Genomic DNA, 56,128 nt, shown 5'->3' on the forward strand with positions numbered 1-56,128 from the left:
TATTTTCAAGTTCACGCTTAAACGTACTTTTTCAGTGTAGAAAGTACTTAATCTTTTCTGCTATATTTACTTCACCACAAAATCTTTTTGTTTTTTTTCAGTGTAGTATAAATAGTTAAATGATCAGAGATTCTTCCTTGTGTTCATTTAGTGAAAAAACAGTGTGGAAAACGTCTTTTTTTAACAAGATTTAAAAAATAAAACTTTGTGTAAACATTTTGTATCGGTTTGGCTGTTTGGTTGAAATGATGGTTCCTTGAGTCTTCTGAGGGGTGGAACACCCTTTAAGCAAACACATAAATATCGAAATATATATTGAATGTTGTCAAAAATCTGAAAAATCTCCAAATATATATCTCAATACTTCCAAGCCTTTTGATGATATTCGATATTCATTTATTTACTTGTACATTTTAACCATATCGCCCAGCCCTCATGTACCACACTATCTGTCCTACTCTTTGCCATTTCAGAGTTTGATTTTGGCCAGCAGAGGACAGGCTTGACTACAAGACTGAAATGTTGCTCATTGTGTGCAGGGGCCTCTCAATAAACGGCAGTCTAAACCATACTGTTCCTGATCTGATAATGAAAGTTCCTACCTTGCATTAACAGTTTTACTGACATTGGAACTGATAACAATCCCTGAAACATGCCCTGTGCAGTACAGACAAGTACAAAAAAAAAAACAAACCTTGCAATAAAACAGCACTGTTGGCAACACCATAGCGCATTAAGACTTTTATTTTTTACTAACCACAATTCAGTGCAGTAAGCAGCCCCTGTAGAGATTATCTCAGCAGTCTCTAACTTACCAATAAAAATAAAAATAAACTATGTTAGGGACAAGAAGGCACAACACTACAGGACAAATAACCATAATAGCACAAGGCGGGACATCTTTGAGTGCCATTTGTAAGAAACTGTAACATAAAAGGTGTTAAGTGATTCTCTACTGAGCATGACAGGTTGTGCAATGTCATTCAACAGCAATGAATGCGACTTTGTGATATTCTTTTCATGGCAACATTCTGAAAATGTGGGCGTTTTATTTAACATTAATTGTAACTCCTCGAATCCCTATAAATCATTTTTATGAACTCTAACAACACTTACAGAAAATACAGAAGGCATGGAGGAAGAATGTCGAAAAGCAGAAACCCAGAGGCACAGGCACAAAGCCTCTTTTAACAATACTTATGTTAATCATGACACAAAAAACTTGTGTTGACTTTATCTGTATTAACATGCAGAGTTGCATGCTTGCCATGTATTTACAAGGCAGTTTCACCCATGAAAACTAAAGTATAGCAGGATGTCTGGTTTAAGCACAACCTTCTAAATGCCTTAGATAGAAATGTAAGCCTACAGATTGCCATATGTGCACTTGAAGTCTTTTCTCCTCTTCCAAAACTTACAAGAGCCTTATGACATAAAATACCAAAGTTCTTTTAAGATTGCTGAAGGAAGCCTACCTTCACTTAGCTAGAGATCAGAGATATATAGACAGTAGGACAATACAGGTACGCCCGTGTTCTGCCAACATACACGCACACAAAACACACATACGTTTTTGTGCTGTACTTCAAAAAGCAGGTATGTTTGTGAAAACAGTCTGATCTGCTGAGCAGCTGCCATGCATGTAAATCTGAGATAAATAAGCATAGATCCACAATCAAAAATTAATACAGCATATGCGCTCTGAGAACGATAACAGTGCCAAAAAGGAAATAGATTTCAGTCTGAAAGATGTCCTGTAGCCTGCATATTGTTGGATAAACTCAAACTCTTGTCTTTTATGCAGGTGCAGGTGCAGGTTAACATTTGCATCTAGAAGTGGTGAGAGTGAAACCAAATGTAAGACTTTTCTTTTTATTCTGCAATAATGCTACTGAGGCCCACTTTGATTTCTGTTGCGCACATCTCAGACATAAAGTCATGTGGAAAAGAGGCAAATGTCATTAACTGCAATTTCAACATAGTTGATTTTGCTTATCATGCATACAGAAAAGAGCACACACACTCACACAGTGAAAACACGCTCTCTAACAGGCATGTATGGGTGGTCCTAATGAGAACCATTGGCTTCAGATATCATATCAAAGCAGTGCTGATGGCTAACCTGCAGAAGAAAATAAGCAAAAGGGCATTACATTACAGAGCCATTGAATCTGAACACTGCTACAGTTGATCAACCTGGGGGAAAAGTGGCTTATTCCAGATTTCAGAATTTGAACATAATTTGCATGTGCTTTTTAATAGGAGTCAAACTAGTTTAAAGGGATAGTTCACCCAAAAATGAACTTTTTGTCATCATTTATTCACCCTCATGTTGTTCCAAATCTGTATGGCTTTCTTTCTTCTGCAGAACACAAAAGGACATGTTAGGCAGAATCTCAGTCACCATTCACTTACATTGCAATAGAATTGAGTAGCAAATAGATTTCAGAATTGTAATCAAAATGTTAATTTAAGGAATTAGAATTATAATGGAATGAAATTCATATAACTACAGTATGTAAAAATGTCAGCATGCATTAAACATGTTATCATAAACACAACATATGGGTTCCAGAAATATGGATAATAGATGATACTATTAATCAATGTCTAAAATGCCACCTAGAAATTATTTATACATAAATTCATCTTATAAACCACAGTGGGAGAATACTTAATTTCCTAGAATGTTCTAATTTATTCAACATATTATAAAATCAATATTGATGGCAATAGTTTTTTTCTTCTTCATAAAGTCTGAAAACAGTGTGTTGGACCTTTTGTGGTGCAGAATGGCAAAACATATTTTTTGATGGCTGTTCATTTTCTTTGACCAAACTGAACATGTCAAATTAAGAAAAATAACAAATTATTTTTTTCTGCATATCAGGGAATAAAAATGCAACCGTGATGAACACATTAAGCCTTTAAAAATGGCTTCTCAGCCTCACCTTAAAGGAATATTCCAGGTTTAATACAAGTTAAGCTCAATTAACAGCATTTGTGGCATAATATTGATACCACAAAAAAAAAAAAAAGCCTAAATCGAGGTTCCAGTGAGGCACTTACAATTTGTAATCTTTAAAATACTCACTATTTCAAAAGTAAAGCCACAATACATAAACAATATGTATGTTAACATGATTTTAGTGTGATAAAAACCTTTTCTGTGTAAAGTTATAGCTAATTTTTCAACTTCCTTACCATGATGATGTGATGTCAACAAACCCTAAAATGACTGCAAAAATGACGATTTAAACAACTTCACAGCTCAAATAATACACAAGTTTTAACATAAGAATTATTTTTATAAAATTACAAGCTTCACATTTCTGTATTTAAACCCTCAAAAATTGTCCCCATAGACTTCCATTGTGAGTGCCTCATTGTAACCTCAATTTTTGCTTTTTTTAAGAAAAAGGGGACGAGTTGAAATAATGTTTTGTGGTAAACAACATTATGCCAGAAGTGCTATCAATTGAGCTTAACTTGTACTGAACCCAGAATATTCCTTAAATCATCTGCTTCCGAAAGGAAAAATGCTTCTGTTAAAACTATATAACTAGGAGGAACCTGATCCTCTTCCTTTAACAAACATTCAAAACACTACAAGTTGGTGTTTAATAAAAAGCGCTTTGTTTTGAATTGTGTGCCATATTTGAAACAGTGTGCCATATCCTTTGATTATTGTGAAAGCTATAAAACAAACTGAGCTTTATTAGATCAAATAAAAGCACTTTACTACAGTTAACTGCTATAAAATAAAAGTTTAATGGAGTTTGGGATTTCTAAGTAGTTTACAGTCTGTGCCTGTTTTGCATGTTTTGTGTCTCATCTCCACTGTACATTCTGTTGAAGGTTTTATGCTTCTTAACCTCCTGAGACCTGAGTATGACTGCTGTGTTCATTTTCCATTTCCCTTTTTGATTTGTAACTAGTAGCACCTAATAAAAAAATTCTAGAGCAAACAGTTTGCCTAAAAATTGATGTCCTCATATGTGGACAGCAGGACTAAGTTGTGAAATTTTAAATAATAACAAGCTATTGAAAGTCTTTTTTGTATCAAATTGTTCATTATGTTTCCAGGAGTGTTGGTTATTCATGTTTTTGAGATGTTACAGACATTACATCAGAAATTAGCATAAGCAATTCTGATTCAAAGTAATGTCCAGCATCATCCAATCACTGACAACCATGTTAAAATAAAATTATACATTATAAATCCTGAATCTATGTACTGATTAACATTGTCTCATGTCTGCCAAACATGTTGAGTCGTCCAAACATCATCTGCAGCCTGATACTGAACTTTTGATAGGAAGTTTGGAGTGAATGCATTTAGCTGCGTAGAGAGCTAGAGAATGCTCCCTTGCTGCCCATTTAGTGAATGACTTAACCTCCAGTGTGCTGTCTGTCTGCACTGGTCTCAGAAGAGTACGAAATGCAACTTATTTTCATCCTAACTCCATATAAAGCCTCTGAAAGCAACATGTTCCAGTTTTTGGATTCATCCATTGATTCTCAGTGTGATAATGCCCAGTGAATAGAGGATATTTTAACTGAAACTGAGCATACAGTCCACGAATGTGGTCGTTGTGTTTAACAGCGTGCTGTTTCACGATAATTCGCTCAAATTTGAAAAATGCATATCGGATGAAACCAGAGACTCTAACCTTTTGACTCAAGTAGGTTTCAATGTAAAAAACGTAATTAGGTTTCTTACCAGATGCAGTTTGGTTGGCATTTCTCTCAAAGACAAACTCTGCTGTGGTCGGCACCATGTTGTTTTGTCAAATGACTCTGTACTTCGAAAGTTTAACCATTTACTGACAGCACTGAGTCTTCAGAACTGAGATCAGTCGGTTCAAATAAAATTAAATTATGCGTTGCATATAGCGAAGCCAAAATACAACATCCACGCATGTGGGTGCGGGGTCGCACATGGTTAAAGTAGAATAGTATCATCTCTGCACCACTAGTAGCACAAAGCGGAATTGCAATTGTTTTGTTTGCACAGAAATAACAACATTGGCACAACCAATGGTGCGAGTTTGGGGCAGGACTATCTGTTTGTCTGAAAGACGAGGAGTCTTGGACAGTGTTTGAAAACAATACGTTTGCAAGTATGTTTGGTGTCACTAGAGGTGCAGAAAATAAGCACTTTACCTTTAAGGTGACATGCCCACTGAAAACATCCCTTTATGTCTCTTTCTTTATGCGTTGTGTCCTTTATTTCTCTCCTTCTCCTCTCTTTTTCTTGTCTGCTACACCCATGCACTGTAATGTAATTCATGTCTTCTCTATACTTAAGGCTAACCACAGGCCTTCCTTGCCATGTGTGTAGAGAGACAGGCTTTGCCACCACTTCAGCTTTCATGTGCAAACACTGTGCTGAGGTCCAAGAAAGGAACGCTCAAAGACGTTCTGTTTTTCAGACAAGCACTGCAAGCAAATGCAATATTTAATATGAGCCTATTTTCACTTTAATTGCTTGTGTGTGAATGCTGCTAACAGTTACAGTTATTGCACACTTTTCTTAAAGACCCCCTGAAACCAAAATTAGACTCAACTACATCAGGGCTACTTAGCTTCATAGACAAGTGGGCCAGATGGAAAAAATCTCCAGGACCAAGCCAGAATGTTCTGTTAACGAAAGGCTTCTATCACATATTATAGTTATAGTAAGCCTATCATTTTTGTTCACTATATAAATAAAACATCAAGATAAAACATTTCCAGCAGGAAATTCTGAAAATAAAATAAAATAACAGACAACTTGAGACAAAAAAAAAATAATAAAAAATCGAAACATTTATTTTAAATTGGTCCATAATTGAGAGAGTAAATCAGATTGATACTAAAAAATGTATCAAACAATAACAGTAAAGTTTGTTATAGATGCAATGATTTAAACTTTTGACTTTTCAAATTGAATGTTTCCTTGACCAAATTAATGAATAAACTTTTCTGTTTCTCTGAACTCACACTGGTCTGACATCCCTAATTTTAGTTCTGTAATCTTCCCATTTCATCAAATGTATTGATAATGATTGTAGCGCAACCTCTGAAAGCATCTTAAACGTGGTGCTCCAGCACAAGACACTCTAAAAACACAGAGACATGGCGTGACACAAAACACGTTTGGTGTGAACAGCCCCTAAGACAACTGACAAACAACCTCACACGGACTACTGAAAATTTCAAATGGGCTGGATTTGGCCCACGGGCCGCCAGTTGAATCAATCAAGTTACACTGTAGCTCGACAGATAGCACGTTGCACTTGCGATGTGAAGGACCAGGGTATGAATCCTAAAGAGCCTGCAAGTCGACACATGAGCCATAAGTGTCAAAGAAGCATCACAAAATAATGTGGTTGCTTCAGCAATTGTGTTTGTTTTTATGACACTATCGGTTAGGTTTAGGTTTAAGGTTTAGGGTAGGTAGGTAGGTTTTGTTGACTTAAAACTAAATAGTCCATTAACCTTAAAAACCTGGAAGAACATTTTACTTGCTTTTAGTGGCACACAGTTGACATTTCGAAATCGAAATCGAAAGCATTTGTGGCATAATGTTGATTACCATAAAATAAAAAAAATTAAAAAATTAAAAATGTGAAGTTCCAGTGAGGCACTTACAATGGAAGTGAATGGGGGCCAATTTTTTAATGTTAAAATACTCACTGTTTCAATAGTATACAGTAACCACAAGACATAAAGAATATGTGTATAAACATGATTTTAACAAAATTTATTTTTGTGGTCATCAACATTATGCCACACGTGCTGTCGATTGAGATGAACTAGTATTGAACCCGGAACATTCCTTTAAAGGTATTGAAATTATACTGACTTGCTGCTCCAGGTGAACCTTAGCTGGCATCCCAAAGATATCACATTATCCAGGTGTTCAGGAGGCTTTGAACTTTTCTCACCACTTCTTAAGCTCCTCTGCATTCTTACACAGGTGACCTTGGAAAATGTTGCTCATTTGTTGTTTTTGAACCATTAGCGTGATGCGATCTGCCCTCATTCACCCTTTTCTGATTGAGCATCCAGATTAAATGGGGTTTGAGTGTCAAAATAAATGTGTGTGTTTGTGTGAGTGTGTGGGCATGTTATAATAAAGAAACTCCCCAGCTGTGAAAACAAGTGTGCCACATATGGCTGAAGGTGATTAAGGACATGGGTAGCAAGCATAAAATGTGTATTGAGACAATATTGTAATCTTAGAATAGTAAACTTGGATTTTGATTTCAGATCAGGTTTTGAAAAGATGCATTTCAGCATTACAAAGCAAAAAATATATACTGTATTTGTTAACACATTTCTTGGACCTTTCAGGCCAACTTAAAAACTTCCAGTATGTTTTTAATTCCTTATATGCCTAATTGTTTGCTTTGTACTATTCATTACTTGTATGGGGTGCATAACAAGCCATATCAAGTTAAAGGAATGGTTCACACAAAAATGTAAATTATCTCATCATTTACTCACCCTCATGCCATCCCAGATGCATATGACTTTCTTTCTTCTGCAGAACACAAACAAAGATTTTTAGAAGAATATCTCAGCTCTGTAGGTCCATACAATGCAAGTGAATGGTGACCAAACTTTTGAAGCTCCTTGAAAGCACATTAAGGCAGCATAAAAGTTACCCATAAGACTCCAGTGGTTTAATCAATGTCTTCTGAAGCGATACAGTTGGTTTTGAGTAAGAACAGACCAAAATGTAACTCCTTTTTCACTGTACATCTTGCCATTGCAGTCTCTAGGCACGATCATGATTTCAAGCTTGATTACACTTCCTAGTGCTTGACGCATGCGCAGAGCACTAGATGGTGCTATAGGAAGTTCATTCGAGCTTAAAATCATAATTGCTAAGTAGGCTGCTGATGTTAAGATTTATAGTGAAAAAGGAGTTGTATTTTGGTCTGTTCTCACCCAAAACCGATTTAAGGCTGCATGGGGTTAAGTGAATCAGTGAATCATTTATGTGAACTAGATCGTTTACATAAACCATCCTAAAGAACCGACTTACAAAAATGATTCAGAGTTCCCAACACTAAATAAAAGGGAACTGCTTATTTTAACCAGTTTATTTACATGAACTGTCCAAAAGAACTGATTCACTTAAATTATTTGGTTTTCTTTGTGCAACATATGAGAGAGAACTTCTCTACTGAAAAATGTAGTAAAGTTAGTAATGACGGTACTTTTAGTTAACTGCTCCCTAACCTAGGGTGACCAGATTCCTGCTTGTGGAAAACGGGACAGCCCCCTCCCGGCAAAAATGAAATTGACGTATCCTTACGTAGGCGCAGATCAATGCGAAGTAGAGGGTGCATCCGCATCTGTAACTGTTGTCACCTTGTACTTTTTGCTGGCAGCAATTTTTCTCAGTGTGCGCTTGTCTTTCAAGAGTTTATCGTAAAATGCAGAGCAGTCCAGTCCAAAATTAAAATGTACGCCATCATGACTGTTACACTGAGTCGAGATTTATCCGATTTATCCGGCAGTCATTAATGAGAACACACACTCCACAGATGCAGATGTCTCAGGCAGGCATAAAACAAACTCCACGACCTTTGCTAAGACTCCGAAGTTGATGGTCTTTCTCTCCAGCTCACGGAAAATGTCTGTCCATCTCTCAGACACAGCCATCTTGTTCATGTTCTACTTAGTGATGCGATGAGTGACAATGTTTTTCGCACAAGCCCACTCGTCAAAGAGCATGATTTCGTCAATCAAACGAATCGTGTTTGAGGATGCTCTGAATGTCTTTCTACTCTGGGATGTCTCTCAGTAGGGCCCGATCAAGTTTTTCTGTGTTCTCCAATGAGCGGCTCCAATTTTGGAGGTAATCCACCAAAGCTGAATAAAAGCTTCTCACTGCACAAAAGAAATCATCCACTCGCATGTCACCAGCTTCCATGGCATCCAACTGCTTTTTAATGTCAGAGAGTATGAATGATTCCTCCAGCCTGGCCTGCAAGACTTTTCTCAGGTCATGAGAAAAGCCACTTCTGTGGCTGATATGTGGTCTTGCTCTGCTATCTCCAGTGCATGGTTAAAAGTGGCTGTTTGCTTGAGTGCGAAGCCAATCCAAAGTTTAGTGCAAGGATTGCTGAAAATGTCTCTTAGAAACTTTGGCCTTTTTTCTCGAGAAAGAAAGTATGCACGCAGACCATTGAAAATGTGTAGTATTCTTTCTAGAGCTGGACCAAGAAAGAGGAAACGTTTGTTGCCATGCTGCAGTAATTTCTGATAGTCCAGCCGCACAAAAGCAAGTATGTTGCATATGACATTTCAGATTTGGTGCAGGCAGAAGAAAATTTCGGATCAGACAATTTCTTGATTATTTTCGCAGTGCAGTCAACTGACCGAAAACTATGGCCATGCACAACAAAATGATAAGCATAAAGTCCTTCACTTGCGTGCACCTCGTCAGATTCTGAACTTTGCTTCACAAAAAAATCGCTAACACTTGATGTGGCACACTTACTTTTACCAGCATCCACAGGATTTTTTGTATGAACATGCTGTGCGATGTCGGTGCGGCCTCCATGAGCGATGGAAAAGTGAGCTCCACAAATCTCACACCTCACTTTACTAAGCTCTGTCTGTGACTCCTTTTTTAGAAATGTAAACTCTTTTTGAAGTTCCACGCTTCCTTGACAATTTCATCTGTGTGCTCTTTCAAATTGAATGACTGTTCAAGAAGTTCACTAACTAATCTATTGATATGGGATTGCTATTTAATAGTTTAATCCAATCATTAAAAAAAACATGGTGGGATAGCATTGGTTTTACAAGCCGTATCCTTGGCAACCTTTGATTAGAAAATTCACGTGACTGAGAAAGCCGCAAAGGTGATAGAGAAATTTTAGGGTTACTAGAAAGTGCTTAAATACGTGACGTCTGGCCACCCTACCCTAACCCCTATTTTGTGGTCTGGTTCACAAATGTAAAAGATTATGTTAGAGGTTACCCAGGAACTTGCTATTTTGCCCATGAGAAAAGCACTTAACCTCAGGTTGCTCAAGGGAACACTGTCCATGCAATTAGCGTACGGTAATGACAAGCATCTACTAAATGGCACATAACCAGGTAACCAATCCACAACTCTACAAACATTTCAAACAAATTCTGTTCCTCAGCACCCTGTCATGAATCACTTGTCAAATCTTTCTGTGATGGCCCAGAGTTATTCTCTCACATGGAGCCCATTAGATGTGTTTCATTATCATGGCATGCCTTCAATATACCATCAATGCAGGCCAGTGTTACCTACCAAATTCAACAATCTGAAGACAGAATTTAAATGAGTTTTAATCTAGTTTATGAGAATCCACTGCAGGACATAGCTTTGAAGACGGCTAACTGAATATTGAGACACGCCATGAGGTCACCCACCCAGTTTGGAATAAAATAACTAAATAAAGCAACCCGGTCTCAGAACAAGTTGAAATAATAGTATGAGATTGTGAAATCTTGGAAATTGTACGAGTTGACTTGTAAAAAACGTACTTTTACTCCCGTAGAGAAAAGTAAATGAGCCAATGAATTATGTTATTATGATTTTTCTGAAGTTTAAACCTGAACCCAAACCTAAATCTAACAATAATGTCTAACCTCTTACCCAAACCCTAAACCTAACCATGATTTTAATAGACCATTTCAAGAATGTAATCAAAAACAAAGGAATTAGAACGGTTCAAATGTATTTCCAGATCCTCTCAACAAAGTCTCTTTTTCAAGGTCAGTCCACTCGGCGGCCATCTTTGGAACACTCTTGGGCAGTTTGGGCAGCTATTTTTTAGGAGTGCAGCTCCTATCTACTTGAATGGGGAAAGACCGAAATCTCCAAAACAGTTGGTCAAGATTACAATAAAAGAACATATTTCAAATAAGAAGTTAAATCTGACAACACTGTATGGTGGGGTGAGCAAGAGGCGGACACAGGTCGTGTGGTGTCAGGCCTCAGAGAGGCATTTATTCAAAATGTCCAAAACAATGGGTAATCTGGGGACTTCATGGTGAAAAGGGCTATGTGAAGGAAGAGTAGTGAAGACAGGGGAAGTTCCAGGTGAAAGTGGGCGGGATCCCGGTGGCCATGTGGTTGCGGCTTCACTCGAGCAGCCAAGCTTCCTTGTGCCTCGGAACTTGAGGGGAATAGCGGACCGGCAGCCTGGCCCGTCAGCCGCGACGCATGCTCCAATCCCTGGCGTCGCATCTAACTCACGCCATGGTTCCGGGGTGCGGGTCATGTGACCCATCTAACTTGGACTAGACCTTCCCGCTCTGTTCCTGGACCTGCAAAGACACCAGAAGGTAGAGACTGGTCTCCCAAGGAGAGGCGTGCTCGGTGTTTAAAGGCAACTGTGATGAGGCTCTCCATTGGGTTCAGGTGAGTCCCTTCACATGCAGCCAAATGGGAAAAAGCCACCGCAGGTGACGATGATCCACGGGAGGGGCGTTGTTCCATCACAACTGGTATAATAAATTCTGCATCTTTAAATAAAATTATGCTAAAAAATTCAGTTTTACCATCTTGTATAGCTAATGTGCATGCGCGGGGCTTCTTTTCTACATCCATTGACCGTTGGCTGCCGTTGGGCATTCTAATTTCTCCCATTAATTTTAATAGAAGTGGCCTGTCTCTGCTAAATTGTCTCTGTTTTGACACTCAGGAAATGTTCTGAATGTCTTTGAATGGTCTATAGGAAAATAACTTTAGTGGGCCACGGAAGAAAAATATCAACGTACACGTGCATCATATGGACACTTTTGGAGCGTCTCACTTTGGTTACATTGCGGCATAAACACAGCATTTTAGGCCACTGTGTCAAGTTAAAAGTAGTCTGAAACTTAGAGATACTCATCTTTAGATCCCTGCATTCGGAATTGCGCTCCATCCAGCTGTGTTTAAACGCAAGTACATGTTCTCATCTTGTACTGTCGCTAGTGTAAATCAAGCCTGAGTGTGGTTTGTTCTCTGTACAGCTGCACGTTGCCGATACAGCTGGAGTTTCGCTTACTGCCCCCTGCTGAATGTTGGTGGAACTTCAAGCTAAACTTGCTCCAATGGTAGGAATATTCCTTATATTGGTCTGGGGACCTGATTAATTGCATATATATTTTTTAACACGTTATTTTTATATAATTCATTGCACTGAATTAACATGTTAAAGTAGTGAACAAAAAATGTAAGCTTCTTCAAAGTTGCCACTCTGTCTAGATTCCAGCTCTGCACTCATTAAGTGCATCCTGGGATGAGTCTTAAACAGTATTCAAGGAGTTCTAATGAATGCTGGACGCTTGTTGGCTGCTTTTCCTTCACTGTCTGGTCCAACTCATCCATTAAAAAACTGAATAAAAATCTTAGTTTGGTATAGAAATGTATGTTTCTGTTAAATCATTTCTCACATTGTTTCAAAACCAGTTTTATTTGAAGCTACATACAATTCTGTATTAAAATAATTGTATGGTTTGTTTTTAACTTAGTTTTCATTATATTTATGTGACATTTTACAACATTTCCACCACACGACAATTATGTAATTTTGGCTTGAACAGAAGACGCTGAGTGGACAGGTTGGCAGGTCATCAGTCATGCGAATGATGCGAGTTTGTGGGTGGCAGCTCCCTGGTGGTCCACCTCAAATATGTAGCCATGACCATTTCTCTCTTCTTTTCGAAAACTGGCAGTTTTTTCTAGATTATTTGATACAGATTTGTTTTAAGTGATGAACAGTCTCTCTTGTGCTGTAACTCAATCTCTCAAAACATTATTGTTTAGAAGCCAATCACTGGCTGTTGTAATGTGACATAGTAAGGGATAATGTAACTTCAGATGGTCATTATCGCAAAATAATCCCTGACAGGTTGATGGAAACTGAAGGTCTTGTATTGCCCTGAACAGGTTTATTCTGCGATTATGGTCGGCTCACTGTACATTATCCTGCGTATTACTTGGCCACTTACCAAATAAATAAATAGACATGAAATATTGGTTTTAGTTCAAATGAATAATGAAATAATAATGTTACAATGTTATGGCCTTTATACAATCAACACCATATCATTTTGGAACTGCTGTCACAAAAATTAAGTCATTACCCTTACTTAATTGAATTGTAAAATGTGGGATTAGGTCAAATGAATGTACTATAATAGTTTTAACTCAACTTCATTAGGTTTGTCAAACTCAGTTTACAAATGTTTATTTAATACATTTTCTTATGTTGGTCCAACTTTATTTATTTCATTTTATTTATATCCCATGTAAACATGCCGGGAAATGGAAATCCCCTGTCCAGTTTCATCAATGCTACATTAACACCACAAAAAGTATTCATGTAGTCCTAACTTAAATGGATTAAGTAAACTTCCATTTTACAAATTTAAATAGATAGAACGCAATTAAATCAAGTTGTGACAAAATGTTCAAGAATTATGGTGCTTTAGTTCGTTTAATGAAGTAAATTGAACAAACAGCAAAAATCCTTTTTTTTTTTTTTTGAGTGACTCTAGAAACAGTTTTGGCACTTTTAAAGAGGTTTTAGTTCTAAAACTATAAAATATTGCTGAACTGTAAAGGCATAATGAACACATATTATAAAATAATACTGAGTTTGACATAAGGGTCCTGTGGAGAGAGTGACCTCTCCTTTAGGGTGAAGAGAGTGGCAATAGTCAGGCAGTGTTGTTTTTAAACCCTTGCTACAGGCTCCGTAGAGTCTGGACCATAATGACACCTGTCCTATAGTGTTAACAAGACTGTAGACTGTCAAGAATGGATTGTCTTGTCAAGATTGTCTTTTCAATTCTAAGATTGTCTGAACAAAATCAAATGTAAATTTACTGGGGGAAGACAGTTATGACAAAGATATTAAACAGGAAATGAGGCTGTATCTCAGCAACACTTTGGTCTAGCGAAACAAAACCTGGTATGCTTCACTGGGACCATGATCTGAGGATACATGCCTAGTTTGGTGACAGCGCCACATATGGGTCAAGAAAATATTGATCTGAAATCTGTCTAATCTATCTTGGGTCATACAGAATCCGATGATACAATTTTTCCATGATCGGTCGTATCGCTTGTCCCCCATTTTGAACTGTAACGTAAACTGATGAACACTTTGTCATATTGAAACAAAACTCGGTAGGCATCATCGACACCATGTCCTGAGGGCACCTGAGGAGTTTTAAGACAGCGTCACCTAGTGTTCAGAAGATACAATCCATTTTATAAGTTGGTCATTGACAAATAAGATTGTCCGAAGTGATAAAAACAAGAAATCTAGTTTAAAACATACATGTCAAGTTCATAGAAGTCAAATCTTTGTGTCCATACTGGTTTTATACATTTTTGAAAAATATTCATAGCATTTCCTACAAAAAAAATAAAAATAAAAAAAATAAATAAAAAAGATTTAACGACTTTAAAAATGTCGTGTGGTGTAACCGTCATGTAAAAGGTATTAAAATACTTTCTATGCACCTTAAATGCATGAGAGTTTATGCAACTTAATCATTATATTTTAAAAATGTTTTCAAACACATTTTTTAAGGTACAAATATTTTTTAGTCAAAAATATTGTTTTCTAAGGGTTGCTCTATATGACCTAAACAAAATGTGCTTTTTCATAAAAACGTCACAATATAATTTTTTGCTTTTTAAACTCCACATACAGTCTTGAGGGTCTAAAGGATTTTTAATGTATTTTTTATTTTATTATTTTTTTTGTCACTTGACAACAAAATGGCAACCTACATGCACCAAATGACTGATTTGGCAGACAAAAGTTTTAGATAATAATTTCAGAAATGCAAATTTATTAAGAAATAATAACAAATTATTATTCTGTACTACCCAGGCCGACATTTATTTTTTCAAGAATGTCAACTTTTAATGAGACTTTTTTAACTGTCTCCAAACAGTTACACATGATTTCTTTTTTTTTTTACTTTAATGTTTGATGACTCCTGTTTTACTCTCTGTTCAAGCTGATGAGCCAAACAATCTATGGTATGTAAGTTTCACATGTTTATGGCACCATCTAGTGGTTATTTGTGAAAGAAGTGGTTTCAATGTTTATATCGATCTATTTAAAATTGCAGCGGTCTTGCGTGAAAAGTGACTCTTATATTGGGATAAATGACAGCTTATTTTAATAAAGTAAAAGTGGCAGTAATGCTTATACTGTTATTGATATTTTAAAATGAGTATTTGCTGAATATAAGTAACTTGTGCTTGGTTAAATTTTTGTATATTATTTTATTGAAAACCCCCCTTTGAAATCCATGCATCAAATATGATACAACAGGCTTTTGAGGTTTGTCTCTCAATCACCATTACATTACATTCATGCCCACCACAAAAAAAAAAAAAAAAAAAAAAAAAAAATATATATATATATATATATATATATATATATATATATATAATAATCACAGAGATTTGAAAATTCTGACATATACATTTTATAAGATATATTTAATGTGTGAACTAATATTTCTGTGTATTTTCATATATTCAGCCTGTTCTGTCATTATAAAGATCTCATTATTTTACATTACAAGCTGTGATGATGTTATCTTACAATAAGTTCCTGCAACCCAACAACATTTTTTTACACTTTCCCTTTTTTAAATGTCAGTATAGTGTTTGGTGCATAAAATAAAATACATATGATAAAAATTGTTTATTGAAAAAAGAATATTTTATTCATATTGTATTTGATGTGCTGGATTGAACTGTGATACATTTCAGTCCATATTTATAGAGCAAGGAGAGGAAGTTGTCATGGCCAAATCCTCAAACATTTGGTATCTCTGAAAAGCCCAGGGACTCCTGATTTACCACTGTAGCATGTATGGGCTAACAAAAACTTAAATAACAAATGTCCTACACAAAAAAGGAATTGCTGGGCCTCAGGAGGATAATGACCTTTAAAGCCTAACGTATCAAACATGATACATAAAAAAGCATGTCCAAACTTTTTACAATTTCCTTTTATAGTTTGTCTAATGCTACTAAAAAGAGTTTAATTATAATTTTCTGACAATTCTTTCATATGTCAGGCTTTACAGGGTTAAGCCTAAGAAAAGAAATATCAAAATTACATTGAACTCAGTCACTGAAAATATGTTCATCACAGAAGAGGTGTATTCAAGTAATTATTCTGTGTAAATTGCATTTTTAACTTAATATGTCTGGACAAAAAACAAAATGGTCACATCCTTGACACAAGTATGCATATAACTTTTGTAAAAAATTTACAAAGCTTGTTGTCTTGGTCTCTTTATGTTCCATAGGAAATATGGATTGCAAAGATACCCAGGGGCGGGGCCAGAAGGGTGGCATGGGGTGGCAGCTGCAACCCTTAAAATGAGCTTTGCCACCTCAAGTCGAGATGATGCACTATGACTTAACCCATCCATGTTGCGCATGGTTCATAACAACGTTCACCCTCCCCTCAACCAACCCCAACCCCAACCCCAACCCCACCATCAAACAAAACTCTGCCGCAGACAATCACGCAAACCCCCCAACCAGCCCCCCCAAAAAACGAAATTACTGGATGCAACCCCTTACTCAACTTTTGCCACCCCGGGCTAAAAAATCCTGGACACGCCCCTGAAGATACCCCATTTGTAATTTTCGGCTATAGTGTTTATTCGCATTTTGAATTTCATGGGAAACTGTTTTAGCTATTCCTCTTAGAAACTGTCCAATCTTTACAAAAATCGCCTCAGACCAAGCCGCATAGAAATGACCTTGCCAAATACAAAGTTGACCATGGCGACCGCTGTGCTTTCTCTGTTTGATTTACTAAATCTGAAGTAAAGGGACAGTTCATAGACTGTCTCTCCCCAGTGTGTGGCCTATAAAACAGGTGTTGCTCACTGACTGACCTCTTCATCTGTGTACATATATGTGGGTTAAAGAGTACTGACAGGGGGCTGCAGTCCACACAGCTATGTCCAAGGAAAGTACGTGCCATAAAAATACCAAAGATAACATTTCACTCCCTCTCTTATGCACTGTGAACTTTGACCTGTTCTTTTCCTAACCATAAGAAATAGGCTCTCTGCATAGCAACGATTTAGCAATAATTAATGGATTTGTAACTGCTTAAGTAGGTAAGTCATAAAAGTAATTTGAGCAGCGAAGCAAAGGGGTGGGAACTCGCAAAGCAGGGCGTGGATACGCAACAAAACGGGTGGGAGAGATGAATGGGTAACCTTGCGCACCCCGTCAGGGAGACCTCAAGGCAAAGGACTCATATTAAAACCCGGAGGTAACGGACCTGTCAAACTATAGGAGGCAAAAAGAAGCATCTTATCTTTGGATTCAACAAAGTCGGACATATGGCCTTCACTTGATTTGCTGATTTGGTCACAAAAAAAAAAAAAAAAAAAGAAAAGAAAGAAAAGAAAATCTCACTAAATGTTTAGTCTAATTGTTCTTCTACCTTTAATACGGCATGATTCCTCCGTTTAACATTTTATTTCGTGCGAAGCAAAGACACTCATGGGATGTTGGACAACGAGTTTCAACTTCGGACACCTGAAGGCGCACTCCAAAGTGTCCTTTTTCTTTACCATGATCCTAATATTCACCTATTTATTCTATTGCCTCACTGGATACTGCGATTCCATGCCGACTCCACTGTACGTCCATCAGAGATTTAGAAGCAAACTTTTCCCGAAGGAAGGGAAGAAGCTTCAGCCGGACGCGCACTTGAACGTCTCCATCTTTCGCGAGCTCCCCGAGTCCGACCAGCTGGACTTTGATGCGACAGACGGGGAAGATGAGAGACGGCAACGCGGTTTAGGCTATGAAACCATCAACAACCTGTCTGTGTCAAACAACTTTGGGACCAAAGAGTTTCCCCAGGCGATTATTATCGGCGTGAAAAAGGGGGGAACGCGCGCGCTTCTGGAGTTCCTGCGCGTGCACCCCGATGTGAGAGCCGTGGGCGCGGAGCCGCACTTCTTTGACAGGTTCTATGACAAGGGTCTCCAGTGGTACAGGTATGTCGTCTGTTAAACGTTCTGGAAAATAGGGTATTTATATATTATCGATATTTATTTGTATTTATTTGGGATTTTGGCCATTTGTGGTGGTGCATAAGAAAAGCAGTCAGGGGCGTTCACACCGAACGCGTCCTAGCGTAAAAAAAAAAAAAAGAGGAACCACGAATGCAGGTGTCTCGAAACGCGTTTTGAAAAAGGATAGTTCACCCCAAAATTATAATTCTCTCATCATTTACTCACCCTCATGCCATCTCGGATGTGTATGACTTTCATTCTTCCGCTGAACACAAATGAAGATTTTTAGAAGAATATCTCAGCTCTGTGGGTGCATACAATGCAAGTGAATGGTGGCCAGAACTTTGAAGGTCCAAAAGCACATAAATGCAGCACAAAAGTAATCCATATGACTCCAGTGGTTTAATCCATGTCTTCTGAAGTGATATGATAAGTGTGGGTGAGAAACAGATCAATATTTAAGTCCTTTTTTACTATAAATCTCCACTTTCACTTCCACATTCTTTTTCTTTTGTTTTTGGCGATTCACATACTTCATGCATATTGCCTCCTACTGGGCAGGGAGGAGAATTTATAGTAATAAAGGACTTAAATATTGATTTGTTTCTCACCCACATCTATCATATCACTTCTGAAGACATGGATTAAACCACTGGAGTCGAGTGGATTACTTGTATGCTGATTTCTGTGATTTTTGGACCTTCAGAGTTTTTATTTTTATAAATACTTTGTTTGTGTTCAGCAGAATAAAGAAAGTCATACACATCTGGAATGCCATTTTTGGGTGAACTGTCTCTTTAAAAGTTGTAGTTCATAATAAAAACGCTGCTCTCCAGTGCAAAAAAAATAATAATAATCATAATGGGAAACACCTCAAAAAGACCACCTAGTTGAGGTGAGGTGTGCTATTGCTATTGCTTTCTAATCAATTGTGTGTGTGTGTGTGTGTGTGTGTGTGTGTGTTGGGGAGGGGGGGGGACACACTTGCTACTGCATAGCAGTGCATTAATAACCACTCAGAACACCTTAGCAACCGAATAGCAATGCCACCCACAAAACAACACCCACCACAGCACCACTCACTATTTATTTTTATTTTTAGACAAATTTAAATATATTAATTTACTTATATTTATTTGGGTATATGGCATTTATAAATACCATATTTATTTATTTAATTTTTGATGGGAATAAAATGTGGCTGTGAGGGATATACTTACCATCTTTTCAAAAAGCTATCAAAAATCTCCTAGATCACATCAAAATTTTCCACAGCTCATGTGGTCTGGAATTTTTTTGTCTTCTGAAATGTCTTGGAAATATATTTTTTCAGTGTTCAATTTTGTCAGCAGAATCATCCAAAAACACTTTAATCCTTTAATGCATGGCAATTTTACCAAGCACTCTTACATACTGGTGTTTTTTGAGAACACTTATATCTATCAAAAATGGATGTACAAAATGCACAAATAGTGTCAGATTTTAGTATATAATAGTGTTTTATTTTTCATAAATCAAAGAGATAATGCAACAAATCAGGACAAATCTAGAACAGGATTAATTATTTTCACACTGAAATTTCATTAGATGCAACTGGCTGTCAAACACATATTAAGCTACATATAACACATAATCTACACATAAGATACACATCAGCTACACCTAAGTTACACATATGTATTTTCTCAGGCACTTATTGAGTCTAAACAGATACACAACTTACATAATTTCAGTTGTACACCCAAATGACAACAGTCAAATCAAACTGTTCATGTGTTAAACTTGCTATAGTTTATTTTATATGTCAGCTAGCAATGTCAAATGTAAATCAAATCAATCACTGAAACATCAGCGGCACCTTGAGTAAGAAATAACAAGTATAATATGAAAGTGTTCACGCATATGGATATGAAATAGATATGAAATAATCATAACAAATATAATTTATGGAAATGCGGGGGAAAAAAACGACGCTCTTACATATCTCGGGTCTCTAAAGACCTTATACACTTTTGGTACATAAACCATTATATACAAAATTTGTTTGTGTTTTGTGTTACACTATTTATGAGAGATATATTGAGGAATACTAAAGAGGTGTGGGCACAACCCAAAAAATGGATGAGGTACAGGGGTGGAATGACCCAATGTATGCATTTAAGGGTTAAACAACTGTACAACCCATTGAAGAGACTGTACGTCTATTTCTCACAGCCTTGTTATTCCCATCAAAAGTCAAAGATAGCACTGCTGTGAAAAAGGTCTATTATTTCTTTAACATGTTTTTGACTAACCAAACAAAGACATAACAAACAACAAATTAACAAAAGAACTGAGACAGCACACCGTATAAATGCTACATTTATTCATCAGCACATGTACAGTAGACTTTGCCTACATAATGGAGAGTAAGTGATAATAAGTGGCAATTAAGTCAACACCACATGTCTTATCTTGTAGAATAACTTCATTTTATCACAGAGGCAACAGTGAAATTTATGGAGACAGCACGATACTCTGGCTCAAGAATTGCTGAAATGCATAAACATATCTGAGGTGCATAAAAGTTTATGCAGCCTGCGTAATGAAGTTTTCTAGCAGGGAACATTTAGTTTAATTAACTAATCTTTAAAAGGGTTCACACACTAAGGCGTCTTTATGTGTGAGTCTGATTTGCAGATGAAGGTTATGTTTTACATTCAGTATAACCTCTGTTCAACAGTTATGCATATGTCTGCAAGATTGGCCATTGATTCTTCCTCTCTTTTTATGTCACTTGGTTCATTAATATCACCTGCCAATAACCCTCCCCTTAGAGCCATGTCCCATCGGCAGGACATTCAACCCTCTGTCAATAAAATGACTATCAGTGCTGCTTCTGTCTCTCTCATCTCACCGTCATCCAGTTAGACATCAGACGAATGGAAGTGACGTGGACGTGGACTAAACGCTTTAGTCAGCAGGGAAAAACAGTGATCATTGCAAACAATAAAATGCAACTGAATGTGTTAATAGCAAAATAAATAGGCTTATTACTTTCCGTATCTAGGCCATTAAAGGCCGTGCATCCAATCAAACTCTACGGCATTTTAGTGCATATTCATCTGCCAGATGGTAAAATGGCTAATACTAACACAATATTACATCTTGATTTCCAATGTAAACCACTGGACTTGTTATTGCAGGGAAATACATTATGTGAAATTATTTTAGATGGTTAAAGATCAGTTTCCTCTCTTGTGAAGACAGACAGCTGCAAAGTGACTTTATAGGTTTGTTTGCAGCTTTCTTTCACGCACACTCAGACACACAGAGTTTTGTTCCAGTGGATGGCCACTGCCTTATGTAAACAAACCACCCAAGTAAGAGATTTTTGAAGAGTATAATTCAATAACAGCCTTGTCAACACCATGAGTATACTGTGTGTATGTGCAGATGTGCAGATGTGCAATGACAGCTGAGCTATTGTGCTTGCCAGCTGGGAGCTGACCATTGAAAGAGCGTTGTCACAGTATTGCAGAGCATGGTCACTGTGCACGTGATAGGAAAGAGTGAGTGTGTTCAGAGAGAGAACATACCAGCTTTTCTCCTCAGAGATCAGGTGCTCATATACTTACAGTATAATATCGGTATATTGTACTTATAAAGAGGTCTGTGCATCTAAAGACTGATTCTATTGTAAAATTATATACATGGCAAGCAATATTGGTGATGTATAATATAATATAATATAATATAATATAATATAATATAATATAATATAATATAATATATTATATAGAAACACAAATTTGTTTAAAAAGTATGATAAAAATTGCAAAAAAAAAAGAAAAAAAAGCAATGAATTAGACAAATCAAAACAAAATAAGTGGGCGTAGCATGGGAACTCTAAACAAAACTAAACGGGGAAAAAAAAAAAAATTCTGTGGAAAAACCCCCCAATAAAAACACTGAAAACAATTCAGTTCTGAACATTTAGAACAATGTAATTAATCAAGAGCAGGAGAGGTATCACTGAATCAAATAATAATAAAACTGAATCATGACCAAATTTCAGATTTCGTAATACGTCATTAATAATTGAAATAATTGTTCTTACGTTCTGTCTGCGTAATTTTGATTGTATTGTCCACATATGTATATATGTGTCAGATGGATGCTTTTTGAGCGTCTCACTGGTTTTCAGCATTTTTTAAGACGCTGTGTCGAGTTAAAAGCAGTTGAAACTTTGAAAATCTCAAAATCTTTGCATTCTGTTGCTTGTGAGGTTTGTTGAGGCGCGCTGACTACCCCCTGCTGACGCAGCTTGTAAAAACATGAAGTTTGTGCTTTGTAATTGCTCCAATGGTGGGAAAATACATAAAATACGACAATGGTCAGGAGGCATGATTAATTGCGTAAAAAAATTTATACAATTGTTTTACGTGTTATTTTAATATAATTAATCGCACTTAATAAACGCATTAAATATAATTTACTCACCCTCATGCCGTCACAGATGTGTATGACTTTTTTCTTCTGCAGAACACAAACTAAGATTTTTAGAAGAATATCTCAGCTCTGTAGGTCCATACAATGCAAGTGAATGGTGGCCAGAACTTTGAAGGTCCAAAAAGCACATAAAGACAGCATAGAAGTAACTCACATGACTCCAGTGGTTTAATCCATATCTTCAGAAGCGATATGACAGGTGTTGGTGAGAAACAGATCAATATTTAAGTTCTTTTTTAGTTTAAATTCTCTTTCCTGCCCAGTCGGTGGCCATATGCACAAAGAATGTGAATTGCCAAAAACAAAAGAGGAAGAATGTGGAAGTGAAAGTGAAGATTTAATGAAAAAAATTACTTAAATATTGACCTATTTCTCACCCACACCTTTCATATCACTTCTGAAGACATGGATTAAACAACTAGAGTCTTATGGATTACTTTTATGCTGAATTTATGTGCTTTTTGGACCTTTAAAGTTCTGGTCACCATTCAGTTCTATTGTATGGACCTACAGAGATGAAATATTCTTCTAAAAATCTTCGCTTGTTTTCAGCAGAAGAAAGAAAGTCATACATATTGTGGGATGGCATCAAGGTGAGTAAATAATGAGAGAATTTTCATTTTTGGGTGAACTATCCCTTTAAATCATCAGGCCTAATTATTATAGAATAAATTTTAAAAGATCTTTAAACTCTTCTGTAATCTTTGTACAAAATAAATTGCTGTCATGTGTGGTCAACATGTTCTTCTTAACATGTCCATTATTACATGTTCCTTAATTTAGTTCCCTATTCCATAATAATTTTTCACCCCCACTCAGTGCAGTTACCCGACATTGGTAGCACATTTTCACGACTCTATAAATCACTATCTGGAATAAAAGTCACCTCTCAATCAATGATCTGTGCAGACTTGCCGCTTATCGATTCCTCCGTAACCAACGTTATTGCACTTAAGCATGGGTACAGTTAATTAACCTGTGCATATTCAATCTTGCTGACAAACTGCTGTTGCCCTTTTCAGCTCTTGACATTCTTTATGGTGCTCCAAGGTGTCGGGTTATAAACATTTATGCTTTAAGAGCTGTTTTCTAAGATAATGGTTGTGTTTTGCTGTATGCTTATTTCCTTGTGAGTGTTGTGTAATGCAGTTGGCCTAGAACTGATGAAAAGAACAACAGTATTTAAATGGTTGTTGATCACTAAGGCAGACTAAAGTAGACCTCAAAGGAAGTGGAAATGGTCACGTCATAGTAATGCTCAAGGACTGTCATGACTCAGTCCACTTTAGCTGTAATAAAAGTATGGCATAAATAATGACCTATAGGCTGATTCTCACAAAACCTGTCAAGGAAATGTCCTGGTCATATTTAACCCCAAAGCAATACAGTTTAAAAAAAAAAATGCCTACATTTATGACCATACATTTATTTTCAGAACACTAAGCACATTTTACCCACCAATTCTCATTACCATAACTCTGGACATTTTACTTTTAATATTCGCATTGGTTTCAATGATTATTCTTATTACATTTTACTTTTATTTTTGTACTGTATTACCACAAAATATGATGCTGTTGTACATTTATTTTTTAAAATAAAAAAGTGAAAATTAAAGGAAGTACCAACAGAGTACTACTATGATATATAAACACTTTAGGGTTATTTTTTTTTTTTTTTTTTTTCTTCATGTTTGTGTAATGAGAATATGGGTAAAAAATCTTAATGGCCCTAAATTTCTATATGTCTTCATTTTCTATATGCAAAATATAATTTCTTATTTAGTACTTTTTATTTTAAAGTAAAATAGGACCAGGACATTTTCTTGACCAGATTTGTGAGAATCATCCAGTTATGTACAGGTATAGTGATAAATAATGACATTATAAAATAAAACAAAACACAACAAATTAAAATAGCCTAAACTGGATTAGATACATTATAGTTCAATTAAACAAATAAATATTACATATAATAAATATATTAAATATAAACAACTGAAGTTACATAATTTATACATTTATTTGATATATTTATGTAGTTTTATTTTGACTATATTTATTAATTATGTCTATATATGAAAATAAATTGCAGAACAAATTAATGGCATCTATCTATCTATCTGTCTGTCTATCCATCCATCCATCCATCCATCCCTGATGCTAATATATACATTACATTAGATTACACATTCAATTTTATTTTAAAGCCATAAATTTGATAATGTCAAAGTGCTGATTTGACAGACTTGATTTCCCATATGACCATGGTCTCTAACATTAAACTAGCCATTGATTGATCAGGGTTGAGGGTAGTGGTGTGGAAGAGCCCATCACCGCACACATCAGCATCGCAGTACAGAGATAGATGTGTTATCTATATCCTCAAAGTATAAGGTTGGGTATGGTAGTGACAAACAGGCCATGTTTGTTAGGAGCGATTGACAATAATCACGTACTCAAGCTGTTTGATGCATCTCTCGCTATTAATTAATGCCAGCACTGTTTAAACGGGCCACTGAACAATCTTAATAGATTTCACTGATACCAATGAGAGATCTACTTACCCATTCAGATGGAGCAACTTTATACATTTGCTCAAAGGGCTAATCATGACCAAGGCCAGGAAAAGGTGACTGGGAACAGGTGTGCTATTTACATAGCGTCAATGTGGACTTAAATTCAGCAGAGTGATTGTACTTGACTTGTCCCATCAAACATCTTTTAATCAATTCACCTGTGTTTACCTTTTTTTCCAGTGGCGCTACTGATAGCACGTTGTGTGAGCAGCCTTAGAGACTCTAAATCAATGATAAGCGTGATTATCATTACAAGTCATAATAATTAGTACAAAATGGAGAAATCGTAAGACATAGTAGGAGATGGCTTGGACAGAAATGGTGGACGTTTACTCCCATAGAGAAAAATAAACAATCAAACAAATAATGTTATTACGATTTTTCCTAAGTTTAACCCGGAACCCAAACCTAAACCTAACCCTAAACCTAACCATGTTTTTAATGGGAAAATCACTTTTGTGTACCACGGAAGAAAGAAAACATTGGGTTTGGAACGAGACGGGAAGCGTATTACAGGTTATTATTAGCAAACATCAATCATTTGTATCGCATAAATTAATATGGAATTAGTAACCAAATGTGTTTACTGACGTTTCCTTTCATAATCCAAGTGTTGGATAGGAGACTAGCTTAAATTTGGTGCCAGTATTGTATCGATTTGAAATTCTGTTTGTTGATTGGTTGGTCTCTATGAGAATAAAAGTCATACGAGCCAAGTCGTATGATATCTTACAGTTTCGCCATCTCGTACGAATTATAATAAGAAATTCCAGTTTCAACCAGTCTTCAGAGGATTTTTAATTTCAAATGTAAATCTCTAAAGGTACACATACATACCCTGTACATAAAAGAGTTTTAGATGCTGTCAGTATGTTGATATTGTACATCTCATTGTTATTCCAAGCATACACTTTACATACGAATATGAATGAGATCACTCAGGTTTGGCAGCCATGTTTACCAATGTTAGACCTTTTTATGACCACACCTGTCTGTGCTAAAAGTATGTGAGAAACATGTTTAGCTTTGTTTTGTGGTTGTGATTGCTTTATAATGTGGTTAGCTGGATAATCATTCTCTAAGAAACAACGATTTGCACTTAGCGTCACCAAGCATAGGTGTTTTGCTAGTTCTTTGTTCAAACACAATCATCATAGGCGGTAAGCGTAAGTAACAGTCAAGGCCAAGAGCAAGAAAGCTTTGGCTTGTCCCAAGTTGTTTTCCAACCCATAAATTGCATAGATACTTTCTTAATTACTTGTTTTTGATGCATGGCTTCTCAGCAAAAATGCCTAGTCTTCTACTTCTGAAATATACTTCAGACATTTCAAGAGACAAGCCCAGACCATTTCTTTGAATGTTACCCCTCCATCAAGCAAAGTATAAGTAATCAGGCAATCAAAAAATGGGGTTTCAACCAAATTACACTTTAAACCTCCAATTCCCTCAGTCACTGCTTGTGAATTGGCTTTCTTTAATGTTCAGCTGAAGGACTAAAGACTTCTGCTCAAAGCAGAGGCTCAAACTCCAGTTACTGACTGTTAAAACGGCACATACTGTTAACAGTTAACCAAGCCAGGGATGTGGTTTCCTCCAACCCAGTCTTAAAGGTTCATTATGCTGCTACACACTCCATATTGAGTCAGTTAAAATTCTGTGTGGTGCAGTTTTGAACAGATTTCCATTGTACAATGTCTTCACTGTTATATTTCTTCATATGTGCATTGTAGGTTCTATAGGAGCTATAGATGTAAAGTATCAGGTCGGATATAAATTGACATCTGATATCAATTGACTTTGATTTTTTTTTAGCTTTCAGTTCAGTTAGCAATTACAAATTTGCCACAGAATTAGTATTCATTATATACACTACTGTAACATATACTGTAGTTCATTATAAACACTACACTATTATATTTTTCCCATGGTCCTCTTGCCAAACTTATACCATATACCTTTTCTGATGTCAAGCTTTTGTGGGCATTTAGCAGTATCCTAATACTCGACTGTTTCCAGAAACAGTGACACTTCCTGGATCCCAGATGCATTTAGGACAAAGAGGGTTTATTTATAAAGTGCACATACGATTTGATCCTAAATACTATGGATTTGATCAGTGGCGGATTTTGGCATAGGCAGTAAAGGCAGTAGCCTAGGGCGGCAGTATTCTCTGGGGCGTCCCAATGAGACATGTCGTGCCTCTGCATCAACTAAAGGTAGCTAGCAAGGTAATTACATTATTCAGTAGCGTGTCAGTAATTCAGTTGTGTTTACAATAGTGTAGCTTTCTTACCAAAAATGGTGTAACATTTAAACCGAGACATTCATCAAATGCACTTACCTAAACCGTCCTCTCTATCTCATGGGAAGTTCGTAACATTTTAGTGAATTGGTTCATTCGTACAGTTGATGCAAATGAAATGGTTAAAATAAAGGATTCACCAATTCAATTATATGCAGCATTGGGAAATCCAAATTATTTTTGTGAACTGGATTGTTCAGAAAGTTATAATGAACCAGTGCAAATAAAAAATTCACTGATTTACTTCAGCCCCTGCTTGGAAGTCATTGCATCTTCTCTTTTAAGTGAAATATTTAATTGCAACTGTTATCACTATTTTTTCAACCCAGTAATATAATAGTGTGTTAGCCTTTTAGTTGTAGTCAGTATAAATTAATGTTCAATTTAGTAGTCCTAATTTTTAATTATTATGAGTTTATTTGTTAACTTTAATGTTGCCTTCCTATTTGTTTATTGCCACCCTTATTGAGATTGTCATTGTTATTGTGCCAGATAAATTGTGTAGAATTTCTAGTGGATCTGTAGTAGAATTAAATTATATACGTAATAATCATTTGATAGTTCAATTATTACAAACATTTTCTTCCTTTAATAGCTTCAATGTCTTTTGGTCTGTTAAAAGCCTGTCCAGGCCAAGTTATATTCAAATTCACAAAATAAAAAATAAAATGTGACCAATAAATAATTTCATGTAATAGTTAACATTAGTATACAGTACATAAGTCTTTTTGATTTAATTGTGGTTTTTATGTATCTATTTTTGTGAGGTGGTGGGATGCTCATGTCTGATCTCTCCTAGGACCACCATTGGATTTGGTCTTACGTTAATAGTGGATTTATGTAACAAATATGGATTTATTAAAGCAGAAACTGATGTAAAACATTCTTATACATGATTATGACATTGATTATGAATATGTGATTTAATAATGAATTACTGATTAGGTTAATGAGTGGAATAATGAGTTAACAGTTATAGGAAAATAGTAACGGCATATTAATTAAAGAAAATTCATTTTGTGGATAATGAGCATTTTATCAATCACTCATTGGTACATTTAGGAAATTGTCATACGTTCACTGCATTATGTGCACTGCCCATTTGTATAAAGTTGAACTCTGCTCAACATTGTCACATCGCCAAATGATCGCTGTTACTGGGAATCAGCAACTGAATGTGAATGACTTCCAGTTGCTTTGTCACTGCAAATCACTGTATTTGTGAACACCCCTTAAATGTGAATGTACCATAATATGAAATTAAAAACTTTATTATTGCTTTCAAATGTCAGTTTTGCGTAAGGTTTATGTTTTCTTTCATTATGGACCTTATTCAGGTTAGACAACACATTTTTTGCAATTGAAAATGTAGCTTTGAGCGGGATAGACATACAGTTCGTTCAATGGGTTGTAGCATTAAATACCATGGTTTTGATCGTTCAGCTGTCTTAACATTGAAAACAGTGCCAAGTGGATGAAAAAAAAATCCAGAAAACATGGGTTGTGATAATTAGATGTTACTTTGCACATTTAGATAGTACAACCCATTGTACTGTACATCTATCCCTCACAGTGTCGCTTTCATTCATGAAAAATTAAGTACGGCTCAACTTTGTCACTGCATTTTTTTTTTTGCGATTTAAAAAAAGGCTGTGAGGAATAGACGTAAAATACCACGGTGTCTACCGTTAAAATTCCAGCGGATGGAAAAAATCCAGAAAACATTGGTTGTGATAATTAGATGCGACTTTGGACATTCAAAATATAGCTTCATTTTTAATCGCGAAAATTGAAATATGGCATCTACCCCTTTAAGGCAACATGATTACACAGGAAGTCGGCATGTTGTTTCCGAGAGTTCCAGGACTCTAGAATCTAGAATTTTTTTTGCTCCAGTGTGTTTATTAGTGTGTCAGCAGTGTGGGAGACCTGGGTTCAAATCCCACGTTAAAACCAGGAAGTAATCGTGTTCTTGTAATCAGTGAGGTGCGCGATTCGAAGGTTGCATTTTTCCCACTAACATTACATTTTTACTCCACCGATGGCTAGGTTTAGTTTTGGGTTTGGTTGGGGGGTACAGTTTATAAAATATTCATTCCTGTTCATTGTATTACAGCCTGTATATCTGATAACAAAACGCTTCACAACTTGTTTTTGGTGCCCCTCTGTGGACATTACACCCGGAAAATGGAGAAGGATATAGCTGCAGGCATTGCTTCAAAAAGGGGCGGGAGCTCCAAACCACCATTAAAGATATAGGGAGCCCCTAACATTACACTTACCCTAACCTTAACCATGAGTGGAAGTTACGCCCCCTTTTGGAGTAACCACGCTCCCTTCTGGAGTAACCCCGCCCTCTTTTGGAGATTCCGCCCCCATTTTGAGGTCTCCAGCATGCAGCTATACCTACTTGGGAAAATGGAGCTCACATGTGCCCATAGGCCCAACAACACTTACCGCTTTGGCCACTGGGGGCAGTGTTTCAAATTTCGGTCAGCACAGAGCGATTTCAGCGAAAGAAAAGTCAACCTACTGTTTCCGATTTCAGTGTGAGATCAGTCTGACTCAGGTCTATCCTGTGTCGTTTTGCAGCTGAGATCTTCTTCCTTTTTGTTATTTCCTGTGACTTATCATTAACAATTTATCAAACACACTGATCTGAAAATAATGATAATTAGGAGCTTCAGAAACAGACTAAAGAGCTGTAAGGAAAGGAAGGACATCCTGTCAGGACTTGAAGAGACTTATGAGGATGTAGGTGATTAAGTCCATCCAATGAGAAGCTCTTTTGTCTATTTGACATCAAGACTCTTAAGCATGCAAACATGACGTGGCTGATGAGCTGCCACCTAAAAATAGTTAAAAAAAAAAAAAAAAACATTGCATAAGGTTGTGTGATCATTTTCAAGATAAGGACCAAACAAACTCAATTATTCAATTGGCTAGCACTACAGATGTTAACCAGCTGATAATGTTGTGTTTTAATATGACAATTGTTGTCTTTCACGACTATTGTCTTTTCATCTTTGGGTGTGGTCATTCTACTGCCGGTTCAGAGATAAACCCACACAAACACATACACACGCTCAGAGCAACAGCACTGATTTTCCCACATGATAGTGAGGGCAGAAGGGTAATTAGCTTCTCTCTCTTGCGCACACACAAACTACCCTTCTCCGATTTGCTGCTAGCCTGTTTCCTGTTAATACGGGACCTCCCCGCCTCTTTTGAGGATGTGAGCATTTTAATCTCAGTTTCTCCTTTGACCTCTTGCTTTCCTGCATCACCACACATGTAGGCGCCCACACACAAACACCTGGGTAGTTGACACATAACTTGTGGACTTTCTTTTATCAACAAGATTTAAGTTAAATTTGCATGTGCAACATGATTTCATTAATATTTCTATGTATGTTAGTATAGACAAGAAAATTTATGATATTGATCTACTGACAGCATCTAAAATGTAAATCATTTTAAGTATGAACAACTTTAGAGATGTACATTTTTTTTACAAATCTTTACTGAATTTTTGAATGTTGAATTATTGGAATTAAATGGTTAATTTTATTGTTCAGTACCATCACATTTATTTAATGCAGTTTAAGCATTTACATAATTTGACATTATAATGGCTTCATTCTGTTCTGTATGATTTCTGGTGCTGTATTCAACTCCTTTCAAAGAAACAAGACTGAACTTAAAAATGATAAAATAAATAAAAATTCTGTAATTATTAAATCATTTAATTTTTTCTTTTGTTTGTTGTGGGACACAAAAAAAGGTTTCAGAATAGGCTGTGGTTTAAAAACATGACTATAATTGTTTTTTGTACTGCTTTTTATAACTATAACAATAGTGATTAAATTATCTGCCTGTTTACGAAATATTTAAGCACGATTAATAGCAAAAAAACTGTAGTTAATCGCAATTAATCGCAATATCTTTATAAACAAAATAGTATTTTTCAGTCATCCACACCAAACCTACCCCACCAACAGAGCTGATCTACAGAAAATGAACACAGCACACCTCAGTTCAAATTATGCACAAAATATGGTAGTTGTAAGTGTATTATTACAGGATTTATTAGCTTCTTTTTATGGACTTTTGACAGACATGCTAAAAAGTCTGCACTGTCATTTGCAATTGACAACTCTGTGTAAAATACATCAACAACTCCTTTTAGACCCTGGTCACAATTGTAACTGGTGGGATTAAATGGGTTAATGACAGTGTAGATTACCTGCAGTGTTCCAGCAATGTCTTTAACTTGACTAGTGAACTATCAAACAGAGACACTGGGACAGAACCTTGGAGACAGCAGCAGGGTTTCCGTTGGCCCGTAATCAGTACCACCGCTCCATATACACATATTACGCAGTCTGCGTAGGGCACCAACTCCCTAGGGGGGCACCAGGAACTCCACCGGCTGCCCTTACTCGCACGCTATATGTTATTCAAGGCCCGGTAGCAGTCGCGGAACACAGATGATCGCTTCGCGCTTGCACTTTCACTTCGCACTCGCACCGCGCCTTGCAATGCAATATATATACAGGGTTGGGAGGGTTACTTTTGAAATGTATTCCACTACAGATTACAGAATACATGCTGTAAAATTTAATTTGTAATGTATTCCGTTAGATTACTCAAGGTCAGTAATGTAATCTAAATACTTTGGATTACTTCTTCAGCACTGGTAGATTTTTTTCACTTGTTTTGACTATAAAAAATCTGCCAGTACAGTAAGACAAAATACACATGTTAAAAATACATTCACAGAAAACCTAAATATCTTATGCTGATCAATTAGGTTTATCTTGTTTTAAGGATTTTTAGATATTTTTACAGGAAAACACAAAATACAAAAATTATTATCAAGAATACGATTTTTGCCCTAATATCAAAGGTCTTACTAGAAAAAAGAAATTATGATCCAGACATGAATTTTCTTGTTAAAAAAATATGATCGTGCCTGGTAACATGTGCATGTGAAATGGCTAGAAATAGCATTTTAGATTAGCATAAAGCTGACAATTTACAAGTTTTATTTCTATTTCTTCTTCTCCAAACTTACTTCAAACGTACTTCTCTGTCTGCTCGTATGAATGTAACACATCATAAGAAAGTGTTTCACTGCTGTTCAAATGCACTTTGGATCGCATCATTTATATGTATAAATGTTTTCCATCTGAAAGGACTAAATATTAAATGAAACAAATGACAATAAAATGCAAAGTAATCTCTTCAGTAATCCAAATACTTTTTGAATGTAACTGTATTCTAATTACCAATGATTTAAATTGTAACTGTAGTGGAATACAGTTACTTATATTTTGTATATTAAATATGTAATCCCGTTACATGTATTCCGTTACTCCCCAACATTGTATATATATATATATATATATATATAGTATACAGTATACAGTATATAATAGTATATTAACACAAAAATAGTTTTCACTGTATATTTATCCACCATTAAAGTTTTTAATATTGTTGAAAACTGGTTAGGTTTAGGGGTAGGGTTAAGGGATCAAAAACACCTATAAAATAATACAAATGTAACTACACAAAAACAGTTTTAGAGTATGGCATTTCACACATCAGGGTCATGTCAACTTCCCAAAAGTATTTAATGTCAATATGAGTTGAAAGCTGATGCTTTACTTTCTGCTTCTTGTTCTCTTGAGTGTTTCTGAAATGAGTTCAGCCTTTAAACGTCATTATTAACACATTTTGCTATTTATATGATGGAGCAAACTCTTGGTGTCCCAGAAGACAAATGTATAACTTATTTTAGAGTTCAAAATACTTTAACTCGGTTGTGTCTCGTTAAGTATTAACTTTGTTTCAGATGTTTTCCCTAAAATTAATTTGGAAAATAAGAATACACAAATGAGACTATTGTTGACATAGAGTAAGAGGGAGAATTTTACGAGAAATGTTTGAGTTAAAATTGAAATCTCTGACTTTCAGTTAGAAACTTTGGTGAATCTGAATACAGTTTGAAACAATGAGCGCGTTTACGTGCACGTTCTTACACTGTTTATGCGTAATAAGCCGACAACGTGCGGTCCTTTAAGCACAATAAACTGTGTTCCTCTATCAACGTAAAGGCCATAAACGGCTAATGAATAACCTGACTGACACGGATAAATTTTTGCTCATAACACCGATTTCGTGTGCTATGTTCTTACCGGTTTATACAATGTGTGCACGTGTTGTACATGCCTCTTCACGGTTTACCGTCAAAAGTAGAGAATAACGCGATAATTTCAAATGTCATGTATACGTGGATTTCTTTCCTTGTCAAATTTTTTAAATACGCTGATTTTATTGAGCAATCAGCATGGGGGGCCTGGGTAGCTCAGCGAGTATTGATGCTGACTACCACCCCTGGAGTCGCGAGTTCGAATCCAGGGCATGCTGAGTGACTCAAGCCAGGTTTCCTAAGCAACCAAATTGGCTGAATAAGTCACATGGTAGAGTCACATGGGGTAACCTCCTCGTGGTCGCTATAATGTGGTTCCCGCTCTCGGTGGAGCACGTGGTGAGTTGTGTGTGGATGCCGTGGAGAATAGTGTGTTCTCCGCAGAAACGTGCTCAACAAGCCACGTGATAAGATGCGTGGATTGACAGTCTCAGACGCGGAGGCAACTGAGATTTGTCCTCCGCCACCCAGATTGAGGCGAGTCACTACGCCACCACGAGGACTTAGAGTGCATTGGGAATCGGACATTCCAAATTGGGGAGAAAGGGGGAGAAAATCCCGCCAACCCCCCATGCCCCCCCCCCCCCCCCAGTCAGCGTATTGGTGTGCATGTAAACGGGCTCATTGATTGTGTTAACATGCACATTCTTACACTTATTATGCTTAACAAGCTGACTAAACATGCATTTTCCTTTATTGGTGTTAGGTCATAAACAGCTTTAGAACTGTTGAGTTGAGTGTTACAATTTCATGTTGAATGTAAACACCTTAACCGTTCTTACCAGTTTATCCAATGTATGCACGTGTTATGTGAATGCCTCTTCATGGTTTGACGTCAAAAGCAAAGAATAATGCGATTATTTCAAATGTCATGTAAATTTGTCCGATTTTTTAATTAAGCTGATTGTTGGGAGTAAATAGCGTATTGGTGTGCATGTAAACACGCTCATTATTGGGATCTCTTTTGAAGCTCTAGAGGAGATACAAGTGAGATTACTGGGAAATTGTCTAATTTTCGCATTCTAAGAGATCTCTTTTGTGATTTTTCTTTCCTAAGGGTGTCTTTTTGTCCTGCTTTCTGACTCTTTACATGTATAAGCAGTTTTATGGTGCTTGTCTTGTGTTTCCAACTGACATTTAATTGCTTCCCACAGTTTCTGGAAGCTTCCATTTGCCTGTGTAATGACACGCCTGTGTCCTAGCTGCAATCTGAATGACAAGGCCCTGCTGTCCTCTCAGTGCTGTGATTAGATACAACCTGTTTTTAAGGACTTTTGGTGGATTTCAAACAGAGTCTTGAGAGTGAGGGACATTGTTTTACCCTGCTGAGCTTGTTTGTATAAATGTCTAGTGGTTTCTGGATGTACAATATATTGCTAAGTTGTTGCTAAGTGTTTAAAACAAAAATGACAATAGTCACACAGCACTATATTTCAGCAGTTCACAAAAGTTTGTGAGTGTTTGAGAGACATATTCATCAAAAATGAAATTGTGAGATTAGGAAAAATCTCAAATCAAGCTAAACAAACATCTGCCAGTGGTGTAAGCAAAAATGACTTGGTAAGGATTCTTGAAACTAGCATAAATACCTACCCACTAAAATGATAAATTTAACTTAAAACTAGACAGAAATGCTTAAAACCACACTGTAAACCCTAATGCTCAAAATAATTAATTGTTTTGAGGAGGGAAAAATGTAATCATACAAATTAGTTCAAATCAATTAACCTTAATGACTATTTAGAACTTACTCTTTCTTTTGAGTTCATGAAGCTGACACCTTTTAAGTACACTGATGAACTTGTCTCTTTAAATTTATCAAATTAGCATGCATTTAGCATACTAGGATTCACAGTACTAGCTAGTTCTCTTAGTAGGCCTACTAGCTAGGTTTTATCTACTTGAAGTATTTAAGTTGAGATTACTTGTTGTTTTTAAGTTCAGCCAAAGAGTTACATTTAAAGTTAAGTGCCATCAAAATGTATGAGTTAGCTTACTCAATATTTCAAGGTAAGAGCAATTAACATGCATGTGTAGTACAAAATAAAACTCTATGAACTTAAAACTAAAATTTTATGTAACTGATTGCCTCAATTTTTTTGAGTTCTGCAAACTTATTAGAGTTTACAATGCAAGCAAGTTTCACTTTTTATGAGCATTAAACATTAAGCAATTTTAGTGAAGATCTTATTGAAACTATCTTAAAATGTGTTATAAATATCGACTGTGTTAATACTAGAGTATTTGTCTTTTAACTTTAATAAGCAGAGAAATTTTTATGTAGCTTTACAAATGGTCTTTGCTTGATTTTAGGCATTTTTTGCTGTATTTAAGTGCCATTTTTGCAGTGTAATAAATTAACCAATTTCTCAAATTGCATAACTATCTTACCACTTAAAAAATATCACATCACAAAAAAAAAAAAAAGGAAAAAAAAGGAAAAACTCAAAATTATTTATATACATAAAATATTTAAGATACATTCTGAAAACGAGTATTTTATTGATATTGCTTTGTAACTGAATTTATCTTTAAGCACACTTAATTATTTTATCTTTTAAATGTAATTAGATGTAATAAAATGCTTATAACAAGTGCTTCTTAGTTACACAGCAACCCAAGTGCAGCTGCAGCTTTGATCCAATATTTCTGAGACATATTTGCCCATGTAGCTTAAGCTAAAGGATCTTACCCATTCCGGGCCCATGGTGAGCTTGTAATGGGAAGCAACGTCCTCTTCGAGGCACATTGCTGCCAGATGTGGCATTGATCAGGATGGGAACATCCTGGGTCACTGCTGCCAGACACAAGGGGGTGTTCTGTCTGGATGTTTTCCTCTGATAAAGGGGGAAAGCTTATATCCTGGGATTCATTTACATGGGAGGGAGTAAAGATTCTACTCTGTTATGTTGTAAATTATGCAAGCAGCTTAGAGGAAGAGGAAGGAACAATTGTGGTCATTCAGTTTATATGTGATTTTCAGGCCCTATATGGATATTCTTTAAACTGTGATAATCAGTATGAAACCATGGTTTTAAAAACTGTGCTCAGATTTGACAAGTAGGTCTTGGTGATATTTTTGTTTTCTTTCCAAAACTCCACATTTCAAAGATACTAAATTATCTTTATTGAGACCAACACCGAGCAGAAGCGGTTGTCAAAAACAACAGCAACAAAACATCGCCCTCAACTGATGACTGTTATGAACAACATGGCATAAAAATGGCATTAAGCCTCAATAATTTGCTGCAACTACAATAATATGAGAACGCAAAAAATGATTGAGAGAAAGTGTCAGAGACCGCGGCCTGCGGACACATTTTTGTTTGCCGTTTACAGACCCTAGAGCTGTCCCAGATACAGCCGAGATATCTCACGGCACTTATTTCTTTAATATCTTTCAGGGAGTAGGACTTTTTTTTTTTTTTTGGAATAACTTTCCATGAAAAAATCTCTTACAGCATCTTTAATGGACGAATCGAAGTGCATTAAAATGATTACGTACCTTAATTTGACAATTACTTCTGACGATTAATTTTTCTGTAACTATTCTTTTAATGTGCCTGCTAACATGCTAACTACTAAGCCAGGACTAGCGGAGGAAGTTTATTTTTTAATGGTAATTTTTTTGCACCAGGCCACCCGCGGCTGTGCTCTCTGTACTATTAAACAGAAGTAAATTGTTGCCAGGTTTAGTGCTGATAAACTCATGTGCTGCTCCAGGCTAACATTCCCACTGCAGATGCTAACCACTAACGCTACGTTAGGTGTGATCAAAACAAACAGCATGGACGCAAGCCTCTTTATCTCCCTGGCAACGGCACAGGTTGCAACAACAGCCACCTGATAACGAACAAAAAAACACAAGTGCACAACTGGCAAGAGATCAAAGGCTGTCAGACGTCGCTAGTCAGCTGTTTTGCAAACCTAGGCGAAATGAGCTAAAACGGTTTATCTTGCTATGCATTTTTGGCTTTGCAGATGAAGTGGATGGACAAGCGAGTGTGTGGGCCATTGGCATGGATTGAGAAGAGCCCAAACTATTTGCTGATTACTAGTGTGCTCTCCCCAACGTAAACATGATGTCAGCAGACACAGCTTGTGGCATTATGGCTTCCATTAGCTTGATTGCCCCAAATTAAACATGAACTTAGCCATGTGTACATAGCCGAACAGTGCTTGCACTCTAGATGCAGGACATGGAATGACAGCATTAACTAAGAGATTGTGAATCCAAATTAAGAGGTTGCCATGTACTGCTTTGAGATCACATCCCTAAAAGCAGGCCTGGGGAACATGCATTGTGTAAATACACACTGTTTTAAAGAAATACTGCAAAATACTGCTCTCCACACTGTTATTACATCTTTAAGTCGATCAAAGATAAAGTTAGCCCAAAGACAGATACTCTGCCAATATTTTTTACATCCTAATGACGCTCCAAACACATTCTGTTGTTGTTGTTGTTGTTGTTGTTTCAACTGGAACACAAAAGCTCTTTTCCATACAAAGACTATAGTACATCTGTCTAGTTCCAAAAAGGACAAAAAACACAGAAAAAGAAGTAGTCCATACAACTCGTGTGCTATATTACGAGTCTCTTAAAGCAGTACAATAGCTTTGCATGACAAACTAAATTAAAATATTTTTTCTCTGATCTGGCCCTCCTTTGTAGCTTTCAAATGAAATATGGCAGCTTTAGAGTCATCACGTCAGTTTTACATTTTCATTTTTGGTTTAACCATTTCTTAAAAAGCATGGCAGGTCCAATAACATGGCAAATCCAGTTTATTGCAGTTCTTAAAGTTACCCCTCATTTCACTGTCAGCAATCCATTGTCACTAAACAGCCAGTCAATCTGATTCTTCATATTTTTGTCTCTGTGGTAAAGCTGAGAAGAAGGGTTCTCTTGCAGCAATATGATTCTTATTAAATTTCAGTATTAGCCTCATGGCATTAACGCTTACTTAATTTACAAATTTAAAACCATGACCTGCACTGCACATAAATAACTAATTCTGGCATTATATTCATGTTGTTTAGCCAGAGGGGAACTGGCCCCCACAGTGAGCCTGGTTTCTCCCAAGGTTATTTTTCTCCATTAACCAACATCTTATGGAGTTTTGTGTTCCTTCAGCTTGCTCACTGGGGTTATAAATACAGTTATTATTTAATTACTTAATTTTTTATACACAATTTACAATCATATTTAATCAAACTACACAATGATGACTCTAAGACATTATAGATATCACAGTTTCATTTTCTGTTAATGCATGATCTTCTGTAAAGCTGCTTTGAAACGATGTGTGTTGTGAAAGGCGCTATACAAATAAAAATGACTTGACATGACTTGATGGCAATAATGTCCAGCTTCAGAGAAAGAAAGATAGAGAAAAAGGCGACCGCTTTCCAAACCCCAACCCAGACCAGTGAAGAGTTAATCTGCTGCACATGTTCTCTCTGGAAATAATGAGAGTTTTGAGTTGAGACTTTTCCATTTGATGCTGGAGCTATTTAGACATTCATTGGGGAGCTTAAACTGAGCCTTTATATCAATTTAAATATTCCTTTTATGAGCAATAAAGTAAATAACTTAAGGATTATGTTGTTTTTTGTTCTATTAGAGATATTGAAAAATATATTTAATTAATATTGTTTTCATATTTTAATAACAACATGGTGTTTTTGATATAAAAAAGCCCTTACACTCCATTCTACACCACACTAAAAACCTACATAGGCTCAATGAAAAGAATTAATACAAGGTGGCAAACAAAGTGATTTAAATGTTGATTATGAATATACTACCAATTAATTCAAGACCGAAAAGTATCAGTAAAAAATAGTTCAATCGACTTAAATGGAATATACCCAAATATTTGCATGTGCTATGTATTTTTATACGATAAAAGTCCCTTCCAAGGCAAATCAAGTCACTCGGCAGCCATCTTGAGAATGCTATTTTCTATGGATACAAGTGGCATAAACGTACAGCTCCTATCTCCTTGAATGGGGAAAGACCAAAATCTCCAAAATGGTTGGTCACGATTACGATCAAATAACATCTAAAATCAGCAGTAAAATCTGACAACAATGGTACCATTATTTGCACTTCTTTACCTCAGATCACGCTAAAAAAAAACACTATTTTTCAGGCTGGTCCAGCTAATGCGCATGCAAGTTCTCGAGTAAACTGACAGGCGATGTCTGTATCTAAAAGGTGATTGGCTATTTCACATTTGAGGCTGTACTTCCTTTTCTACATCTGCCATATTGGGTGTTCTAAATTCTGCCATTCATTTTCAATACAAGTGCTCCATCCTGGGCTAAACAGTTTCTAGAATCGTGTCGTTAGCTTTGTATGAGAAGTAGGCCTACTGTATATAAGTTACTGCCTATGCAGAGCCCTATGTAGAGTATTCCAAACTGGTCACTTAAGAGGTTCCATCACAGTAAGGATGCTGCCTTAGAAGCCTACAGCCTGGCAGCTCACTAGGTTTTAAAACACAGCCATTGTCTTATGCTCTCTGTGCCTCAGATTATATATTGAAGGAAACAGACCCTGGATCACTTTTTTAATTCTTTGTAGTCATTGGCATTCTATTCTTTAGTGTGAAGGAGGCAGATACTCCACTGCCTACACTGCGTTTGTTCCGCTTTGTGGTAAAGACTATATCCTTCTGTGCTGATTTTGGATTAGCTTCTGTTACCAAGCTAAGCCTAAATGTTTAAATGGGGTTCTCGCAAAACTGATCTCAGATCAGCACGAAAAAGCCTTGGAGAGATCAAGATATTCTGGAAGACATTCTGTAGAGAAAGCCCACCAGGAAATAACTGCTAAGAGTTATTATGGTTTCAATTTTTTTTTCTTTTATAGCAACTCAACAACTCCCTTCTCACTTACGTTAATTCGCAAGGCTGGTTTTTAATTATGTCTACTTTTATGTTATTTAAAAACATTACACACTTTGCATTACACAGAATGAAGTAACCGTTGACCTCATCAGTGAAATTCTTATTTTATATCAGATAATAAAAAAAATAACATTTTCTATCATATTGAACTGAAATATAAAACATATGGTAAAGCTTTATTCCCTGGCCAGAGCTGAAGCAGTGGCAATTATCATGTCTCTAGGGTCACTTGTAATAAAAAAAATTATTTTGTATGTGGCATTATTACTTGTAATTTCTGAGTTTAATATTTTGTTTGGCCAACATTCATGCAGCCATGCAGCTCTGTTCCAAAACCTAGTGAATTGCCTACGTATTTTAAGACACTATAGGCATTTCTCAGATACACCTCATTTTGGCCAAAATCTATGTGATGAGGAGGAGGGCGTGGCCAGGCCATGAGGCTGCACGGCCTGCACTGAATCAGCTGATCAGTGGGAGAGCGAGATAAAGGGGAGCCGGAGATGCCAGTTCGGGAGAGAGAGAGAGACGCACGCGGCCGCGTTATGTGTGTGTCCATATGTTTTATGTTGGTTTAAGTTTATGTTTACCATTAAACTTTATGTTGACTGTTCAGCCGGTTCCTGCCTCCTCCTTGCCCATCCTTTAACTGTAACAGTGGTGGCAAACCCTGGGAGGGAGGAGGGATGCACTATCACAGAGTCCTCGCCGCTGCCATCCGCCAGGGGAGCAGCCGCAGCCGTCTGCCTGGGGACGGAGGAGTCGCTGCCAGCCGCCGAGAGCCAGAGGAATCGCTGCTGTCTGCCGAAGAAGGGGAGGAGCGGTTCCAACCGCCAGGGGCCAGAGGACTTGCAGCCTTCTGCCGGGGGAGGAGTGAGCTGCTGTCCACCAGAGGGCGGAGGACCGGTTGAGGACCGGGCGAGTTCTTCTCTTTCTCTCCTCTCTCTCTCTCTCTGTGTCTCCGCTCGCCCTTTCCCTCTCCCCATGCCTCCCCTCGTCTCTCCCCCATGTTCCCAGGAGGCAGGGTGGACCACCGGCTGACAGAATGGCTGGAATGGCAGCGTCTCCCTCCAGAGATGGGGGGGGGGGGGCGAATTGAGTTAGTCAGACCGGTGGCGCCCCAGCCTGAATTGGACGGGGACGAGGATGAGGAGGAAGGCGTGACCGGGTCGTGAGGCTTCACGGCAGGCACTGAATCAGTGGGAGAGCGGGATAAAGGGGAGCCAGAGAAGCCAGTTCGGGAGAGAGAGAGACGCAAGCAGCTGCGTTGTGTGTGTGTCCTTATGTTTTATGTTGGTTTAAGTTTATGTTTACCATTAAACTTCATGCTGACTGTTCAGCCAGTTCCCGCCTCCTCCTTGCCCATCCTTGAACTGTTACAATCTACAACAGCATCACATGTATGCTTCATGGATAAGCCAATTCCAAATTACACTGTGTCGATTATAAATAGATATTAATATTTTTGTGTGTACTATGTATTTTTATGCTTATTAGAGCACCACGTCATTAGGTTTGCAACATGCTATTGTCAGACTCTATTAAAATCAATTGAGTAGTCTCCCATGTGCTTCAGGTGAGGAATGCTATTTGTGCAGCTCGCAGGGTTGCTTCCTAACTAAAGCGTTCCAAATCAGTCACTTACAGTAGAAGTTAAAGTTTGTAATTTCTGCGACACTAGCGCCACCGAATGGAATTGCAAAAATAAACTTTGTTTTCAAAACAGCTTTCTGAATACGCCCCTCATCTGCAGTTGTTCAAACAGTAATATAGTCCCACCCCCAACTCTCGTCATTGGTTGAGTAATGTTGTTGGATCGTAAACGCAATCCGATTAAAAAAAGTTTAACACGTTCATTTTTCTTAAAAATGTCTGTTTTAGATCTTTTCTTCTGGAAAGCATTATAATCTAATTAAAATCTGCTAAACATCTTAAAAAGATCAGATTTACAATCATTCTAAATCATAAACATCTCAAAGACATCTGCTGAATGTCTTACTGACATCCGAGAGGAAACATCTTTTAGACGTATTGCAGATGAGCAAACAACCTAAAAAATATGTCTTCCAGTTATAACACACATCAAATAGACATCTAGGAGATGTACCTGTGCTATCAAGGTTGCAGCCTCTGTAATGCACAATTTGATTACTACAGAAGCATGTCAAGTCTTATCTATCATGAAAAAAGCAGAATGAGACAACATGCAAGTGCTTTTCATGTAGAGTTTAAAGTGGCGCTTGACGCTGGCATTGATGCCCTGATGCGAATCATGAATGCGGCTTCACGTTTGCTGTAAAAGTGTGGATAACCACAGTCTGCTGGCTGATTAATATTGTGGAGGATGAGAGTTTAAGAGATTTAATGCCCATTGCAATTAATATTCAACCTATGAGGAGACTAGATCTATAAGTCAAACTCCCACTTAGACTTTGCGAAATGTTTAATGTAACTTCAGTTGGTGCTATTTTAGTGCATTTCTATCTTTATACTGTGGAAGGCTTTGTTTGGAAAATGTTAATAAAGCTTTATATTGTTAAATATTGTTTTGTTTCTTTAATAAGAAGGAAATAAATGCATTTTGACAGGAAAAGAAGTACATGTAGAATAAATTTCAGCACTTTAAAAAATCACATTTAACTGATAATTTTCTGATTAATCGCAATTAAATTTTTAATTGATTGACAGCACTAGTCCCCACACATATCTAAAGATCAGAATGTCATGGAGACTTGGGGGTGGTGTCTTCTGAATTTTGCTAGTAAGCAACAATCTTGCAACCGTTTAGAATTGCCCTAGCAACACCTTAGCATTGCCCTATTAATCACCCAAAACACCCTGACATTGCATAAATATAATAAAGTACTATTCAGTGGCAAGAAAAATTATGTGAACTCTACAGAGTTCTTTGGAATTACCTGCATGTATGTATAAATTTGTCTTAAAATCTGGTTTGATCTTCATCTAAGTTACAATAATGAATAAACACAATATGTTTTAACTAATAACACACAAATTATTGTATTGCTCTTGTACATATTATACATCATTTAAACATTCACAGTGTAAGTTGGAAAAGTATGTGAACCTCAAGGCCTGATTAGAGTCAGGAGTTGGCCAACCTGGCATCCAATTAATGAAACGAGAATGGAGGTGTAGGTTAGAGCTACTTTGACTTATAAAAAGCACTCAAACATTTTTAGTTTGATATTCACAAGAAGCATCTGCTGACATGGATCATGCTTTGCAAAAAAAGAGATATCAGAAGACCTACAATCAAGTATGGTTGCTTTGCATGAAGCTGGAAAGGGTTACAAAGTTATCTCAAAGAGCTTAGATATTCATCTGTCAACAGTTAGACAAACTATCAATAAATGGAGACAATTTAGTACTGTGGCTACTCTCCCTAGAACCAAGATGACTCAAAGGACACACCACAGAATGCTCAATGAGGTAAAAAAGAACCCTTGAGTGACAGCTTAAGACTTGTTGGACTCATTGGAACTGGTTAACATCTCTGTTCATGAGTCTACTGTACAGGAAAACATTAAACAGGTATGGTGTCCATGGCAGGACACAATGAAGGAAGCTGTTGCTTTCCAACAAAAGCATTGCCGCATGCCTGAAGTTTGCCAAAGACCACCTTGACTCTCCGCAACGCTACTGGGAAAATGTTTTTTGGACTGATGAAACTAAGGTTGAATTGTTTGGGAAGAACACACAGCATTACGTATGGTGTAGAAAAGGCACTGCATACCAACATACAAACATCATGTTTTTGAGGTTATTGCTGCCAAAGGAGGATCGACCAGTTATTCAGTTCAAAGGTTTATACATTTTTCCAAAGCACTGTGAAAGTTTAAAGTTATGTGTTCAATAAATACATGAAAGATTATAATTGTTTGTGTGTTGATAGCTTAAGCACAGTGTGTCTGTACTTGTGACTTTGATGAAGATGAGATCACATTTTATGACCAATAAAATGGCTTCACATACTTTTCCTTGCCACTGTATAAATGAGCATTTATTTTTTTTCCTTCTAATTTATTCATTGTGGTGGATAATTCAAAGGCATTTTGACCAAATACAAGATCAATAGTAGTTTATAACTTTTTTAAACTCTTAAACAGCTCAAAATGACCCAAAAATAACAGGAGGATTAAGGATACTGCCTTAGAAGATAGCTGCCTAATATGTAGGGACTAAACAGCAAGGCAGCTAACTAGGTTTTGGAACACAGATCTTGTCTTTAAATATGTCTTTACACAATCCATTTAATCTCACACTTTTCATGCATGCTGAAAATGTTGCAAGATTTTAAGTGTTTCCAACCATGATCATGGAATTGATAACAAAACATTATTGACTTCAATTATGACTATTCAAGTTTTTAATTGTCCACTTTCACGTTCTGTAGGACTTTAATGCCTCGTACTTTAGAAGGCCAGATCACCATGGAGAAGACACCCAGCTACTTCATCACCCATGAGGCCCCTCAACGAGTCTTCTCCATGAGCCGTGGCACCAAACTCATCGTTGTTGTCCGAGACCCCGTGACCCGAGCCGTGTCGGACTACACTCAGACTTTGACCAAAAACCCTGGCCTGCCGTCTTTCCAGAACCTGGTCTTGAAGAACTCCACCACCGGTCTCATTGACACTTCCTGGAGTGCTGTTCGCATTGGGATCTACGCCAAACACTTGGAGAACTGGCTCAGGTATTTCCCGCTCTCGCAGCTACTCTTTGTGAGTGGTGAGAAGCTTGTTACCGACCCTGCTGGAGAAATGGGGAAGGTGCAGGATTTTCTGGGTCTCAAACGGGTGGTGACCAATAAGCACTTTTACTTCAACCAGACTAAAGGCTTCCCCTGCCTCAAAAAGCCGGAAGGGAGTAGCAGACCAAGATGCTTGGGGAAGTCGAAAGGAAGACCCCATCCAAACATACCAGTGGAGGTGCTGCACAGACTCAGGGACTTCTACAGACCTTTTAACCTGAAATTCTACCAGATGACTGGGCAGGACTTTGGCTGGGACTGAAGAGTTGCAGGACCCTTTGGGATAATGCAATAAGGCATTGATACCTGACTCCAGACTTTGGATGGGACCTCCAGACTGATTGTTATAATACTCACTGTGAATTAACACACTTGGTTCAGTAAATCAAGGGTTGGCTGACTGGTGGCTTAATTAAATCATGTGTTAGTTCAGGGATAAAATAAAAACATTCAATCAGGGGTTTCCTGAGCAACATTTGGAACTTTACAAAAATTGGAATTTTAATTGAATTGGAACTTTGTATGTAATGAAAGGAAGAGGAATGTACAGAAATGCAGACAACAGAGGAATTTTTCCAACCCAATGTTTGCAACAAAACATAAAAAATTACATAATAAATTTTGAGTAGTTATGCCTATTTATTCTCTAAAATGTAAAAAAATAAATAATAATAATTCAACTGATATGACATATTTCTCTAAACTATGTTCATTATTGTCCAAAAAATTGAACACCATCAGAGTGTTGCCATCATACAATTTTGCCATACTGCTGGTTCAGAAATTCACTTTTCCATTAAGGGGTTATATTTGCCCGCTTGATTTTCATGGGCATTTTATATATAAAATAGGTATTTTTTAAATACCAAATAAACAATATAACGGCTCATCCTTTTATGTCAAATACTTCAATTTAATCAATCGTTTAACATAAAATTGTTAATACGAATAACTAGATTGAGAATTTATTACTACCTCTTACCCACAAAATTAAATCAACATCAACTCATACTTTATACTACAAAATGTATAATTAGGCCTAAATATAGGAATTCAATATTCAAGCATTTTTTCATCTTTATTTTTTGTCACTTTCGGTGGCATTTCAAATTCAGGATTTAAAAATTCATTTCTAAATGGCCCAAAACCCTGCTCCGTGCCCCTCATTCAAATGCATTCAACACACTGCCAGTTTTTAATATAGGCGTTTCCCATGCACATGGAACCACAGTGATGTGTCAGCTTGTGAAGAGGTCTTATTGATTTAATAAGCCTTAGATTTATATATTCATCTGTAATTTTTTTTTTTATGTAATTTTTTTTTAAAGTTGGGTTCAGAGACATTTTCCTCGTGTCCTCTTTCATAACAAATGATCTGAGAATGATCTAAAACAGACTGAACAGAATATTCATTTTGTGTATGTGGTTCCAACCATACAATTCAAATCACACAGAGCAGCCAAATCTCAACAGTTTCTACAGTACAACACCTACTGTACATGTTCCAGAATATCCACTGCTTAAACTGCCTCTTATTTCAGAGGCCCGTAATGGTAAAGCTCAAAACCAACTTGGATGTTCTCATTCAACCACTGTTATATACTGTAATAGACACAGGGCACAGAGAATAAGAAAAAGAGAGACAAGGAGGGAAGCAACAGAATGTATGGAAGTGCTAGATTGCAAACTGTATTTATTTTGTTTTTTGATTATTAAAAGGAGACCCACCAAAGCACACACTTGCTTTCTAAATTAATGTTTTGCATTAAAAAAATGATGTTATGTTGCCTCTTTCTTTTAGGTTATAGACCATTCACCACATTCATTTGCCTTTGTTTTTTATGACTGATGGTTATCCAAATAAGCAGTCATGTAATTCTCCCTAAGATTAATATTAAAACTGAGATATGTAACCCTGTTTTCTTTTCAGCAGGGATGAATACTGGACTATGCATTATTGTTATATCTGCTGACTAAAAAAAAGTTTTGCTTCTGCTGTAAATTGCTATTATTTATATTTATGAATGTAAAAATGTAAAGACATTTCATTTTGTTCAACATGCAGGTGATTTTACTGGTTCTTTGATGATTGTTTTTGATCTTTCAGTGTCCAAATATATTTTAAAATCAATGAGCTGCTTTCTTCTACCAAACCTATCCTTTATCACAACCTATTAAAGGGATAGTTCACCCAAAAATGAAAATTATCTAATCATTTACTCACCCTTATGCCATCCCAGATGTTCAGCAGAACACAAATGAAGATTTTTAGAAGAATATCTCAGCTCTGTAGGTCCATACAATTCAACAGGGTACAGAAATTTGAAGCTCCAAAAAACACATGAAGGCAACACAAAAGTAATCCAAATGACTCCAGTGGTTTAATCCATGTCTTCAGAAGCGATATGATGGTGTGAGTGAGAAAAAGATCAATATTTAAGTCCTTTATTACTATAAATCTCCACTTTCAAACAGCCCTCCAACGTGTTCTTCTACTTTTGTTTTTGGCGATTCACATTATAAGTGCATATCGCCACCTACTGGGCAAGGAGGAGAATTTATAGTAAAAAAGGACTTAAATGTTGATCTGTTTCTCACCCACAACTGTCCTATCACTTCTGAAGACATGGATTTAACCACTGGAGTCGTATGGTTCTCTTATATGCTGCCTTTATATGCTTTTTTGAGCTTCAAAGTTTTGGACCCTATTGAATTGCATTGTATGGACCTACAGAGCTGAAATATTTTTCTAAAAGCCTAATTTGTGTTCATCTGAAGAAAGAAAGTCATACACATCTGAGATGGCATGAGGGTGAGTTTCTGATCATTTTGTATCAATTGTTATGAAAGTAATACAAATTTTTTGGTGAACTATCCCTTAAATTATTCTACAGTATCTACCATGAGTTCTCAAATGACATATGGGTATTTTTTGTTCCAGTCTAAGAGGGTAGACATCAGTACCACCAAGGCTAAATTTGAAGTTAACATTCTGTGCTGAAGCTTTTTGATGTGCAAGCAATCAATTTGTAAGGGTCATAGAGACCTTTGGGATGGAAATCTTTGACCCTTGACCCTTGGATGACCCCCAACGCCATGCCATATTAAAGCGCTGACCACCCGAGCTCGCCACAAAGAGCCTTTCTCCTGCTGCATTAATGTTACCAATCTAGAGACAGCCCTCTTCATTCTTAAAAAAAATATCAAAATCAATAATGGTCTCTTTAAGTTTATAGTTCCACTGCGGTGTGCCATCATCCATTAAGTCCCCCATCACCATGATTTAACCCAGATCGAGTGCAAGCTCGCTTCCAAACATCCATAAAACGATATTTAATGGAGGATTTATAGCATTTTCCAAATCCTGATAAAAGTGGGCAGTGTTGGTTTATATGAAGATGTGGACAGTCTAGAAGCAATGGTTTTATCTACCAACAAGATACTGTTTTGTATTCTTTAAACAGGTTCTCACGTTTTCTGTTTATCCTGACCTAGCAAAAAATAATCACTTTTTAGGGTTTGGGCTAATTTTTTTCTATACATCCTCTGTAACACTCATTTATTATAAATGTTGAAAATGATGTTTAATAATAATGATGTCTGCATGTATGCAAAAGCTCTCGATTTGATTCTGATTTTGGTACGATGTGATTCGATTGTGATTTATTTAGATTTTTTTATTTTTTATTTTTTTTATTTATAATATCCATTTTGCTTACATATGAAAGAAATTCTCTCTCAGCTAATGCTGTAAATTATAAAGGGAGCCTTCTAACTTGGTACATTACAAAAATGTTAATTTTAATAATTAACAACAGGGCCCAAACTATACAGTTCAATTGCTTTTTATTTAACAGATATCAGAATCAACACAACCAAAACTGAAGTAAACTTTTACTTTAACTCCTGAGACTCGAGCGTGACTGCTGTGTGCATTTTCCATTTTCCTTTTTGGTTTGTAACTAGTAGCACCTACTAAAAATCCAGATCAAATCATTTTCCTAAAAATTGATGGCAGCATACACTACCGATCAAAAGTTTTGAAACACTTGACTGAAATGTTTCTCATGATCTTTAAAATCTTTTGATCTGAAGGTGTATGCTTAAATGTTTGAAATTAGTTTTGTAGACAAAAATATAATTGTTCCACCATATTAATTTATTTCATTATAAAACTAAAATTTAATTAAAAAAAAATAATAATAATATTTTTTTTTAAATTGATGACTTGGACCAAATAATAAAGAAAAGCAGCCAATAAGTGCCCAACATAGATGGGAACTCCTTCAGTACTGTTTAAAAAGCATCCCAGGGTGATACCTCAAGAAGTTGGTTGAGAAAATGTCAAGAGTACACAAAGGGTGACTACTTTAAAGATGCTAAAATATAACACAGTTTTGATTTATTTTGGATTTGGTTTAGTCACAACATAATTCCCATAGTTCCATTTATGTTATTCCATAGTTTTAATGACTTTACTATTATTCTAAAATGCGAAAAAAAATTATAATAAAGAATGAGTAAGTGTTTCAAAACTTTTGACCGGTAGTGTATGTGAAAAGTGGGACTAAGTTGTGATATTTTCAGTAATACCAAGCTATAAAAAAGTCAGATTTTTTTTTTTTTTTTTTTATCAAATTGTTTATTATGTTTCCAGGAGTGTTGGTTATTCATGTTTTTGAGATGTTACAGACATTACATCAGAAATTAGCAAAAATAATTCCGATTCAAAGTAATGTCCAGCATCATCCAATCACTGACAACCATGTTAAAATAAAATTATACATTATAAATTCTGAATCTGTGTACTGATTAACATTGTCTCATGTCTGCCAAACATGTTGAGTGATCCAAACATCATCTGCAGCCTGAAACTGAACTTTTGGTCGGATTTTAGGAGTGAATGCACTTAGCTGCGTAGAGAGATATAGGATGCTCCCTTGCTCCCTATTTAGTGAATGACTTAACCTCCAGTGTGCTGTCTGTCTGCATTGGTCTCAGAACAGTTCGAAATGCAACTTATTTTCGTGCTAACTCCATATAAAGCCTCTGAAAGCAACATTTATTGTCAATGTGATAATGCACTGTAAATCTAAGATTTTTTTTTCTTTTTTTAATTGAATCCCATTTTCTCCCCAATTTGGAATGCCCTGTTCCCACTACTTACTAGGTCCTCGTTGTGGTGTGGTTACTCGCCTCAATCCAGGTGGCGGAGGACAAGTCTCAGTTGCCTCCACTTCTGAGATCGTCAATCTGTGCATCTTATCACGTGGCTTGTTGTGCATGACACCGCGGAGACTCACAGCATGTGGAGGCTCATGCTACTCTCCGCGATCCACACACAACTACCACACGCCCCATTGAGAGCGAGAATCCCTATTCACAACCACGAGGAGGTTACCCCATTTGACTCTACCCTCCCTAGCGACTGGGCCAATTTGGTTGCTTAGGAGACCTGGCTGGAGTCACACCCTGGATTCGAACTCACGACTCCAGGGGTGGTAGTCAGCGTCAATACTCGCTGAGCTACCCAGGCCCCAATTAGTGTACATTGTGTTTAGCAGCGTAGCGTTTCGCGATGAATCACTCAGATTTTTTAAATGGAATATCGGATGAAACTAGAATCTCTAATCTTTTGAATAAAACAGGTTTTAATGTATAAACTTAATTGGGTTTCTTACCAGATGTAGTTTTGCTGGCGTTTCTCCCAAAGAGAAAAACCACTGTGAGCGGCGTCATGTTGTTTTGTCACATTACTCCGTACGTCAAAAGTTTAACCCTTTACTGACAGTCCGGAGTCCTCTGAACTGAGGACAGTCAGTTTAAATTCATTAAAACTATGCGTTACGTATAGCGGAGCCAAAATACAACGTCCACGCATGTGTATGTGGGGTCACACAAGGTTAAAGATCGATCTTGGGATTTTAAGAATTGATATTGGGTTCGTTCAAATGAAGACTGCAGTTAATTGGAAAATCAATATATATTTTACTCTGCCCAATTTTTATTATTAGCACTACACTAATATAGGCTACATATGAGTTAGCAGTACCTGTATTTAATAGGCGTTTAATCTAAATGAGATTCTTTTTCTTTGCATATCATTCTCAACTGTTATAAAAGATATTGTGATTGCTTATACAATATTTACTCCTTGATTTATTACACAATGTAACACGGGTGTAAATCTCAGTCGTATATTGTCTAATTTTGTATTAAAAATTTTCTGTTTTACAAAAAATAAATGCTGTGATAATGACAGTAATAACTTTGCAAAGGACTAATATCTCATGTTTCATAGTAATTTTGTTAATTTGATTTGATCTGTAATGTCTCAACAACAGGTGAAAACATATGTAAGTGCTGGAGTCCCTTACAGAGGACATGAAATCATTTTCAGCTTTGAAAACTAACTAACTGAGATGTTGATTTACAAGCAACAATTCAATAAAATCAAACAAATACAAATGATTGTCACAAAATAATAGATAGTTACCATAAAGTATAATAAACTGTAATTTCAGCCATTTTTCAGACCCAAGATTATGAAGTTACTTGCTGGTGTTCTTGTGAGAGATGAAAGGATTAAAGCTAAAGATTGTTAAATTGGACCTAGAACAAGTCGAATAAATTAAATATCACTTGGTTTGCTAGAAGAGAAAAAAGAGCTTCATTTCAAATCAGTGGTCCAAGAATCAACACCCAAGAAAAATAAAACAGCTATTTCTGTCTGGAAACATAAGCCCTGTCCGCTCGTTCTTTCTACTGAAATGGACATGAGGAATGCCTTTGAGTGCTTCCCTCTGTAAAGTCTTCTTTGTGTCCCAGTGGCCACTACTAAATCATGGAAACCTGAGATGTTATCCCGTTCTGCAGCTGACTGACTGCATTCAAATGCAAACAGCCTTAGGTTTGGCCTCTTCATCTTGACAGGCTGTGCTCCAGCACCAGGCTGTTTAATACTGTTTCAGATGCCAAGTTATCTACTCTCTCTCTCTCTCTCTCTCTCTCTCTCTCTCTCTCTCTCTCTCTCTCTCTCTCTCTCTGTGTGTGTCATGACGGCTGATGTTTAGGCCTTCCTTGCTGTCAGAGCCCTGGATTAGCAAGAGATTAGACTAGTGCTAAAATCTCCTTCAGATTAAAATGTTTCACCCCTTTCGATAAAGAACAACCGATGACCCTGAAACTAAGGGTCAAACCTAAGGCATTCAAGTGTTGGAGAGCCTCTTAAGTACCTACAGCTCTGGCATTCCTAATGACAACCATACAAAGCTCAGCCTTTTCATTAGTTTGAAAGGGGTCATGAAATGGAGAGTCACATTTTCCTTGATATTTAGACATATAAGAGGTAACTGTACTATAAAAACATACTGTAAATTTTAGAACTCAAAACTTCCTCCCCAGTCTAAAAAGAGCATTTATAGTTGCCACCCTGCTGAAACGTCTCATTTTGAAATCTGTCTGTTCATGACGTCACGACACATTGCTCATTTGTATTTACACATCCCACAATATGCGTCATTGCACCCTTGGCCCCGCCCACTGGCGCGCAGTTCAAGTCAAGAGAGGAGGCCTTCCGTGGCTAACTATTCCTAAGGGGACCCATCTGGACTATTTTGAATTATTTTGTATATGAACATGAACTACACAGACTCTTTGACCATTGTTATGTATCTCGCCATTTTTAAAAGACGCGGTGTCAAGTTACAACTCTGAAAGCGAGAAGCAATTCTGTTTCATTCAGCTGCTGCCTGATGTTGTTTTGGATGTGTTCTTTCGCTCATCTGTGCTATTTTTAATTGTTGGTGTATGTAAACATAGGACGTCTTTGACGTTGGACTTCTTTGACCATTTCGGTGTGTTTCCGGCGATGTGCGCCTCAGTGCACCTGCAGTATGTGTGTGCATCATTTCACCATTCTTTGGACTATGATGTGTTCGTTTTTTTTCGGCTCATGTAAGCATGGATTGCTTGTGAACCAGTCATAATGTGATTCAAGCTTTGCAAAGTAACTGTTATTGAAGGATAAAAGCGTCTGCCAAATACATAAATGTAAATGTGAAGGAAGGGGCAGTTAAAAACACTTATACCTCGGGGCTGTTGAATGCTTGATTCTGATTGGTTGACGGACATTCTAAGATGTGCAATTATTTTTCAGTAAATGAAGTTCCAGGTCTTGACCACATAACGGTTCCATATCACTTCACCAAATAATTTCAGTTATTTCAAATGCTACCATAGCAAAATAACCACATAAAACAAAGACATTGGTTAAGTACATCTGATAAGAATGACAAGCAATGTCTATAATATCCTAAAATTATTTAAATTTCAGTTGAACAGAGACCTCGTGCTCCCCCTTCTCTTTCTTAGTGACACGCGCACACGCTGACACACATGCATATGAACACACACACACACACACACACACACAGAGACTCGAGTCGTGACCAACAAAATAACAGAGCTTTCTCTCTCGTCACACCCGCACTCACACACGCTGACATACACTGACAAAACAGTTGTGTAGCAACAGGAAAGCTATATACAAGAATGGCGACACTGAGAAGTATACTTAACTTTACATTTTGGTGATTTGAAGCAATGTTTCTGCTGACGAGAGCCGCAAAAAGGTAATCCAACATGCAATCTCTCTGTTTTCTTTCTTTCTCTCGCTTTCACTCATGCACACACACACACACACAAATGCACAAATACACATATGCACTACCATGTTACTTCAATAAGTGCTCCAGTAAAGCAGCGCAAACATTGCAATCCTCTGTTGCTAGTTCTAAAGTGACGTCTTCGAACTAGCAACGGAGGCTCGTGCTGTATCAAAACAATACGCTGAATCTGTGGCGGCAGAAAGTTGCTCCACTCTCAAGAGCGTTTTACAGATGAAAAACAGAAAATGTCTTGATGTAAAGCCCTGAACAATGTCTTAAGGTGTGGTAAGTAACCGTGGTATAAGCAGAATAATTGACTCCAGCCCATTGAATTATTGAAAATCAATGCTCAATAGTCATAGGTGCAATAGTCACTCCGCTGCACGTCGTGACCGCATTACCACCTGGGGTGTGCATTATTTTTCAATAATTCAATGGTCTGTCGTCAAATATACCTTACTTGTCATGACTGTTTGATAGTTTATGGTGCTGAATGTTAACAGTTGTGCTTGAGATGAACAGTTTAATATATTCAGATGCAATGTGTTGGATGTGCATTATGTGTAAACCTTGGGATTTTGTTTTATAATGTCGAGGTTCATTCTCTTCTGATTGAGTTTGTTGAATTTGAGGGGCTGCATGATGTTAGCCAATCAGAGCAGTGGCCGTTTACGTTGAAGTTTTAAGGAGGCGCTTAGGTCAAAACTGAGCGTTTCAGACAGAGGGCCAAAAATAGGGTGGAAAATGATCACATATTACTAAATTGTGACTGTTTTGGTGCAAAAAAAATTAAATAAAACTTTTATAACATTATCATTGGACCTCAGGGAAGATAATACAATTATCCCAAAAAACAAAAAAGCACTTCATGTCCCCTTTAAGGTATTGAAGTCAGTTTTATACTTTCAAATCATTAATCCATTGAAAATAAGTGTCATCACTCTAGATTGATTGTGAGTGGAGATATTTAGCCACCGGTCTCGCCTACAGTAAGCAAGCAAATAAGGAAATGCCATGATACCCACAAATAAGCATGCTTTTCAACACACCAGTGTTCTATAGCTCCATGATTCTTGCCTCATTCACGGGGGTCTGATAGTGCCAGGATGGCCTCTGAGGTTAGAGGTGAAAGTGCATTCCTAACCTCACTGCCTGATAGGCATCACTCACGTCCATCTTACATGCTATTCTCGTTTAGAGCCATTCAGCTGCTCTGCTGGAGGACTTCAGACAACAAGGTTAAGATCAGATATTTAAAGTCTTTCATAGATTAGATGACTTTCTTATGAATTAAAACATTTATATAAACATCTGTAACTAGATTTTACATTTCTTAAAGAGAATGAGTGAAAACTTGTTGCCACAATGCTACAGTGTTCTGAGTGGTTTTTAGTGTGTTGTGTGCAGTTGCTAGGTGGTTGCTAGGGGTGTTCTGGGTGGTTTTTATGTGGTTTTTGTGTGAAAAGAGCCCATCCTCAAATCTCTATATTCTGGTTAATAATAAATAATCCCTTCTTCAATGTAATTATGTCCAGAATTTTAGAATTTTGACTCTAGATATAGAATCTCAGAATCTCAGAATTTCAGAATCTTAGGCCATTTACTATCTAATATGTTTTCGGTTTAAAAAAAAAGCAGTGATTTTGTTACATTTACGCCTTTCATCTACATTGGAAAACAATGATGTTAGGAAATGGAAAACTGCATTTTCAACCAAAAACATATTAGCAAGTAAGTAAAGATTTATTTCTATTGCACCTTTTAAAAACAGTGTTTACAAAGTGCTTTATAAAGAAGATATAATTGTACATATGCCTTCACACAAATAAAACAAAAAAGAAAAGAAAAATATATACATATGGAAATTGATATAAAAGCGCAGCGTCTTTTCCAATTTCCGTGAGAGTGCTAATTCTAAGTGGAATTTTTGTGCCAGCACAAAGCACAAATGGGTTTGTGTGGGAGTGTTTGCGCTACTGTGGGTGTAGGCGCGCAAACTGTGGGTGTATTGTATGTAAATGAAGTGGCGAAAAGCACATTTTGCTATTTTCCTTAGAATGTGGTCGTTGCGCTAATACCACATCTTAACTCAGTGCAAAGTCCAATTTCAGATCCT

General features: G+C 36.8%; 1 protein-coding gene across 1 annotated transcript; it reads left to right on the top strand.

Moving 5' to 3' along the window:
- Positions 1-17,342: 17,342 nt before the first annotated feature.
- Positions 17,343-47,621, top strand: LOC127443789 (heparan sulfate glucosamine 3-O-sulfotransferase 6-like). Its single transcript, XM_051702690.1, has 2 exons — positions 17,343-18,045; positions 44,987-47,621. Exons 1-2 carry the CDS (start codon positions 17,543-17,545, stop codon positions 45,603-45,605), a joined length of 1,122 nt encoding a protein of 373 aa, XP_051558650.1. The 5' UTR covers positions 17,343-17,542; the 3' UTR covers positions 45,606-47,621.
- Positions 47,622-56,128: the final 8,507 nt, after the last annotated feature.

Source organism: Myxocyprinus asiaticus, chromosome 7 (assembly GCF_019703515.2).
Source record: "Myxocyprinus asiaticus isolate MX2 ecotype Aquarium Trade chromosome 7, UBuf_Myxa_2, whole genome shotgun sequence".
In the NCBI taxonomy this organism is placed as follows: domain Eukaryota; kingdom Metazoa; phylum Chordata; class Actinopteri; order Cypriniformes; family Catostomidae; genus Myxocyprinus; species Myxocyprinus asiaticus.

Excerpts from the sequence above, each read along its gene's own strand:
- LOC127443789 (XM_051702690.1), top strand. The coding sequence starts at position 17,543 with ATGGGATGTTGGACAACGAGTTTCAACTTCGGACACCTGAAGGCGCAC. Across the intron at positions 18,046-44,986 it reads AAGGGTCTCCAGTGGTACAG|GACTTTAATGCCTCGTACTT; the intron begins GTATGTCGTCTG and ends CACGTTCTGTAG.